We start from the raw sequence: 69,789 nt of genomic DNA on the forward strand, positions 1-69,789 counted from the left end.
ATTACTTTGCCGACTAAGGTCCGTCTAGTCAAGGCTATGGTTTTTCCTGTGGTCATGTATGGATGTGAGAGTTGGACTGTGAAGAAGGCTGAGCGCCGAAGAATTGATGCTTTTGAACTGTGGTGTTGGAGAAGACTCCTGAGAGTCCCTTGGACTGCCAGGAGATCCAACCAGTCCATTCTGAAGGAGATCAGCCCTGGGATTTCTTTGGAAGGAATGATGCTAAAGCTGAAACTCCAGTACTTTGGCTACCTCATGCGAAGATTTGACTCATTGGAAAAGACTCTGATGCTGGGAGGGATTGGGGGCAGGAGGAAAAGTAGACGACAGAGGATGAGATGGCTGGATGGCATCACTGACTCGATGGATGAGTGAACTCCGGGAGTTGGTGGTGGACAGGGAGGCCTGGTGTGCTGCTATTCATGGGGTCGCAAAGAGTCGGACACGACTGAGTGACTGAACTGAACTGAACTAACCTTCATCAAAACTTGTGAAGTGCATATTTCTTTGTTATACACTATATGCATATGTTAGTATATCTGCATTATATACTAAGCAAATAGTCAAAGAGTTTCATTACTTCTAGAATTTCTGAGTGTCAGCATGGGTACTTTTCACATATTTCAATTCAGGAAATGGAATTCAACATGTTTAGATGTGCATGGATTAACTGTATCCTGATACCTAACAAGTTCATTCAAAATTAGCAAAATAACAGCACCCATAATTTACATGCTGTAGTTTTTTAACTTTTGAGACACAGAAAAAAAAAAGTGATTTTAAATGGCTCTTAATTCTACTATTATTATTTTTTAAAAACATGTTTTTAAGGCCAAATCTGAAAGGCAGCGAGAGGGGCAAGTTACCCTAGTTTTATTTAACTTTTTAAATTTGAGGGACTTTTAAGAATTCCTTAGATTGTTCATATAGTATCACAAACACAGAAGCGTGGTGACATGTCTGCTACCGTAGAACATCTGTTTTTGGAAGGGTGGTACAATTGTACAAAACATAATGAAAGGTAAGACCTTTGCAAAACTCCTACAGTGAATTCCAAAGACTGTGTATCTTGGCATAAAACGTTGGGTGACTTTTTCTTTTTCATATTCTGTTGTTTGGCCAAGGTATGGGTTATTTTTAATTGTACTCAGAGTTCTTTTAAAATTATTTTGATAGGCTATTTAATTATAACACTACATTAAATACTTTCTGGGGCAAGATGTGTTAGGAATATAATGTCACACAATTAATGAAAAATTACACAGCTTTTCTTTCTTTGCAGATAACTGATTTTTGGCTTGCTGTTATCATTTTGTTTTTTACAAATATTGTCAGTAGCAGTACATTGTATAAGAAAGAGTGCTGTGCTTAGTCATTCAGTTGTGTCCAACTCTTTGCGAGCCCATGGACTGTAGCCAAGAAAGAGTGCTACCAAGTCATAATTGTTAACTATTTTATTCTTCTATAAGATGAGCACAGTTATCTTAGTCTGATCCTTGAAAATTGTCTAAAAATATAAATCAGGTATTAAATGTGATGTAGATGAGAATAAAATACATGAAGGGATAGTAAGGTGTTTGTTATTTTAGATAAATAATTTAAGAAAGACAGCTATCCACCCATGTCCACATTATGATCAATAACTTCCCACTTATAATGAAAAGGTTATTTGTTTTCTCTTTGGGGAAGGCTACAGAGCCCAAACTTAAGAGCAGGCAAGAAATGTAAGACTTTTCTCATCACCACCATCATCATCTCAGTGCTAATATAAAATAAGGATAATGACAGCACCTTGGTCTGAAGATTACATGGAAATAAGTGTTAGCTACGACTATTACTGGGTCTCAACCATTTTGGACCATGTAATCTGTTCACATTTAATCAAACTAAAATCTTTAAAATACAACTCACCATATATATTGTCTAGAGGTAAGGAATGAATCCGTATTAAAAATTTTTTGTCATGAATGTGAGTCAACATTACAGTCAATACTTCAAAAGACTCAATTAATAATAGGTATCTGTGGAATGTAATGAATATTTCAATTGACTTGCATCAGTTGAATAAAGGTTATAATGAACAAAGCCATCAGTCTGACTCTTGAGAGACACACATTTATCAAACCCCTGGACCAGCACATGAAAACACTTTCGTTCAGGGCCATCTGCACTCTATGACTCCTTTTTCGGATGGTGGATAGCTCTGCCAGGAACAGAACAAACTGTTTTTTAATGTGATCTCCCTCCTTCCTAGTCATGACAGAGTAACTGCCACAGATTTGGTCCAAAAAGTAAGACTAAGTGAACAGTTTAGTTGTATTTAAACTTGGCAAAAGAAAAAAAAAAGAACAAGTGAACAAGGGGAAATGAATGCACAAAGAATTCCTCTTGAGATGGAATCAAAATGGAATTTTACAAATATGCACCTTAACTCTGGGCAAAATATACCCTCAATTTCTTGTGGAAGAAATACATCATTTCTATTGTGAAGATAAGCAGCTCATGGTTCTGAAAGGGAGCAATATTGGTATTTTGGGTGGAAGAGTTCACTATGAGAGGCTGCCCTGTGCATTGTATATATAACATTTACTGTCTCTGACTCCTGGGGGTACTAAAGGGCAGTAGTTCCCCCAGACCATCTGCCCTCACTCTCTCAGATTTTCAAATCCTTCCAGGGAGAAGGGTAATACCACTCCTAGTAGATAACCACTGTAGTATACAAGGACACAGGAAGTATTCACACAATTAGATGTTAGAATTATACTTCACTGATTAAACTTAAGAGTTCACAGATTCAGTTTAGTAAACAGGATCTGAAATCTCTTCACAACATTTCACAAAATGACATTCTAGGGAAGACGTATACAAGAATCATGGTTTAGAAAATGAGTTCATCTGCCACTTCCTAGCTGGGATATCTTGGGAAACATTTTCTTTATAAGGGGTAATTATGCTATTCACTTCATAGGCTTACATATGAATATTAAATGTGCTAAATAATACATGCAGCCTGCTTAGCTCAGCTCCTGGTACTTAGCAAACACTCAAATGTCATGGCTGTAATGCATAAAGGGAGCAAAGAGGAAGTTTATGCATTTTAATAGCTGTCATTCATGAGGAGCACAAATCGGTCAGAATAACATACATTGGATGAACAAAGGTAAATTATGGCAGCTTTAAAAACAACTAAAAAATAAATCAAGTGGCCAATTTCTGCTACTAGAAATGTCTTTTATCTGTTGTCCTGCTAACTGGTAAAAAGAAAAATAAGAAAGTGTACACTTTCATAAACTCACAAAGCCTGAGATGAGCTTTCATGTTGTTTTTAATTAATTGGAGGCTAATTACTTTACAATATTGTGGTGTCCATACATTGTCACGCATCGGCCACAGGTGTACGTGTGTCCCCCATCCTGAATCCCCCCTCCCCCCTCCCTCCCCAGCCCATCTCTCTGGGTTGTCCCAGTGCACCAGCTTTGAGTGCTCTGTTTCATGCATCGAACTTGGACTGATGATCTATTTCACATATACACGTTTCAAGGCTATTCTCTCAAATCACCCCCCCCACCTTCTCCCAGAGTCCAAAAGTCTGTTTTTATATCTGCGTCTCTTCTGCTGTCTTGCATATAAGATTGTCACCATCTTTCTAAATTCCATATATATGCGTTAATACACTGTACTGGTGTTTTTCTTTCTGACTTACTTCACTCTGTATAATAGGCTCCAGTTTCATCCACCTCATTAGAACTGACTCAAATGCATTCTTTTTAATAGCTGAGTAATTTTCCATTGTGTATATGTACCACGACTTCCTTATCCATCTGTCTGTCGATAGACATCTAGGCTGCTTCCATGTCCTGGCTATTGTAAACAGTGCTGAGATGAACATTGGGGTACACGTGTCTCTTTCAATTCTGGTTTCCTCGGTGTGTATGCCCAGCAGTGGGATTACTGGGTCATATGGTAGTTCTTTTGTTTTTTAAGGCATCTCCACATTGTTCTCCATAGTGGCTGTACTAGTTTGGGTTCCCACCAACAGTATAACAGGGTTCCCTTTTCTCCACACCCTCTCCAGAATTTAGTTTGTAGACTTTTTGATAGACTTTTTGATTCTGACTGGCATGAGATGGTACCTCATTGTGGTTTTGATTTGCATTTCTCTGATGAGTGATGTTGAGCATCTTTTCATGTGTTTGTTAGCCATCTGTATGTCTTCTGTGGAGATATGTCTGTTTAGTTCTTTGGCCCATTTTTTGATTGGGTAGTTTTTATGGTATTGAGCTGCATGAGCTGTTTGTATATTTTGGAGAATAATTGACAGTTGCTTTGCTTTTATTTTCTCCCATTCTGAAGGCTGTCTTTTCATCTTGCTTATAGTTTCCTTCACTGTGCAAAAGCTTTTAAGTTTAATTAGGTCCCATTTATTTTTGCTTTTATTTCCATTACTCTGGGAGTTGGGTCATAGAAGATCTTGCTGTGATTTATGTCAGAGAGTGTTCTGCCTGTTTTCCTCTAGGAGTTTTATAGTTTCTGGTCTTACATTTAGATCTTTAATCCATTTTGAGTTTACTTCTGTGTGTGGTATTAGAAAGTGTTCTAGTTTCATTCTTTTACATGTGGTTGACCAGTTTTTCCAGCACCACTTGTTCAAGAGATTGTCTTTCCTCCATTGTATATTTTTGCCTCCTTTGTCAAAGATAAGGTGTCCAAAGGTGCATGGATTTATCTCTGGGCTTTCTTTTTTGTTCCTTTGAGCTATATTTCTGTCTTTGTGCCAGTACAATAAGTCTTGATGACTGTAGCTTTGTAGTATACTCTGAAGTCAGGCAGGTTGATTTCTCCAGTTCCATTCTTCTTTCTCAAGATTGATTTGGCTATTCGAGGATTGTTTTTATTTCCATACAAATTGTGAAATTATTTGTTCTAGTTCTGTGAAAAATACTGTTGGTAGCTTGATAGGGATTGCACTGAATGTATAGATTGTTTTGGGTAGTACACTCATTTTCACTATATTGACTCTTCCAATCCACGAACATGGTATATATCTCCATCTATTTGTGTCATCTTTGATTTCTTTCATCAGTGTTTTATAGTTTTCTATATATAGGTCTTTTGTTTCTTTAGGCAGATTTATTCATAAGTATTTTATTCTTTTCATTGCAATGGTGAATGGGATTGTTTCCTTAGAGAAATTTCTCTGTTTTCTCATTGTTAGTGTATAGGAATGCAAGGGATTTCTGTGTGTTAATTTTATATCCTGCATATGTTGATTGTTTTGAGCCACTGTTTAAATTCATCACTGGCTCCTGTTCTAACTAAATACATTTCAGGAGCTTCTACACTTGAGAGCTTGTAATTGCTTTGCCTATGTAAAAGGATTTTGTTTCATTAGTTAGTATCAACACAGAAATCTACAATGAAGAAATATGAAAAGGAAAGCAAGCTAACTCCTCAACTCTAAATCTAATGAATGTCTTAAGCATCTACTGCACTGATCTTCTCTAAAGTAGTCTATAATTCCTGTTTTTACTGATTGAGACTGAACACTAACCTAACTCATTTAATCAGAAATAATCAAAATATTTTACATAAGAATAAGGAAAGACAAAATGTTAAAATCTAACTCAGTAACTTACCAGTTACTGAGCACCTGCAACAATAAAATATCATCTAATTCAGAATTAGATCTGATCTCTCAATCAATATTATTTCCAGAGATTTAAATCCTTTACACCAGTTAATTCTGTGTAATAATTAACTGCAATATTTAGTATCTATACATACTGCAGTACAATTGGAATTGCAAACTTAAAAATACTTAGAAATAAATTCTACAAAAGGTGTATAGGCTATATACACCGAAAACTACAAAACACTACTTAGAAAAAAAATTTTTTTAATCTAAATAAAATGGAGATAGTCCATGTTCATTGTATACTTCAAAGGACAGACATAATTGATCAATACTGTTAATATGTCAGTTCCCTCAACTTAATACATTCTATGCAATCCCTATCAGAATTTCAGCTGTGTGTGTATGTGTGTGTGTGTATGTGTACATGAGCTCTAACAAACTGATTCTAAAATTTATGTGGAAATGCAAAGGGACTAGAAAAAAAAAATAAGTTTGAAAAAGCCTAAGTTGAAAGAATTCTACTGTCTGATTTTAAAACTTACATATAGCTATAGTAACAGGACACTATGGTACTAGTAGAAAATTAACATATAGGTCAATGGGACAGAAAAGAGAGTCCAGAAATCAACTCACAAATATAAGGATAACAGATTTCTGACAAAAGAACAAAGACAAATCAGTGGTGAGAGGATTTTTTTAAAACAAATGATTCTGGTGGTGGTGGTGTAGTTACTAAGTTGTGTCCGACTCTTAAAACCCCATGTACTGTAGCCTGTCAGGCTCTTCTGTCCATGGGATTCTCCAAGCAAGAATACTAGAGTGGGTTGCCATTTCCTTCTCCAGGGGATCTTCCCAAGCCAGTGGCTCAGAGGTAAAGAATCCACCTGCAGTGTGGGAGACCCGGGTTTGATCCCTGGATAGGGAAGATCCCCTTGGAGAAAGGAATGGCACCCCACTCCAGTATTCTTGCCTGGAAAATTCCACAGAGGAGCCTGGCGGGCTATAGTCTGCTGCTGCTGCTAAGTCGCTTCAGTCGTGTCCGACTCTGTGCGACCCCATAGACGGCAGCCCACCAGGCTCCCCCGTCCCTGGGATTCTCCAGGCAAGAACACTGGAGTGAGTTGCCATTTCCTTCTCCAATGCATGAAAGTGAAAAGTGAAAGTGAAGTTGCTCAGTCGTGTCCGACTCTTAGCGACCCCATGGACTGTAGCCCACCAGGCTCCTCCATCCATGGGATTTTCCAGGCAAGAGTACTGGAGTGGGGTGCCATTGCCTTCTCTGGGCTATAGTCTAGGGGGTCACAAAGAATCGGACATGACTGAGCAACTAACAAATGATGCTGGCACAACTATTATCCTTATGCAAAAGAGAGAAAGAGAGATTTGACCCTCATTCACACCATATAGGTTTCCCAGGTGGCTCAGTGGTAAAGAATCTGCCTGCCAATGCAGGAGACATGGGTTCCGTCCCTGGGTGAGGAAGATCCCCTGGACAAGGAAATGTCAATCCACTCTAGTATTCTTACCTGGAGAATTCCATGGACAGAGGAGTCTGGCAGGCTACAGTTTCCATAGGGTTGTAAAGAGTTGGACACGACTGAGTGACTGAACACACATGCCCATATATACAAAATTAACTCAAAAGAATAAATTGATAAGCTGACCATCAAAATTAAAAACTCATATACATACTTAAAACACACTACTGAAAATATGAAAAGGCAAGCCACTGACTGGGAGATACATATTATCTGGCAAGAGACTTGTATGCAGAATATAGAGAACTTTTGCACAACTCAATAACAATAAACCATTTAAAAATGGGCAAAAGAGTTGAATGGATATTTCATCAAAGAAGACATACAAATAACTAATAAGTACCTCAAAAGATACTCAACATCAATAGCTATTGGAAGTGTTAGTCGCTCAGTCATGTCCGAATCTTTGCAATCCCATGGACCATAATGAGAAAGAGCCAACTACTGTTATGCTATAGCCTGGATAAATGTCAGCAACATGCTAAGTGAAAAGAAAACAGATGCAAAAGATTATGTGTGATCCCATTTATAAGAAATATCCAGAAACAGTAACTCTACACAGACAGAAGGCATATCACTGCTTGTCTGGAGCAGGAGACAGCAGTAGGCAGTGGCTATAAACAAGCATGAGGCAAGATCTGTGGATGACGGCAGTGCTCTAAAACTGGACTATTTGATGGTTACACAACTCTATAAATCTTCTACAAAGTGCTGGACACTTGCAGTGGATGGCTTTTTTGGTATGGAAATTACACCTCAATCAAGCTATAAAAAATGAAGGAGAAAAAGATACTTCACGTGAAAGCAGGAATGATCCAATATGGGTGATGTAAACGGTGGAGTCAATCTTGAAACAAAGATGTCAGTTAATAAATATCTGCACAATCAATAATGAACTTTTGAACCTGGCTACTTGAGAGAAACAAAAAGTTCAAAATATTTATGATTTTTCTCTTTACCTTTTATTTTTTTTTCTGGCATGTGTGACTTTAGTTCTTAAAATCCTCTGTAGTAAACTGCTGGAAATACGGAGTTTTAACCACTGGACTGCCAGGGAAGTCCCTTTTTAACTTTCTTTTTTTAATTATTATTATGAATAATAGTAATAGTACCTCTTCTACAGGGATATAAATAACATAATGAGATAGTGGACATAAAGCTTTCAGCAGTGTTTGGCATGTAAGTGCTGGATGTTAGCTGCTGCTGCTGCCGCTGCTAAGTCGCTTCAGTCGTGTCCAACTCTATGCGACCCCACAGACAGCAGCCCACCAGGCTCCGCCATCCCTGGGATTCTCCAGGCAAGAACACTGGAGTGGGTTGCCATTTCCTTCTCCAGTGCATGAAAGTGAAAAGTGAAAGTGAAGTCGCTCAGTCATGTCCGACTCTTCACGACCCCATGGACTGTGGCCTATCAGGCTCCTCCGTCCATGGGATTTTCCAGGCAAGAGTACTGCTAGTAATAATCATAAAAATACTCACATTTCCTCTATAGATGTGAAAACACTTAAACACATTTGTTTCTCTACTTTCAGAGCTATGAAATTTCCCTTATGGTAAAAATGGAACTTTACTGGTTTAGCTGTAAACCTACCGACAGTAGATACATTTTGGTTTTTCAATCATTTTTCAAAATATAGCCACCTACAAGGCACATATTGCTGTATTTTTAAAAAATCAAAATAATTTAAAGAATGAGATATATTTATTAGCATGAATGAAAACTAGTTGATTTAAATGAATTTGTCAAGAAGCATAAACTGTGTGCCAAAGACATCAGTTAAATCTTACAAGAATAAGTGATATGAATGAATAAGTAGGAATATCCTAATTTCTTCTCTGACATTTAACTCATTTGATCAGTTTACTTTTATAAATTATCACAGAATTATTGCATTGGAAGGAACCTAATTAGGCCATTACCTATCTTTAAAACATTCTTCTCATAAACAACTGATCGTACTTCAAAAACAGTCCAATAAAAAACCCATAACCCACCTGGTAGTGTGTCTTCATATTTCAGGAGAGTATCCTTTTCTTCTGTTCTTTTCTGAAAAGAAATCCACTCTGCTTTTGGACAAAGGAAAGCACTGGCTTCATTGTAAAGTGAAGGTTATCTCAGGTGAATGACACAATTCTTCAGATAATCAGTTTCAAGTACAAATGGGGACAACTGAAAATGGGTGTGCCACCCAACTGGTGTACCTTTTGCTGGAGAGTGAGAAAAGCAAAAGTAACAAGGACAGAGACAGGGACATGGCAACATACTTAGATGCCATATGTGCGGTTCCAGAAAAAAGCTATGACTAAAGTACCTTGTGATGTTTAAGAGGGAAATAATCAGTCAAGCAAAAACAAGGGATGGAGAGTTAACTTTAGCTATAAAACAGATGAACTGCATCATGTTAGGACAAGAATGCAATTTACAAGTATGTAAATGGCACTAAGTAATACTTTTATTGTACTTGAACTTTGCAATGAAAATTCAGAATATTTTGATTTCCAATTATCTGCATTTTTCTTATATGTACAAGTTCTTCTAGATGTATATGAATATGCAATATTTGTGGTCTGAAAGGACTGTTTTACACTATCTTTAGAAATCAACGGTAGCTTCATAGTTACTTCAGTCGCTCAGTCGTGTCCGACTCTTTGCGACCCCATGAATTGCAGCACGCCAGGCCTCCCTGTCTATCACCAACTCTCAGAGTTTACCCAAACTCATGTCCATCGAGTCGGTGATGCCAACCAGCCATCTCATCCTCTGTTGTCCCCTTCTCCTCCTGTCCCCAATCCCTCCCAGCATCAGGGTCTTTTCCAAGGAGTCAACTCTTCGCATGAGGTGGCCAAAGTATTGGAGTTTCAGCTTTAGCATCAGTCCTTCCAATAAACACCCAGGACTGATCTCCTTTAGAATGGACTGGTTGGATCTCCTTGCAGGCCAAGGGACTCTCAAGAGTCTTCTCCAACACCACAGTTCAAAAGCATCAATTCTTCGGCGCTCAGCCTTCTTCACAGTCCAGCTCTCACATCCATACATGACCACAGGACAAACCATAGCCTTGACTAGACGGACCTCTGTTGGCAAAGTAATGTCTCTGCTTTTGAATATGCCATCTAGGTTGGTCATAACTTTCCTTCCAAGGGGTAAGCATCTTTTAATTTCATGGCTGCAATCACCACCTGCAGTGATTTTGGAGCCCTAAAAACTAATTTGGATGTTACAGGGCTATGTTTCTAGTCACATTAACTAGCATTGATACTTATGGAATATTTAAAACTGTAACTGGAATTTCTGGGTTGGCCAAAAAGTTTGTTCAGGTTTTTCTGTACGATGTTACAGAAAAGTCTGAATGAACTTTTGGGCCAACCCAGTATTTCTAGAGCATAGCGGGTCAGGTAAAATTTTGAGCCTGGAACTCTAGTGGTCCAAGTCCTTCAGTCATTAGCAGATTTATTCCAAGTGAAAGAAGGCAGTTGTCAGAAACTGCTGGGCAGGACGTGGGGTTGTGTCCCCTCAGACTGCATGCTCAGTATTCCTGACTTCCCTCCCTCTCAGAAGGTTCCTTTGTCACCTACTTTCTCCTGGATAAAGTGTGGCGTGGGAGAGGGAGAGGTGCAGAGTGTAATTATAACCCTGGCCAGGCTCTCTCCACCCCAGCCTATATGCCTCTAAGGACAACTCTACCCAAGGCACCATTTTTAATAATGGACATCAGCAGCAGCAAGTACAGAAGTGAAATATTACCAGCACAGCACTGATCACATAAATAAGAACAGAATTATCCAAAAAAGACTGAGCTACAACTTTTATTTTCTATATTTTTAAAATAATTGATGAGTTGGATAATTTATTACATTTTTTTTTCTGAAACAGAGAATTCTTTGCTTCTTTGAAAAGAGCAGATATTTTACCTCTGTAGGACCAAAAATTCATTTTCACATCTCTTCTAATCTTTTGCTTCTACATTTGTAGAGTTTTCTTACCAGTTGCCCTAAGAGTAAATAAAATTTTACAGCTAGCTCTTCCCACTTTCCCAGAATGAAATATCTGAAGCCCAGAGAGGTTATCCACCCTCCTCCAAGTCAAAACAGAAGGACTGTGCATCGGAGCCCAAATTAGCATCCAGACTCTCAGCTCCCCTGGCATCTGTGAACCATGCCTCACTGGCTCTACGCAGCACTGATGCAAAGACTCAGTAGTGGGTTTAGCTCCAGTTTATGTAGAGAAAGCAAAGGACACTCACCTCTTTTCATGTTTCTTGACAAATCTAAACATGGTAAAGGATTTACATGGCAGATAGATAACACAACAAAGATGAATCTGGTTAGCATAAACAATGATGCAAGTTGCTGTATATGTTATTAATCTCTGTGAAGTCTAGATGGTTAAAGGAGTTAAGATAAAACAAGCCTGACATTTTTTTGAAGCATACTGTTGACAGAGCTACAAAGAGATGACAGGCTATGTTATAAATAGTAATTAATTTAAAAATGACATCAGCCTTTTAACAGATTATTTCAACAGTTTATTTTTTGCTAATGATGGGGTATTTCCTCAGTAAATTCAAATAATTAATTTCATATGAGTGAATGATAAGCTAGAGCTAGAAAACTGACACACAGGACTATCTTGAAATTTTAGGGGGGAAAAGTGGTTGACCGGAACTTCACCTATCTTTCGGAACCAAACAACGTTGAAATAAACATATTTGGAATAGAAAACGGTATCTGGCTCTTCCATATTTCAAATGTAAAAGTCCTTTGATAGAGAGAATTCCATTTTTTTCCTGCATCTGTTTAGATCACATGACAATCGTGGGAGGCAATATTTGGATCACAGAATGTAGCTACCAAAAACCCAAGTAATGTTTAAAGTAATGAAGAAGAAATCAGTTTTTCCACATGAAAGAAAATCAATGATTAAATAAATTTAACATGATTATGGTGACTAAAGTAAAAATACCAAGTATAATGTGATAGTTTTCATTTCTTGTTTGGCACATATATTAATAAATTTTCAAACATCAAACAATACATCGATATGTACTAAAACCAACTAGTACAGTAAGATTCCTAAAGCACAGTTAATTATCATAAAAACCTAATTTCCATATGAATTCTGTAACCAAGTACACTCTCTCTGTACTGTGCAAGCTGGTCCAAACACTGTCTTTTCAGGACTCCCCAGAATTCAAGAGCATTTTAATGATAAATCATGCTGAACCCCATGATTCCTTATTGAATTCTGTGGATCTTCTCAACAGTCATTCAGTTAGGAGACTACACATACACACTCATCACAATTTTGAAAAGAATGGAAGGCCTTCATACATGTCAGTTTTTAGTTTTATCCAATCATTAATTTTCTGCAGAGTTGTTTTTTCTTGACTTAATATTTTTGCAAGTTTTTTCATTTTTTCTTCATTTCTTTCTATGTACTTCAACCCTTCCAACTGCAGCTGATTCAGCTTTTCATTTCGACTTTCATCTAGAGGTATGTTTTCACACATAACAGGATTAAATCTAAAATAGGTGTCAGGAGGTAATAGACCATCGAGCATTACATGGACTTCTGTTAAAACAAAGAGAGGACAGGGCAAATTAAAAAATCAAGTTATTCTGCAATGATCTAATTTTATGTTTATTTAAATTATCCTATTTTAGGCAAATCAGAAAGCCTTGCTTATTTTTCACATTCTAGCTAATTAACGGCAGGAGTAAAGAATCCATAATATTGAATATAACTATGAAATGAAATTCAATTCCTGATATATACCATATAATTCTGTTAAATTAGGATCCCAGCTCCAGGACTCTCTTCTGTTTTCGGTCATATTGTTAGCCACCGCTGAGATGCCTTTTCAACCTTCCTTTTGTTGTTTTTTAATTTCCTGAGATCATCTTTATTGAGGTATAATTTATATACAGTTAGGTTAATAAATTTTAAATGTCTAAACTGCCAGGTTTTGACAACTGTATACACTTGTTTGATCACAACCACCATGACACAGAATACTGTCCGTCACCCCAAAAGCTTCTTCATGCCTCTTTATGGTTGATTCTTCATCTGTTGCCTTTTCTAGAACTTCATATAAACAAACTTACAAATATATATACAGCTCTTCTGTTTCTGGTTATTGTTTTTACTCAGCAAAATGCTTTTGAAATGCATGTTGCAGTATGGATCAATAGTTTCTTCCTTTTTATTGCTAAGTAGTAATTCACTGTAGGGATATTACACAATTTGTTTTCTCTGGTCTGGGTCTGCTTCTCTTCAGTTTTCAGCTATTAGAAATAATCCTAAATCATTTTATGGATATATGGTTCTATTTTTCTTGCATAAATACTCAGGGATGAAACTGCTTGTTCATATGGTAAAAGTTTACTTATCAAGAACAACAACACTCTTTTCCAAATGGTTGCACCATTCTGCATGTCAACCATTAGGATTATCTGAGTCCCACTGTTCTTTATCTTTGCGAAGACTTGTTGTTGTTGGTCTTATTTTTAATCATTTTAGAGGGTGTATACTGGTATCTTGTGGTTTTAATATTCACTTCCCTAGTGACTAATAATGTTGAAAAATCTTTCATGGACTTATCAGTCCCCTGTATATCTTCTTCAGTGAAGTCTCTGTTCAAATATTCTGGCCATTTTTTTCCATTGATTTTTTTTGTTTTCATCTCTATATATTCCTTATATGATATATTGGAAACATTTTCTATATGTTTTGCATCTGATTGTACATTTGGTTCTGATGATGGACATATTTTACTAATATTTGACTTCAGTAGAGAGCTTGTCTCTTCATTTTATTAAAAGTGTCTTTTGAAGATCAAAATTTATAACTTAATGAAGTCTAATTTATCTATTTTTCCTCTTATGTACTATCAAAGACTCTTTACCTAACCCAAAGTCATTAAGATTGTCTCCAGGGTATTTTAGAAGATTTGCAGTTTTAACTCCTATATTTAGATCTATGATCCATTTCAAGTTAGTTTTTGTATATGGTGTGAAGGGTCAAGGTTCAGCAAGGTTCAGTTTTTTAAATACAGTTACTAATTGTCCTGGTACTATTTGTTGAAAAGATTATCCTTTCCTCTTTGAGTTACCTTTGTCAAAAATCTTTTGAGCACACATGTCTGAATCAATTTCTGTATTATTAGGTACCACTGATCTAATGCAAACACCACCCTTGCTTACTGTAGTTTTACAGCCTCGAAGTCAGAGGGTCTAAGTCCTCTAATTTTGTTCTTTTTCAAAACTTTGGTTACTCTGAATTTTACAGTCATCGTGTTAATCTCTACCCCATAGAAAGTCCGTTTTGATTTCTCTAGCAGTTGCATGAAGTCTATAAATCAATCTGTGGTTTGCCAGCATAACAAGACTGACATTTTGAATTCATGAGCACAGTTATCAATTATTTGATAACTGGCCTGCTTTAATTTCTCTCAGTAACGTTTTGTATCAGGTCTTGCATATAACTTTCAAAGGAAACTGCTGTTTTTATACATCAATAACCATCTAATATCAGCAATTACAAGTTTCACTCTAATTCTTTATTAACTAGAGTCTATGTGTACAAAGGCAGTATTTCATATTTCTTAAAAATTTCACGTGAGCCAATAATGTGGTTTGCACAAGGTATACATATAAGTATCATGAGACTGGGTGATCAAAGCTATCTTTTTCTAAGAAGACTGCTTACGGTAAGAATATTTTATTGATTTCACAACAAAATTGTAGATAGTGAAAAATCCACAATGTCACCTTTTCTTGGGTTGAAAGTGAAAGTGAAGTCGCTTAGTCATGTCCGACTGTTTGCAACCGCATGGGCTGTAGCCTACCAGGTTCCTCTGTCCATGGGATTTTCCAGGCAAGAATATTGGAGTGGGTTGCCATTTCCTTCTCCAGGATATCTTCCTGACCCAGGGATTGAACCCAGGTCTCCCGCATTGTTAGGCAGACACTTTACCATCGGAGCCACCAGGGAAGTTTCTTGGGTTATCATTTAATAAATAAACGTCCTTAGTGGGAAGTTTAAGATGCTCATTATAGGCTGATGACTCAGCCAGTAATAAGATAATAGAGAGAGAATGAGATTCAGAAGCAAGGGGCTGTTAAGTGGGAACAATTCTTTTTACAAATTTAATAACAGATTTCGAGCTCTAGATCTCAAAGGCCAAAATTAGAAAGTCAACAAATACTGACTGCCTACCATGTGCCAGGCATTGCAGTCAACATAGTTAGCTGGGTAAGTTTCTGCTTACATTCTGGTGGGATACAGAGATTAGAAAGTGAACAGAAAAGGGCTCTCAGGGAAAGTGACATCTGAGCAGAGACCAGAATGAAATTAAGGGAGAGGCTCAAGCACGTACTGATATCTGGGCAAGGCTTTACAAACAGAAGACAGATATCTGAGGCAGGGACTTCTTAGGAAGTTGAGGAACAGCAAGAATTCAAGTGTAGCTGGACACACTTAACAGAGCGGACACAGCCTGAGAGAAGGAGAAGAGATGAATTCGAAAGCTAGGTCTTCCAAGGCCTGGTGAATTTCAGTGAATGAGGCTTTGGGATTTTGTTCTAAGTGTGATGGGAAGCCTAGAGGGTTTGGAACCAGGTAAAGACATGATGTAATTTACATTTTAATAGTTGTGAAAATACACAAATGAGACCTAGAAGGACATGTCAAATGGTAAACTGCTTGTGACTATGAATGACTTCGTTTTTTACTTCTTGTGCTTTTTGTGGTTTCCTATTATGAACATGTTAACTTTTAAGAAATAAATGTTATTTTAAAAACCTTGAAAAAAAATAAATAAAGGATCACTTGGGCTTTATTGCAAAGGCTAGATTACAGGGGCAGCCAGAGTGGAAGTAAGGGCTTATTCTGGTTTGCCTCCACGTTACTAAATAATCCAGAAGTACTCTGATTCTCTCCCTGTTATCCTGTGTTTATCTGAACCAACCTCCTTTTCCTTTTTCTTAAGAGTCTCCAACCAAGCCTTTTTGCTACTCCCGCCTCAGCTACTTCTCCAACTGTAAGGAGGCAAAGGTACCACTGGCTCCCACACAGAGAAGCTGCCATTGTAGAAACGAGTGAGGAGAAAGAGAAATGACAAAGACCTGCTCCCATGTGCTTCCTGCGCCTGCAGTACAGACATAACGATGCTCCTTCTGCAGGGAGCATCAGCAGAGCCCACCAAAAACTGAATTCTAAAGGCAAAGTACACTAAGACAGCAAAGAAACAGACTAACCTTCTGTGTCTGTAGCACTGTTGATAACGTTAGACAGTTTGGTTTTTAGGCTCGTGTACGTCACGTTGTTTCTCACATCACTCTCGTAACGCCCAGTGCCCAGGGATACTATACACTCTAAGGGGACGTCTGGCCAAAGACATTTACACTCGTGCATTGCTAACGCGGAAGGGTTATTCAGGAGCAAACCTCCATCCTGCAAAATGTAAGTCAAACAAATACAGGAAGTAAATTTGAAGTGAAATTCTTTTTTACAAATGTGAAAACAAATTACATTTCCCACAGTTTGAAATTTACTCAATTAGGAAAACTGAACTATGTAAGAAACTTAACAAATTATTTAAAAACAAGAGATTCCTTTGAAGTGAATTTATTTTATAAACTACAGCTACAAAAGAAGTCATATGAAAATTCACTGGCTCCACTGGCTTTATTAAACTTTCCTTTACTATTACAGAGGTTCTTTTTGAACTTTGGAGTGCTCTGAATATTTTGTTCAAAATTACTCAAATGAACAGAATTACTTTTAAAGGTTTTTATCCTTGTTTAGTGGTTAAGAGAGTCTATATGAAGTCTAACAAAAGAATCGTGGTTTTACCAAATAAATAAAGACCAGTTCTTTCACAAATCCAATAAAACCAAATTGATTAGAGCAATTTAAGTTGAAATTTTATTAACAATACAATTTAAAAGTATCAATTTCATTTACTGCAGCTTTATATTTCTAAGCACTATCAATAATCTACATTATTTTGAAAAATCCACAAGGAAAGAAAATAATTTTCTAAAAGTTTATAGCTGTTCAAAATTGAGTAGATATATCACATGAGGTTTATGCCAGGAATGGGATAAAATGAACGATACCCATACCATATTCCACTTCTAATTCAGCAGAAAGCTATTTCTTTCATTAAATTATTTTTATCTTCAATTCTATATTTATACTCTACAACTTCTAATCATTTGGCTATTTTAGATGAAACATTTCATTATCATAAAAACTATAAAGAAGGATACTTCCACTGGACATGAAACAACAGACTGCTTTTAAATTGGGAAAGGAGTATGTCAAGGTTGTATATTGTTACCCTGCTTATTTAACGTATATGCAGAGAACATCATGTGAAATGCTGGGCTGGATGAAGCGCAAGCTAGAATCAAGATTGCCAAGAGAAAAAACAACAACCTCAGATACACAGATGACACCACCCTTACGGAAGAAAACAAAGAAGAACTAAAGAGCCTCCTGATGAAAATGAAAGAGAGTGAAAAAGTTGCCTTAAAACTCAACATTCAGAAAACTAAGATCATGACATCATGATCCCATCATTTCATGGCAAATAGATGGGGAAACAGTGGAAACAGGGAGTTTATTTTTCGGAGGTCCAAAATCACCACACATGGTGACTGCAGCCATGAAATTAAAAGATGCTTGCTCCTTGGAAGAAAAGCTGTGACCAAGCTAGACAGCATATTAAGAAGCAGAGACATTACTTCGCCAACAAAGGTCCGTCTAGTCAAAAGTATGGTTTTTCCAGTAGTCATATATGGATGTGAGGGAGGGACTATAAAGAAAGCTGAGTGCCAAAAAACTGATTCTTTAGAAATGTGGTGTTGGAGAAGACTCGAGAGAGTCCCTTGGACTGCAGAGAGATCAAACCAGTCAATCCTAAAGGAAATCAGTTCTGAATATTCAATGGAGGCACTGATGCTGAAACTGAAACTCCAATACTCTGGCCACCTGATGAGACGAACTCACCCACTGGAAAAGACCCTGATGTTGGGAAAGACTGAAGGTAGGAGGAGAAGGGGATGACAGAGGATGAGATGGTTAGATGGCACCACTGACTTGATGGACATGAATTTGAGCAAGCTGTGGGAGTTGGTGGTGGACAGGGAAGCCTGGCGTGCTGCAGTCCAAGGAGTTGCAAAGAGTGGGACATGACTGAGTGACTGAACTGAACTGATAAAGAAGGATTAAGAAAAGAGAAAAAGAGGAGAAAAGAAGGGCAAACAAGGTTTAGCAAGAAGAGATAATAAAATTAACCCCCCATCAAAAGTTGCCAAGTTTTTAATGGTTTTAATAGCTTGCTTCAAAATTAAAATTCCTGTTCCTTAAACTTTACTTGGTTTCCATCCAAAACAGTGCAGAAGTTGACATTTTTGGTATTCACTTCAGCCCAATGGTAAGGCATACCACTCCTTAAGCCATTTACAGAGTTATCAGCCCACTCTGGTTAGATGAGAGCCTACTCGTGTTAGATGCCTTTTCTATCGGCAAGTCCTTAGGCTAATGTCATGTCTATGGCATCTCCTGAAGCCTTTCCACCCACACAGTATTCATCCTCACATTTACTTATTTATTGTGCACTTCATGTTTAGCAGCCACTGCTTATTCGAAGCACTGAGGTAAAACAGACTTGAAAAATAAACTTATTGACACTTATTGTGTAAGTTCCATCATGCAGTACATCGTGCAGTATCATCCTGTAGTACATCAGGCATGCGCTTTTTTGAAAGCCTAGTATCTGGATACTTTTCACTGCTTTTAATGTATATTTAATCATTTCACATCATAAATCAGAATTTATACTGGAAAAAAACCAATGGATCATACAAATGAATGTCACTTAATCAACTCATGTTTAGTTTTTTTTTTTTTTTTTTTAATTTTGGCCATGCAGCAAAGCTTAGGGGATCTCAGTTCCCTGACAAGGGACTGAACCTGGGTGATGGCAGTAAAGTGCCAATCTTAACTACCAGGGAACTCCATAACGGGGTGTTTAAAAATTTGTCTTTTATTATGAAAAAATATATATAACATAAATTTGGTCCTTTTAAGCATTTTTAAGGTTACAATTCAGTGGCATCAGTAACACTCAGAATGTTTTCCAAAACGTTTTTATGTACCAAATAGGATCTGCAACCATTAAGCAATGATTCCCCGTCCTCTCCATCCTATTTCTATCCTAATCAACTATTCATTCTTTATATATAAACTCAGAAGAAGACTTCTTTGTAAAGCCAATCCTGACAAAATAAATCACATCTTTTATACTACTTCTTAACTCTGTACATATTTTTATTATTGAATTTATCATCTCATTCTATAACTGTTTATCTTCTTCTAGTTTTGAGTTATTTGATGATAAGATCCAGGAAACACAAACAATATGTCAGCAATTATTAAAAACTTTCATAGTCTTTATAGTTAACATGATGTCTGGCACCGAGTAAGCACTCTCAACATTTTATCCAGTTAAAATGAATACTGTTAGTTGTGGCCTGGCACAGGCAAAATTTAGCACAGAAAATGCTAGGCAGGCTCTTTCTTCTTTACTTGGAAGGTTTATATGAAATATCATGATTTGTTTTAGGTTAATGTATTCTGAGTTCTGAACCCAATGTTTTAAAATGTAAATAAGGACTAAAAGAAATAATATAGTAGAATCTGCCAGCAAAACCTTTAGTGCAAACTAATTTATCACGATCTTTCTCCAAAGACAGTGAAAAAATGATTTAATTTTGGAGGAGGAGGTGGAAAGAGAGAAGGGATATGCATATGATCAACTTCATTAAACTGTACACATAAAATATGTGTAGTTTTTTGTCTATCTATTTTACTTCAATAAAGCTGTTAAAAAGAGAGAAGGGATAATTTTGTAAAAAGTAATTATTTCAAGATAAATATGATGCTACTTGGGTTGGGGGAGACAAATAATACATTAGAAGCTATTCAAGAAGAATTCTTCCTACTTTATAGTTTCCCAGGACATCTAATAAACCTTGCAGTACTGTAATAACATTCATTTCTTTACAAAGACAAATGAAATCTACCCATCCACCAACTTGTACTTCAGTGTTAGTCACTCAGTTGTGCCTGACTCTTTGCAACCCCATGGACTATGGGTAAAACCTGCCAGACTTCTCTGTCCATAGAATTTTCCAGGCAGGAACACTGGAGTGGGTTGCCATGCCTTTTTCCTGGGGATCTTCCCAACTCAGGGATCGAACCCGGGTCTTCTGCATTGCAGGCAGATTCCTTATAGTCTGAGCCACTAGGGAAGTCCCATAATTTATAATTTATATTTTACCTGATTATAAAAAGAATATGAACTTACATTAAAACATATGTCAGACATGACAGTTAAAGACATGACAGTCTCATTTTAAAAATGAGACTAGAAATACTGAAGATAATTATTCTAAGAGCTAAGGAGAAGAGGACTGTAATAAATAGTGAGTTATAGTTTTAAAACTTCTTGGCAACTTTTAAAGAGTAGGAAGGGAACTTTGCTTGAATGTTTTCTTTAAGCAATTAAGATCATTCATATCTTAGAAGGAGAAGGCAATGGCAACCCACTCCAGTACTCTTGCCTGGAAAATCCCATGGGCGGAGGAGCCTGGTAGGCTGCAGTCTATGGGGTAGTTAAGAGTCGGACACGACTGAGCGACTTGACTTTCGCTTTTCACTTTCATGCACTGGAGAAGGAAATGGCAACCCACTCCAGTGTTCTTGCCTGGAGAATCCCAGGGACGGGGGAGCCTGGTGGGCTGCCATCTATGGGGCTGCACAAAGTCGGACATGACTGAAGCAACTTAGCAGCAGCAGCAGCAGCATATCTTAGAATAGTCTAATCAGCCTTACATGGTGTCTTTGGAAGAGAAAAACATCCCATTTCTTCAAGTATCCAGAATGGAATATGGAATAAGGAAAATATTTGCTCAAATATGGTTTGCTTAGATTCTAGATTCTATCAGAATATTCTTAAGTTAGATGTGCTAATCTTTCTGGAATCAAGTCATTGATTTACATGAAAGTATATTCTCTGCATATATGATTTTATGCATTATTTTTAAATTTGTTACAATTGAAGAATAGTTGATTTACAATATCATGTTAGTTTCAGGTGTGATGGAGGTGGTGGTGGTGTAATTGTTGTGTCTGCACAGCAATTCATTTATATATATATATATTTATGAAACTAAATATTTTCTTCTTCAGATTCTTTTCCCTCAGAGGTCATTACAAAATATTGAGCACATTTCCCTGCATAGTTACATGCTTTAAATAAAATTTATATAAATTATTTTAATCTGTAGACCAGCCTAAGTTCAAAGATTATGGTCATCAAAATAAAAACTGCTTTGCATGGAAAGAAATGAAATGAAAACCTGAAATGAAAAAAGAATCGCTGAATTTCTCTGCTTTATGATTTGCACTCTATAGCACTAAATTAAATCTTAGAACTACTTCCTCTTAGATAAAGCATAAAGAGCAAATGAGATAACTTCTTTTGAAGTCTGGGAATGTATGGTCCTGAAACTTTCACTAATATTTGGCATAACTGCAATTTTGTAGCATGACAAGTCTTCAAGTTGTAAGCTATAAACGTTAACTATTACATTTCCAAATAAATTGTTATTTCTCCATTTATGACATGGTGAAGACACTATGGAATATGAAGAAGTCATCGTTACAAATGGCAACATATATATTAAAATACAATTTTTATTTTGACCAGTAAATCCTGAAATAAAATGTCAGAACAAAGCTCTACAGCTAGCACTTTCTGCCCTGAGGGGGAGGGATAAAGCAAAGGAAAGTGAGAATGGGAAGTGCCTTACATAACTCTGCAATGACTGAGCTGACCAAGTAGGAAACAGTCTGCATCGACTCCAGAGGCCAAAGGAACCAATTTTAATCTCTTAATTGCCAAGATTATAATATTACTTCTGGTAAGACAGAAAGAAAATGAGATAGCTGAATGTAACACTTAAAAATACAATATATCTAAGCTGGTACATAAAATTATAGAAGATGAAATTGATAACGTTTTAGATATTATAACATTAACACATATAGATGCTATGCATTTATATAAAAAACTATGAGTTTTTGAACAATATCTAAAATTTATTATCAAAATAAGTTTTTTTCTTGACTATATCTGAATACTGAGCCAGACAGGAGAGTTAAGGTTATCGACTCCATCAAAGAATTTTAAGTGTAGTAGCATATAATAAACTAAGCATACACTGAAGTGAAGCGAAGTCGCTCAGTCATGTCCGACTCTTTAATGTAAGCATACATTAAAACATATATTTTGGAAGTTATCAGCTCAAAAGCTTTGTTGACCTTTTTTATCACTGAGTATAAACTATGAGTTAAGATTTTCATAAATAGTGGGAAAACTTGATAGAGAAAATAATTAATGATAAATAAAAGTCTCTGTCAAAGAAAAAGAATATATCATTCAACGTTATAGAAACAATGTTAATGTTAATAGATCATTTAGCCATAAATTTTAAAATAGTATAATTATAGTCAGCATCCTAACTCCATCAATTAACAGCTGCAACCCTAGTCTGGTCACATGATTTTTCTTAAGACTTCAATTTCTCTTTTGCAAAATGGACATCACTGTATCTGCCTCATAAGCAGTCATAATTAAATGAGGAAATGTGTACAAAGGACTATATAGGTGTCTGTCTGGCACCTAGTTAACCTACTGAGTGTTTAGTATTACTATTTTATTACATCTCCTTCCAAATACGTCCACTAAAACTGTCAACAGACTGCATTCTGCATTTTTAGGGACTGTTTCACTTTTAATTTTTATCACATCTGGAAAGCCAAGCACACATACTACTTCATTTTTCCATCAAATTAAAATTATCGTAAATGGTCATGAATCTCATTTCAGAAGATACAATCTTTCCTAAAATACGCTCTCAAACCAGAAGGTTGTTAATTTAAGAAAAACAAACAGCTAAAAATATCCTATACTGCACACACATCTTTTGCCACATGGAGACATGAGGAAAGTTTCCTTGGTGCATCCCTCTGAGTTCAGTTGTAAGTGCCGACTCTTTTCAGTCATGTAAATTTTAGAAGACAAGCCACAGTCAACTTACTTGATGAAGATCATTTCCTAAAGCATATTCGGCAAAGTAGCCCGGAGCAGCGGATGAGGCTCTGATGGCCTGCCACATTTTATACTGACAGCCTCCCAAATAGTGAGAGTTGATTCCAGGAAAATGTCCATAGTTTCTGAACACAAAGGCTTTTGGCGTTATCCCTCTGTTCACTATGGTACTTACTGCAGCGACCTAGTCAATTAAAAAGTGGACAATATGCATTGTAAGCAGCAATATTTAGGACTGTAAAAATTAAATATTTAGTGGTATGAATGAACACTGTACAACTCTACCCATCAAGGTAAAGTGTATAACATAACCCTAATGTTAAGCAAACAGAAGCAGATCCTTTTAAACAGGTATTTTTTTTTTTTAATGGGAAAACAGTAACAAGGGCTGGGACAATTTTGAGAAATGCATTATGAGAGAACAGAAATAAAAGATATTCTTTGACTACATGATTTGATTAGCTACTTAAAAAGAGATTCAAGAAGGCCTAAATTTGCAGACCTTTACATGATACTGCAGTAGTAGCAACAAACAAAAACTACTTAAAGATGAATAATACACTATTTTCATATCACTTATAAATCAATCTGTTTCTGTGCTCTTTGAAAGCATTATGACTTTAGTAACTGAAACTCTAACACAATAAACTAATTCTCAAGGTTTTTTGATCATAGTTAATAACTGGCAGCTGGGTTTTTTTAATTAAAAAAACTAATCTTTATCACCTAGGGTCTCAGACTTTATCAGTATCAGTTGAATTTATATAAAATGTGATGTATCTGTTAATGACCTGCTATATGAACTTTAAGAAGCTGAATGGTACTGGTGAGGCCTAAGTTATTAGGGCTCTATGCCAAGTCCCGCAAGAGGCCTGTGTGCTTTGCTATTTTATAAACCAAAAGTCACATTCCAAGTTCCTGTGAGTGACCCAAGTGTGTCTGTAGGCCACTATGGATAAGAGTTGGCCATATACTAAAATCTGGAGTCTTTCCATTAACTGGTATACAGGCAGGCTCAATTAAGAAATATGTGGGTGGTTGCCTCATTTATCAGGAGTGAATTACTTTTTGAGGTGGCTGCAGTTCCCTCACACCCACTCTTTTTTTTTTTTTTTAAAGTCTGGCGAGGCTCACATTTTAAGAACAAACAAATAAGAAGCCCTGAAGATACCAGAGAACAAACAAGAGGTGTAGCACTCATCCTTGGGTCCTTTCCAACAAGGTACTGCATCTCATCATCACGGCCTCACGTGGTCTGATGGCACTATCCCTCTAACCTCGTTGCACACGCTGCCCTTGGATCTCTAAGCTCCAGTCTCTAGGGCCTGCATTTCTCGAAGGCTCCTCTTGTATAGACTGTTCCCTTTGCCAGGACTGCTCATCAGCCTTTACACTGAGACCTCAAAATACATTTCCTTACGGCAGCCTTCCCTCATGTCCTTGTAAATACATGATTTCAGAGAACTGTTTTTGTGTTCCAAAGCACTTATTTCAGGAAAACTGCATCTCATTTGTGTGATCATTTGATTAATGCTTACTTTGCCCTACTGGACTGTAAACTCCATGCCTGCATTTACTCACTAATGTATCCAAAGTCCCCAGCACAGTGCTGGCACATGGGGTACATAATTAATATCTAAAGAATGAATGAAAATATGTGTAAGCAGGAGTGAAAGAGCAATAGAGAGAGTTGTATTTGATTTTTCATGGTTACAGCTTGTTATTCAAGAATAAATACAAGCTGCATGGGATTCCTAGGTACATAAACCCTTATTCCTTAATCAAATAACGAGTCTTAATACAGGACACAGAACTCAAGCAATACTCAGATCACAAAATAAATAAAAAGAGGAGCCATACCAAGACATATTCTAGTAACACTGACATTTTAAAAGTTGGGATTCCATTTGTATATTAATCTAATATATATTCACGAGGGACATGAAGTTTCTTTAAAAAAAAAAATCTATGGGGGGAAATGCCACAGTTTCCCTTAAATCCCTAGATTAGATTAACCCTATAATAATTCTTTATCTTTAGTCCCAGTCTTTCATGTTCTTAAATTTTTATTTTATTTTTCTTGATATAGAAAAGCTCCATCATTCACATTCTGTATCTTCATAAAATGACCCAATATATAAGGAATCAATATAATCTATTAACAGCAGTTCCTAAGAAAACTTTTCCCCTAATAAAGGGCCTTCATAATATTCCATTCACCTGACCTTCAAATTTCATATAGGTGTTATATTTAAGAGACTCTAAACTTACCTTAGGACATGTGGGGTTTCTTGCTGTTTCAATCATTAGTGAAGATCCCATCCTGTCCCTTTATTAAAGGAGAAGAATTAAATTATATCAAAATAATTTTATTTCCCAATATCAGGGAACATATACTATGCAGTTCCTGTTATGTGGGACAAAAAAGAAAAATCTCCTCTGGGAAGCTTACAATCCAACTAATGCACATAAAACAATATATAGCTACCTATTAACCTCCAATTCAAACTCTAAGTATCTACGGTTCTGCAGGAGGTTGTGTGTGTGTGGGGAGGGGTCAATACAGGCTTTCTTATCTAGGAAAGATGGATGGAGGTATAGCTTGACAAGAACACCACTGATGGCAAGAAAACACATTAAAAGCCAGAACATATACAGAGTAAAGGCATAGAGGCAGAACAAATTAGTTGTTTTCAGGGTCCTCCTGATAGGATAAAGGAACTGTGCTGAAATAAGAGTGCTGAACTATGGCAGGCTATATACAGAGCAGTCTAAAAACCAGATCAAGACATTCAGACTTCAAACCTGTTTTAGCAATACAGGGCCTATGCCACCCCCCAAAAATGCTTTATAAACCATCTGAATTGGCATTTGAATTACTGCAACATTATAGAAATTACCCTTGGGCAGCAATTTTCACAACTCCATTACAAGGAAATTTTATTCAGTGCTGATTTTTTTTTCCAGACTTAAAAATTATGTATTTTTCCCCTGTACTAAACATAAAGAATGTTTTTTTTTTTTTTACCAACTTGCCTCAATAAGGAAAAATGCCTAACAAGATTTTTTTTCAAACAGTACTTACATTTCTCAACTAGAATATTAGTGAATTTCACATATTTACAAATTAGGTAGCAATATACCCTTTATTTGGAGAAGGCAATGGCACCCCACTCCAGTACTTTTGCCTAGAAAATCCCATGGAGGGAGGAGCCTGGTGGGCTGCAGTCCATGGGGTCGCTAAGAGTCGGACACGACTAAGCAACTTGACTTTCACTTTTTACTTTCATGCATTGGAGCAGGAAATGGCAACCCACTCCAGTGTTCTTGCCTGGAGAATCCCAGGGACAGGGGAGCCTGGTGGGCTGCCGTCTATGGGGTCACACAGAGTCGGACACGACTGAAGTCACTTAGCAGCAGCAGCAGCATACACTTTATTTATGTAAAATGCTTTCTATAAAGGACAAGATCTTTGTCTTCCCCAACCAGATCTGCATGTTTCTTCTGCATGAAGATCAAGGCAATTTTGTTCTCCTAAGGGTCTTTCACTTTATCTTTTCATAGAAACCTTCTGTAAAATTGGGACAGAGATCCTGGGAGTATGCTACTTTCACACTTTAAGCAAAGGTCACATTTATTTTTTTAAGCCTTAATTTTATAAAGAGCTAAAATGTTTTAGTGAATGGTTATGAATATAAATTTGAAGAGAAAATTGAAACATTAATTGCTTATTTTAGAGAGATGTTAAAATAAAATAAAACATTCCCAGATTCTACTCATGTTGTAATTAAAAATAGTGTTCGTTAAGTAACACAAAATCATTATCCCAGGGAAAAAAGAACATAAATATGTTCTCAACGAACAATGAGACCAAAAAAATGACTCCAAAGGCCAGGGAATGGGCATGGTAGAGCATTAACAGCAAGGCCTTCACTGAATTTTCCAATCTTCCCTTTCTGATTTCTATACCCTGTATACAGTCCCTTTCCACACAGATCTTGGGTTTGAGTGCTTTTGGTCAACAGGACATCAGCAAACATGCCATTAAACTAAGGTTTGGTGAGTCCTCATGCTCTGGGCTTGCCCTGATGGAATTCTGAGACTGCCACAGTGGGATAAACCCCAGGATGAGAAAGACCAGCTGTCCCGGCCATCTCAGCTGAGCTGCCCACTGGCTGCCAGCAGCCCTGGGTGAGTTCAAACCACGAATCATGAAACTTAATCATGACCTAAAAAAAATGAATTTAAACTTTAGGACTAGAAAATAATATAAAGATTTGCCTGATCTCAAGGTAGAAAACATTTTCTAAATATCAAAGTTCAAAATTAAAGGAAAAGATCTGACTACAGGAAGATTTGAAGCTCACATTAAAAAATATTGTTAAAAAGCACATTTTCAACATATCAACAAATGATTAATACATTTATAATATAGTGCACAAAGCCCCAGTAGGAAAATGAGCAAGTACTCTGCTCTTGAAATCTGCACACTAAAAAGAAATTTTAAAAAAATGTTCAAACTTATCAATAACCAATGTGATGCCAACTGGAAATACCAGTTTAAAAATCTCTAAAACTGACAAATTTTAAAAAATTAAAATGCTTGGTGTTAAGTATTTCATGAAATGGAAACACAAATTGATGCTGGTGGCTAAGCTGGGACAACTGACTTAAAGAACAATTCAGGTATACACATATATCCATCTTTAATAGATTCTTAAAACATGTAAAACTCTGACCAAAAAATTTCACTGAATTAGTTTATCTTAAAATCATAACCAGAGATTTAAGTAGAGATGCAAGGTATCCACCAAAACTTTATTTTAGGTGCAAAAATATCTGAAATATCCTCTTTTTTCACTAGGAAATTTGTTTAAAATGCTAAGTGAAAATGCACATGCATTATCATCCCAATTTTATGAACGGTATGAATACAAATGCATACTCACAACCTCACACACACATACACTTATTATCTCTAAGAAATTCTAGGAAAATGTACATCACCATGTTAACAGTGATTTTGGTCTCTGCAGAACTATACATTTTCACTATTTTCTTTATATATTTTCTATTTCATATTTAATAATTACTTTAGAAAAACATCAACATTGACCCAATAATTATGCTTCTTATAAACTGACCTACTGATATATTTTGAAGTGTGGCCAGAAATGTAAACTTTCCTACAACAGCACTGTTCATAATCACAAAAAAATCAGAAACATAAAATCATAAATCTTAACATTAGGTTAAGAAAATATGGCATCACCCTGCAGAATGTACCAGAGTCTTTTTTAAAATATGTCAAGGGATTTTAATAAAGTTGAAAAAAGGGAAAAAGATAGAAAATTATAATTACAATATAACTTCTACTATATAAAATATATATGAAAATATGTATCACCAAGAGAAAAAAATTAGAAAATATAAGGCCTTTCGCTCTGAATAAGACTGTGGGTGATTTTAAGTTTCTACTTTATGCTTATATTTTTAGAAAGTGAGTATAATGGCTTTACAGTATTTTGGGGAAAATGCTTAAAAATTATTAAATCTTTTAGAACAATATCTGTTAATGACTTGAGAAAGGCTAATACTACTATGCCTTTTTAAATAAGGCCGGTGAGCCCCTGTGGATTCTGGTACCCTGATGGTTCCTGGAACTAGCAGCCTGCAGATGCCTAGGGGAAACTGTATGTGAAGGAAAAACAACAGGAGGCAAACATGTCCTACACACAATGTGTTTGCAACTTTTAAAAAGGTGACTGCAAGTTTTACATACCAATCTCACACATGTGAGCCCAACAAAGCAGTGAATAGAATACACTTCACCAAAATATTAGCAGTGGTTATTTCTAATGAATGAGATCAACAATTGAGTATTTAACATTTTTCTCCTTTGTTTAAATACAAGACATTTTTTAAAAGAATAAATACAACTTACTTCAGAATGTTTTCCCATGTTTGACTGTCATAAAATGCATGGCTCCAACTCATTTTGACTGTTCCAACAATGACATTTTGTGAAAACACATCTGATCCTAATTTTCGATAAAGTTCCTCACATTCATCCAGGGGCATATGAAACAATCCCAACATGAAGGCTAATATAGCACCTGAAAGAAAGAATCCTCAGATTTTATCAGCACGACCATTATAGTGCTTATAAGACCTTCTCAGTCACAGACCTGGTTAAAATTATAGCTTTCATAGTTTTTGACTCTATCACTTGAGACAAACCTCTTACCCTCTCAGAGTTCTAATCTTGTTCATCTATAAAATAAGGATAATTACAATAACTAAAATTTATACATTATTGTAACACTGGGATAACACATGTAAAGGGCATTACCAGGCCTCAATGAAGATTCAACAAATACTAACCACAGATGATAATTTTAAAATATATAAAAAGATGTTATTTTACATTAAATAACATATAATTAAGATACTGTGGTAGGTAATGCCCTTTCTAATCTTAATTCCTTAGTTTTAGTCACAGGATACAGTATATTTGACAACTTATCAACTCCTTAACCCACTCCAGTGTTCTTGCCTGGAGAATCTCAGGGACGGGGGAGCCTGGTGGGCTTCCGTCGATGGGGTCGCACAGAGTCAGACACCACTGAAGCGACTTAGCAGCAGCAGCAGCAGCAGCAGCAGCAGCAACTCCTTAAAATAATTACACCTTCATGTTGGTCCCAGGAACTCACATAACAAAGAAATTAGGTCTCTGGGATGTCTTTTTAAACAGCTGATTTAATACCCTAGCTCCAACTGATATCACACACTGCCATCTAGTGTACCTAACTGGCATAACCGTGAACTAAGGAGGAAAAGGGGCGAAGAATGCTTTGGGGGATGCATAGAGAGCAGGAGGGGCAAAGATCTGTATGGCATCACTGCTTACAAAAAGAAACAAAAATAGTAAATCATTATCATAATGCATTTTAAATATTTTATGTATTTTTTAAGTCTTATTCTAGTAAAAGTCTGCAGCTTGTTTTAAAATTCACTGTATAACTATGTAACAAATTGTTATTTATCAAGTTTCAGAAAATGTTTACACTAAAAATAACTTGCCAAAAAAATTAAGTTGCTTCTAAGGAAAGCTACTATGAAGATAAACAGATATTTTAAAAAAACTGAATTTTAGTGTATAGGGAGAAAAGAGAACAACAGGGACGTTAATCTTAAACTAAATATGTATTTTTAACTTTATAAAAACTGTATGTGCAAACAAAAGTTTCACATTAGAATATACAAAATGGAAAAGAAAGGAAAATTATGAGCACTATAAGTTAGAGTGAAAGTGAAGTCGCTCAGTCGTATCCAACTCTTTGCGACCCCATGGACTGTAGCCTACCATGCTCCTCCATTTATGGGATTTTCCAGGCAAGAATACTTGGAGTGGGTTGCCATTTCCTTCTCCAGAAGTAAGTTAAGGTTAACATAATCAAGAAGACACAGTGGAAAAGATACACTGTGGTAAGTACAGAAATGCGCCTATCACACAAGATACTCTACTCCATGGATGAATCTCTGATTTAAATCCCCCTTATTGAGCATCCACCTACTAACCATGGTGCCTGTAGATACATTTAAAGGTATGAATCTAGGACCATTCCAAATATTAACAGAAATGGCCAGGATAACAGCTTCAGGAAAAAAATTCCAAGAACATTTGCCCTGCGAAAGGTCTCTTTAAGAAAAGTTTCCATAGTTAAATCACTTGGGTATATAAATATTAGTTTCCTATCCTGAGAGTGAGTCACGATGCATTTTTAACATACTAGAACATCTAAGAAGTGCGTCTGTAAAGAAATCTGTTTGACTTTCTTTGTATGTGTTAGTTGTTCAGTCATGTCTGACTCTTGAGACCCCATGGACTGCAGCTCGCTGTGGGATTTTCCAGGCAAGAATACTGGAGTGAGTTGTCATGCCCTCCCCCAGGGAACCTCCCCAACCCAGGCATCGAACCTGGGTCTCCTGCATTACAGGCAGATTCTTTACCATTTGAGCCACCAGGGAAGCCCCTTAACTTTCTTTAACCCAGGCTTTTCAAAATTTGCTATCATCTGAGGAATCACTGTTCAGTGGAAAATCAAAGGAATCACCAACTTCTTATGCTTCTGAAATTATCCCCACAACCGTTACCGAGTTTTCAAAATGGAGCATAAATTAACATGCCCTTTGGGAATATGTCATACTTGATCCAGATAATACAGAAATCATCTGGCTTGATGCTGGTAGCCTTTAGGACTACTATGTAATTCTAAAGAATGAGAAAAAAATAGAAAAAAAAATTATGATGATAAACTAATGTAAAGGAATTATCAGGTAATGCAGTAAAATATACAGCAGGGATCTGTAATGCTAATAGTCAGCATTACCTGGACAGTAAGCAATAGCCAGGGTACCCTGAGAAGCTTCCTGTACACACAGGAGAGTAGGGGGTGGGGATGGGTGGCCATGATACAAGGGTTAGAGAGCTGACACAGGAAACACAAAAACAAAACAAACGGAAAGCAAAACAAACATTCATCTGATAGTGAGTCAGTGAAAAACTAGAAAATTATTCAGAAACAATCATACTCTAACTTGCCAATTTCTTCTATATAAATATGAAACTAGAATTTTAAATGTACATCAGTTAGGAATATTAGAGTAGCAAAAGTATCCCTCTGTGAGGAAACTGCTTCTTATATCCTTTATTATCTAGTTGTCTGAAATCAAAACTTAAACAGATAAATGTGAGAATCCGTTTAAAAGATTTCCTCACAGAGGGACACTTTCCAAAAGAAAGCAAAATCTTATCCATCCTTGATGTTCTACTGGTTCAAGTACAATTTTGAATACACACCATCTTGTGGGCTTCCCTGGCAACTCAGACATAAATAATTCACCTACAATCCAGGAGACCCAGGTTTGATTCCTGGGTCGGGAAGATCCCATGGAGAATGGAATGGCAGCCCACTCTAGTATTCTTGCCTGGAGAATCCCATGGACAGAGGGGCCTGGCGGGCTACAGTCCACAGGGTTGCAAAGAATTGGACATGACTGAGCAACTAACACTCACTTTTTCACCATTTTGTTACTTTCCGTAAGGCAATTAATTTACAAATTGTTCTTGTCACTGTGGCTTATTTAAAACATATTAGAAAAGCACACTAAAATATATTTCTGAATGTTAACTTATTTCCAATAAGCATTTTTAAAAGCTCATTAAGCAAATTAAAGGACTATTCAGTATCAAAATATGAAATTAACATCCATCATTTCAGGAAATGACCATGATCATGAGAGTTTAATGTTCTTTTTCTTAATGCACTGCTGGGATGCACCACTTCCACATAGTAACAACAATTACCTGTGCTTACACCACAAATGTAATCAAAGAGTTGATGAATTGGCTTCTGAGTAAGTTCAACTAATTTTCGTAGTGTCTGAAGAGCAACCACACCCCTGTAGGAAAAATAAAAGGCAAAAATGAGAATTCCTGTTTGAAGGAAAGCTAATCTATTTACTAAAACAATCCCTGGTTTTCTAGTTTATATGCTAATATGAAAACTAGTAATACAAATTAGCATTAGTTAAAATTGCCAAAGGTTTCTGGATTGCTTTTGAAAATACAGTATCTAAATAATGGAATTAAAACCTGAGTTATGGCAGCACATTTTGAATTTACACTAGTATCTCTTTAAATAGGACAATGAAGATACGGCAATATAAGGTATTTTAGCAGACACTGTTACTCTGGAAATTGCTTAAACTCTATTCACCGGTTTTGGGATGTCACGCATTGGTTTCTCCATTTACCAACATGGTTGGTAAACCTATGCTTCTACACATTTCATTTTCTGTAATTCATCAGCCATTTTTTTTTCATCAGTCATATTTTTAAGCTTTCTGTTTTCATTTTTTTTTAAACTCTCAACTATCTCAAGACAAGGTGCTTCACTAAGGAGGTATTAATTTACACTGCTGACTTTGTTCATTTCTGAATCCTCACCAAAGGTAGCAAGTAGCTTCAAATGTGAAAGATTAAACAGCCTAGGAGATGCAGGCCAATTCAGGATGTGTGTAACAGGTGGACAATCCTTAATATTGGAGGATATACATACACAATGAAAAGTTTTAATCTCAATACAAGGTGTGGAGCAGAGAACACTGTATTAATCAGGTACCATAAAATAAAACTGCACAAAGTCACTATAAAATATTGTATTATTAAAGTAGAAAATGAAAGATTGGTTATTATTAATTGTAGAAATAATGTAAATTTGAAGACAGCTGATAAGATACGATGGTTTATGACAGACACTGCAGATTTAATGTTCCTTTAATGTGAGACATGAAAAATTAAAGATCATGCCGGATGAAATATTTTTAACAGTGTGCCCTCCATTATCATATGAAAAGGAAAATAAAACATGCACACGCATACACGTGCATATATATTCATACAGAAAAAATATTTGAAGAAATAAATCAAAATAGTAAAAATAATCTTGGATACGTGAGATATGACTGTTATGTCTGGCTTGTTTCTCTTTATATTTTTTTTCCTCCCAAGTTTTACTTGTATAAGCCAGAAGAAAACTGTTTTTAAAATGCAGTATTAATTCTGGACTAATTTTAAAATCAGTATTATTTCTAGGTCGATTCTATGTTTAATGTTGTACCAGGCTCTCTTTTATAAAAGAAATACAGGGCATGGGTTCCTTTTCTCATGAGCCTTCTTATCTTACTCGTTCTATACAAATTTCCCATCTTAGGTGCTTTCTCACAGTCCCCTAAACCAGGGTTTCCCAATAGCAACATCACTGACATTTTGGGCACGATATTTCTTTGCGGTAGGAACTATTCCAGGCACTGCAGGATATTCAGCACCAACTGTTCTCTTCTCACTAAATTAAAGCAGGGACCCCCCAGTCGTAACAAGGAAAAAACGTCTCCAGGCACTGACAAATATTCTCCAGGGGGCAAACTCATCTCCAGTGGAGATAATCACTGGTCTCAACCCACCTTCATCCTAACCAATCTCTGGATTTTCCCAAATGTCTTCACTTCAATTTTCTCCCAGTATTGACTAAAAAACGAGTACTCTTTGGTCACAAACCTCTTTTCACTCTATAGATTCCTCACTCTAAACAGACATTTGAATGCTCTTTAAGGTTCTTATGTCAGATCTCAACTCAAATGTTATTTCTTCAAAAACTCAGTCATGACCACTCTATAAAACAGCACTGGTATGCTCTATCCCTTCCCTGTGCCTTATTTTTCTTCATAGCACACATTATACATTTCTGTTTTTCTAGTTGCTATCTCTTAAGGGAAGAGTAGAGATGGCAGGGAAGTAGAACACAAGCTAGAAATTTTAGGGGGAAAAGATTTATAAAACCAAGCCAAAGTGTCTAGCCAACAAATAATAAGGAACTACACAATTAGCAAGCATGGATGGATTGCCAGTAGTAAGAAAGGAGTCTGATGGTGAAACTGGTGAATTTCACCAATTGGTGAAAGGAGATGGTGAAATCTCCTTCTGAGCTAAGAATGCATTAAATATTTCTTGTGTACACCAGAACTGGCATCTACAAGATGTAGGGAGTCAGGAAGTTACTGATATAGGCTCCTTCTAACAATCACATTATTACTAGTTGAGTAATATATATAGGTAAGATACACACAATAAAAGAAAGGTAACATTACATAACATTGCCAAAATTTTATGAGAATCATGGTTGATAAACTGTCCTAAACTACCAAAAATGTTTGAGAAGATCAAACTAAAACATAAAGACTTGGTCACATTAAAATAAAAGGAAATTCAGGTATATGTTAAAAGAAGTTCTTAGAATTAAAAGTTCTTAGATTGATAAATCAGTAAATCAAGAAAAACAATTTCATGTTTTACTTTAGAACTTGATTTTATGACATAATTATACTGAATCAGTTTAAAGAATTCTTACAATTGAACTGATCTATAGGTATATTTTTTTCAACTGATGTATAATTGCATATGACATTGTACTAGTTTCACATATACAATGCAATGGTTCAACATATGTATGCACTGCAAAGTGACCGCCCCATCTGTCACCAATAAAGAATAAAATTTTTTCCTAGTGATGAGAACATTTAAGATTTACTTTTTAAAGCAACTTTCAAATTTGCAAATACAATATTATTAACTACAGTTCCTATGCTGTACACTACATCCCTATGACTTACCTATTTCATAATTGGAAATTTGTACCTTTCACTTCTCTTCACTCATTTCACCCACCCTCCAACCTGCCTTCCATATGGCAACCACCAAGCTCTTCTCTGAGTCTTTGAGTTTTCTCTTGCTTTGTTTTTGTTTCTTATATTTCATATATAAGTAAGATTATACAGTATTTGTCTTTCCCTGACTTATTTCACTTAGCAAAATAACCTCAAGTTCTACCTATGCTGTCACAAATGACATTTCATTCATTTTTATGGCTAAGTAGTATTCCTGTGGGTGTGTATACACATATCCCTCACATATTCTTTACCCATTCACCATCAGTGGACACAGATTGTTTCTACATCTTGGCTATTGTAAATAATGTTGTAACAAAGGTACATATATCTTTTCAAATTAGTGTTTTCATTTTTTTCTGATAAATACTCAGAAAGTGAAATTGTTGGATAATATGGTAGTTCTATTTGTATTATTTATTATCGATAATTTTAAAAAGATCATTTTACTAATACACTAATGGACAGAGAGAGCAGTCTTAGAGTCACCCAGGGGGTGAGGGTTGGGGAGGGATGGAGTGGGAGTTTGGGGTTAGCAGATATAAGCTATTATACACAGAATGGAAACACAACAAAGTCCCACTGAACAGCACAGAAAACTCCTTTCAGTATTCTACAATAAACCATAATGGAAAAGAATATATTGAAAAAAAGAATGTATGTACGTGTAACTGCATCACTTTTGTTATACAGCAAAAATTAAAACAACACTGCAAATCAACTAACTTGGTTAAAAAGAATTTTTTAAAATCATTTTTCTAGCTTTACCTGGTTCCTCCACCATCAATTGCGAGAATCCGGATTCCTCGTCCTTTCACTGGATCCACATAGCCAATTAAGGCCAAAATTTCTCTAACTGCAGCCTGTAGAGTTTCATCCTTAATTTGTCGCAGTCGTAGTAAATAAGGAATAATTTTTTCCTATATTGAAAGTAAAGACATTTTGCTGCTTTTGTCACAAGAATGAAAATACATGATTGTTTTTAATCAACACATGTAATCAGAATGCCAGTGTTTATTACTTTCTCAGGAATCTTAAATGATAGACTAGCTTTTCACATATTACTGTCAACTAATATCTAGAATGTATTTGTCCTAATATCCAGGCCAAAGATTAACTTCCATCCAAATATCTTTTAAAAGGTTCAGTGCTTAAAAATTAGAGAAAATGCCATTTGCTTAACACAAATTTACAAAGTACCGTCACAACAAAAGGTTAATGTAATATAGTTCGTACAATATTTTGTCCGAATCCTAAAGAAGATGAAATTGCTTTATAGTAATTATTGGAAATTAAACTTGTTATTAACAGAAAAAAATAAACCAACTCGTATATACTGCATATGGAATACAAGGGTAGCTCACTATGAAATATGAACAAGTGTTAATAAATAAAACTAAGGTAGAAGGCAAAGGGTCACCATTACAAACAAGTAATTAGTTTAAACAAAACTGGGACCTCAAGATTCTAAGCATTCAACTTCATATTGTTGATCAAAGGCAAGAGATTAAATAAATCCTAGGGGTTCTATGTTGAGTTTACCTGAGCTACTAGCTATATATACAGAAGCATCTCATCTTGTCAGCACCCCAAGTTTAACAGAACAATTGAGTCACAGCTATACTTGTGCTTTGCCGTTGTTCAGTCGCTCAGCCATGTCCAGTTCTTTACGACCCCCTGGACTGTGGCATACAAGACTTCCCTGTCGTTCAGTAAATCAAGTGACTTCACAATGCTGCAGTCATTTTGTCTACTATGATAAATCAGATTTGGAAGGGGGATGACTGCTGGGAAGTATAACTTTTCTTCCCTTGAGGCACTTGCTGACTTGGGGGAGAAAAAAAGCACTGAAAAGTTGGGCTTGGTTCAGACAGCGGGCCATGAATAGAGGCCAGAGAAATCAGGTGAGCATTTAGAATCTCAAGGGTTTGGAGCCACACAATACTGAAGCCTTGAGGGGCCTCAATCACATGACTGGTTTCACCTCAAGACATTCGCTAGAGTCTTTATGTGGAATGACAAGTTCAAAAGCTAGAGTGAAAAACTCTGAATACGAGAATGGAATTTTCTGTAGTTTTGAGATTTAGTGGTCGAGAGGGTGGCGGTGGTAGAGAACACGTCAGGTTCTCAACTAAAAGTCCTAGAAAGATATACCCTAAAAAGAGGGCAAACTAGAGGTGTCAGCCAATTGTAAGCCAGCCATGACCCAGCTCTGACCCTAACTTAACTGAAGCTATCAGTGCCTCACTCTGTACGTAAAGTAAAGGAACAAACAGACTATCTCTGGAACAAGAAATCATCTGATATAGTCTAGATCCTATGCAATTTTTTAAAATTTACAACATCCAGCATCCAGGAAAATTATAAGGTATGTGAATCTGGTACCAAACGACCAAACACCAAAAGGTGATCTTGATATTATTTAAATATAATAAAAATAACAAAAATAAAATGACTATCCTCAAACATATGTGTGTGTGTGTGCGCGCTTAGTCCCGTCCGACTTTTTGCAACCCTATGGACTGGAGTCCACCAGGCTCCTCTGTCTGTGGAATTCTCCAGACAAGAATACTGGAGTGGGTTGCATTTCCTACTCCAGGGCATCTTCTCTACCCAGGGATCAAACCCAAATCTCTCACATACCTAGGAATTAAATTTTCAAAAAAATTTAACAAAAGATATACAAGACACCTACACTGAAAAGTTTTTAAATACTGAGTGCCCTGGTCTGAATATTTGTGTCTTCTCAAAATTTCATATGCTGAAATTTTAACTCTCCCAAAATGACAGGAAGTGAAGCCTTTGGGATGTGCTTGGTCATGAAGGTGGAGCCTTCATGAATGGGATTAGTGCCCTTATGACAGAGGCTCCAGAGAGATCCCTTGGAGACTCCACCAGGTGAAGACACAGTGAGAAAGCACCCGCTGTGAACCAGGAAGAGGGCCATCATCAGAGACCAATCATGCTGGCACCTTGACTTTGAACTTCCAGCTTTCAGAACTCTGAGAAATAATTGTCTGCTGTTTCTAAGCTACCCAGTTGGTGGCATTTTGTTACAACACAGCATCCCTAATAGACTAAGACGTTGAGGGAAAATAAAAACAGCCCAAATAAATGGAAAAAGACACAATTTTCAAGGATTGGAAGACAATACCGTAAAGACTTAATTCACCACAATTACTCCATAAATTTAATGTAATCTCAGGATGATTTTTTTATTTAAAAATTTTTTTTGATAAAATCAAATTCCCCAAGAAAAAGAAATGCAAAAAAAAAAAAAAAAAGGTTGTCTGAGGAGGACTTACATATACCTGAGGAAAGAAAGGAGGTGAAAGAGAAAAGAGAAAAGGGAAGATATACACATCTGAATGCAGAATTCCAAAGAATAGCAAGGAGAGATAAGAAAGTCTTCCTAAGTGAACAATGCAAAGAAACAGAGGAAAACAATAAAATGGGAAAGACTACAGATCTCTTCAAGAAAATTAGAGATATCAAGGGAACATTTTCATGCAACGATGGGCACAAAAAAGGACAGAAATGCTACGGACCAAACAGAAGCAGAAGACATTAAGAAGAGGTGGTAAGAATACACAGAAGAACTATACAAAAGAGATCTTAATGACCTGGATAACAATGATGGCATAATCACTCACCTAGAGTCAGACATCCTGGACTGTGAAGTCAAATGGGCCTTAGGAAACATTACTATAAAGTTAGTGGAGGTGATGCAATTCCAGTTGAGCTATTTCAAATCCTAAAAGATGATGTTGTGAAAGTGCTCCACTCAATATGCCAGCGACTTTGGAAAACTCAGCAGTGGTCACAGACCTGGAAAAGGTCAGTTTTCATTCCAATACCAAAGGACAATGCCAACGATGTTCACACTACTGCACAATTGCACTCATTTCACATGCTAGTAAGGTTATGCTCAAAATCCTCCAAGCCAGGCTTCAACAGTATGTGAACCAAGAACTTCCAGATGTTCAAGTTGGATTTAGAAAAGGCAGAGGAACCAGAGATGACAGTGCCAACATATGCTGGATCACAGAAAAAGCAGGAGAATTCCAGAATAACATCTACTTCTATTTCATTGACAACACTAAAGCCTTTGACTGGGTGAATTACAATGAAGTGTGGAAAATTCTTCAAGAGATGGGAATACCAGACCACCTTACCTGCCTCCTAAGAAACCTGTATGCAGGTCAAGAAGCAACAATGAGAACCAAACATGGGACAACAGACTGGTTCCAAATTGGGAAAGGAGTGTGTCAAGGCTGTATACTGTCATCCTGTTTATTTAACTTATATGCAGAGTATATCATGTGAAATGCTGGGCTGAATGAGGCACAAGCTGGAATCAAGATTTTGGGGAGGAATATCAATAACCTCAGACACGTAGACAACAACACCCTTACAGCAAAAAGCAAAGAGGAACTAAAGAGCCTCTTGATAAAGGTTAAAGAGGAGAGTAAAAAAGCTGACTTAAAACTCAACACTCAAAAAACAAAGATCATGCATCCAGTCCCATCACTTCATGGCAAACAGACAGGCAAACAATGGAAATAGTGAAAGACTTTATTTACTTGGGCTCCAAAATCAATGTGGACAGTGACTGCAGGCATGAAATTAAAAGATGCTTGCTCCTTGAAAGAAAAGCTATGACAAATCTAGACAGTGTATTAAAAAGCAGAGACATTACTTTGTCAACAAAGGTCCATATAGTCAAAGCTATGATTTTTCCAACAGTCATGTATGGATGTGAGAGTTGGACCATGAAGAAGGCTGAGTACCGAAGAATTGATGCTTTTGAACTATGGTGTTGGAGAAGATTCTTTAGAGTCTCTTGGACTGCAAGGAGATCAAACCAGTCAATCCTAAAGGAAATCAATCCTGAATACTCATTGGAAAGGCTGATGCTGAAGCTGAAGCTCTGATGCTCTGGCCACCTGATAAGAATAGCCAACTTATTGGAAAAGACCCTGATGCTGGTAAACATAGAAGGCAGGAGGAGAAAGGGACGGCAGAGGACGAGATGATTGGATGGCATCACCAACTCAATGGACGTAAGTCTGAGCAAGGTCCATGAGATGGTGAGGGATAAGGAATTCTGGCGTGCTGCAATCCATGGGGTCACAAAGCATTGGACACAACTGAGCAACTGAACAACAACAAAGCTGATTCTAAAATTTATACAGAAGCACAAGTGCCAAGAATAACTAAGCCAGTTATTAAGAGGAAGAACAATGTTGGAAGATTTACACTACAGACATCAAATTTATTACAAAGCTATAATAAACTGGGCTTCCTTTGTAGTTCAGATGGTAAAGCATCCACCTGCAATGCAGGAGAGCCAGGTTTGATCCCTGGGTTGGGAAGTTCCCCTGGAGAAGGAAATAACAACCCAATCCAGTATTCCTGCCTGGAGAATTCCATGGACAGAGGAGCCTGGTGGGCTACAATCCATGGGGTTGCAAAAAGTCGGACACGACTGAGTGACTAACACACACAATAAATTAGACAGTACAATATTAAAACAAGGATAAACAATGTTTTAACAGAAAAGAATGCAGTGTTCAAAAATATATCCATAAATAATCACCTGATTTACGATGAAACGCTTCAGTAAATGGTGCCAGGTCAACTCGATATAGGCATTTCACAAAATCAAGGCTCCTACCTCACACTATACAATCAGCGCTATTCTAGATGAAGAGCGTATAAGTGAAAGCAATAAAGTTTCAGACGAAAACACAGGATAAATCTTTGCCTGATTTTAAAACAGCACACAAAGTGCTAATCATAAGGAAAATATTTATAAACTGTAATATATTAAAATTAAGAACATCTACTCATCAAAAACCATTAGAAAGAATGAAAGGTAACCCACAGATTAGGCGAATATATTTATAAGGCACATACATGTATAACATATACATATGTTATAATATATAAAGACATATCCATAATTGATAAAGAAAATTTCCAGATCACATAGAAAAAGCTGATTAATCCAATGGAAAAACGAGCAAGACCTGGACGAGGCACTTCATGAGGGCAGTAAACAGTTCAGCTCCGTCTACTCAGTCATGTCCAGCTCTTTTCAACCCCATGGACTGCAGCACGCCAGGCTTCCCTGTCCATCAGCAACTCCTGGAGCTTGCTCAAACTCATGTCCAGTGAAGTCGGCGATGCCATCCAACCATCTCATCCTCTCGTCCCCTTCTCCTCCTGCCTTCCATCTTTCCCAGCATCAGGGTCTTTTCCAGTGAGTCAGTTCTTTGCATCAGATGGCCAAAGTACTGGAGCTTCAGCTTCAGCAGTAAACAAATGGCCAGTAAACACTGGAAAGCTGCTGAACTTCACGGGTAGCAGAGAAGGACAAATTAAAGCCCCAATTTAAATCACTAAACATAGAACAAAAGGGCTAAACTAAGAAGATAATATAAGGCATTGGAGAGGAGGAAGCATAACCAGAAGGCTCACACAATCCTGGTGAAAGTATCAACTGATGAAAGCACTCTGCAAAACCATCTGGCAGTACCCACTAATATGAGAACAGGCATACTCTATAAGCAGGACTGCTGCTGCTTAGCTGCTTCAGTCGTGTCCAACTGCGCTACCCTATCGACTGCAGCCTGCCAGGTACATGGGATTCTCTATGCAAGAAAACTGGAGTGGGCTGCCGTGTCCCCCTCCAGGGTATCTTCACAACCTAGGGATGAAACCTTGGTCTGCTGCATTGCAGGCAGATTCGCTACTGCTGAGCCACCAGAGAAGCCCAAGCAGGACTACTACTCTTATGTTTTCCAAAAGGTGCATCTCAGAAGTACTATTCCTAAATATTTCCAAACAGGAAGCTATCCAAATGTCCACTACATTGCACTATATCCATACAAGAGAATACATAACAATGAGAATAAATGTTCCTTAGCTACACTCATCAGTATAGAAGGTTCTCACAAACAATGCTGATGGGTGGGGGGACTTAAAAGAGCACATTCTGTATCATTCCATTTATATAACAAGCAGAAAGAGGTACTACTAATCTATACTGCTAGAAAACTGGTCCATCTTTTTAAAGAATGATTGGAAGGGAGCATAAAGAGGCTTTCGGAAACATTCTGTTTCTTAACTGGGTGGTCGTTATATAGATGTGTTCAATTTTTGAAAATTTATGGAGCTGTATATTTACAGTATGTATATTTTCTCTGTATAATATTTTTACAAAAATTTCAAAAAAGACACAAGAAACAGCTTGAAGGGCACCCTACTAGTCAAAGTTAAAATAAATTACACATTAAAGAAAAGGATTGGGGAAAGATTATGGAAACACAACTTATGAAAAATTATGAGTTCATAATGATAATAAAAAGAAAAAAACACCAAGAATTCATCTCACCACCGAAGCAGCTTTTAGAGCAAACTCTTTACTTTGAAAACTGGTGACTAAGTAGAAAGAAATTACGCATTCTTTTACTTTTCCTGCAACACTGATTTCTGAGAGTAACCAAATAGCTTTAGTTGGGTGAAGAAACCTCCACTTTTACAGGAAAATGTCAATTATAAGGCAGAAGGAATGACAGAATTAGAAATTTATCGTTCTGCAACCCTAATAAAATGACAAGTTTTGGAAACAATTAGGTTAACAGCTGGTGGACTAATACTTCTAGCCTAACTGTACGGTGAAAAGATAAGATTGTAATCTTCCAAATTCAGTGATCAACCTTAGCATTACTAATTGTTGTTCAACTGATTATGTTTTGACATGATGCAATATGCAATATGCATAATATCATCTACAGTGTACTCCAACAAGCAAACGCTCAACGCAATCAAGTCTTAAATTCCAATGTGCAAGAAACAAAAAGGAAGAAGGAATACATCAACAATACCAACAGAAAGGAAGCCAGGTAAATTCGGAAGGTTAGCCACTCTACAAGAAAATATACATCACATTTCTCCAAGGTATTGAAGAGTTCCTAGATTTAAGGTCAGTTATGAGTTCTCAAAGTTTCTATTAACCAAACAGGTCACAACAGACTATAACTGAAAACTATCCAGAAATCTATCAACACTACCATGAGTAAATAAGCTGCAATACATTCACACAATGGAATAAGAAAGAAACAAGAATGAATGACCTACAACTACCCACGACAATGTAAAAGATTCCTACCAGTGTGCTGAGTGACAGAAACAACAGTTTACATAATGTACAAAAACAGACAAAACTAATTTGTGATCCTTTTTTTGGGAGACTGTGACTGAAACGGGGTCCAGGGGAGACTTCTGCAGTGCTGACAAATTCTGCTCTTCATCTGGGTGCTGGCTACGTAAAGGCGTATGGAAACTCATTGAGCTTTATACTTATAACTGCATGTGTATCATACTTCAATAAAATGTTTTTCTTAAGTTCATTAAAGTATGCATCTTTATCTTAGAGGTTTGCTTTCAGTGTATCACCCAAATGTTAAAATGACTTAAAAGCATTTCCATATTTGGAAAATTTTATCTTTTAGGTAAGAGATTACATATATATGAAAGATAATTCCAAATTCTATGAACATGATATTCTAAAGTTTAGCTATTATAATATATGTATTGTATGAAATTTCAGAGGGAAAATTAATGTAAAATGTCTTTTTAGCAAGATTGTTATCAAACTTGAATAAATATGAACTAAGTTAACTGACAATCTTCTGGATGGCAAGTAAAAAATAAGCACTGATGGATCTCTAACGAAATATTAACACTGTCTATTCTTTATATGACACGTCCAAATTGTTAATTATATGTCACAAATAATCCTAGTACCGAGGTAGAGAGACATCACTCACATTTTATGGTATTTCAGGGCTTCCCAGGTGGCAGCAGTGGTAAAGAACCCGCCTGCCAATGCAGGAGGCATGAGACAGGTCCGATCCCTGGGTCGGGAAGATCCCCTGGAGAAGGGAATGGCAACCCACCCCAGTACTCTTGTCTGGAGAATTCCGCAGACAGAGAAGCCCAGCAGGCTACAGTCCATGGGGTCGCGAAGAGTCAGACACAGCTGAAGCGACGGAGCACGCATGCTAGCACGAAAATGGTCTACTTAAATAGATCTAAATTATTTTCACTGTTTTATATTTGAAAAAACAGAGGCAAAGAAAATCTATTTGTTTTATTAATAGAATCACAAGTTCAACTGCCAATAAGATCATAAAATTTATTTTAGACTTTCAAATACAAAAAGATCATGAAATAAAAACAAGTAATGGTTTTACTTATAAAATACAAACTCCTGTCCGAAGAGTAGCTGCATAGCATAAACACTTAATGTTGCATTTAAGAAAACCTTGGTAGCTATTGGGCAAGTCAACTAATACACTGAGATATATCTTCTATTTTAAAATGGTGGAAGTATTTTAGAAGTACAGATATGAGTACCAAGAGGATAACATATTACAGAAGAAAAATGAGCATTTAGTGCAATGTATATCACAGAATAAATGGGTAATTACTGAGTATGTAAAACACACGTATGATAAAACCACAAAAATGTTTAAACAGAAAAATGAAAGGTGTCACCTTCCCCATTTCAGAAGGTTTACTAGTACTTTTGTTCCAAGAACAAATCAAAATTACCTTGACAGCCACTCCTTTTCCCTCAGGAAATTCTAAAAGATGGAAAGTCAGTTCTTCAACCCTATTAATGCAGAGCCTTGGGTCAGTTGTTCTTCTTAATGCTTGAACTAATGCCCGCGTTCTATTATCAATACTCACTCTGGCAATGATCTGCAAAGACATATTAAAATATGTATGATTCGAGTATGAAAACTGCTCCAGTGATACCAACAGATGATCAAAATTCTTAAATCATTAGGAAATGAAACTTAGAAATCTAACAAAATTAAAACTTAAAATCACAATGAATAACGACTTGCCTTTTCTCGCTGAAGAGATAACCGCCTTTTCTCCTCTGCGTTTTTGTCTTTGCTGACAGCCTGCTCAGATTTTGTCGTCTCTTCCTGTTCTTCTAACTGACTCTTTGTATCATACTTTAGTTTGGGGACAAGTCCACCAATATAACCACCTACTAAGGCTTGTACACCTTCCGTGGGACGAGAAAGAAAGTTAGCAATACTCTGTTTAGTAGAAATGGGAAGAACCTCAGGTGTCCCACTGGGACTTCCAGGCTTGTCCTCAGAATATAAAGAAGCTTCTGAATCTAGCTTCTTATCAGACAGGATGCCAGGATCTGGAGAACTGGGTTTCTCATCTTCAACCTTTTTAAGTTCAAGTTCTGATTTTTCCTGGAAATGTTGATCTTCCTTCTGTTGAGACATTTTTTCCTCACGCTTGAAGTATGAATTAATATGACTTGACAAAAAGTAGAATGACTCTCCAAATTTTGTGGTTATATTATTTGTGTAATGAAAAAGGCTTGGTTTACCTATATCGTCTTTCTCTATAACTTGACTTTCCTTTGCTGGAACAGAACTCTTTTCTGCTGACTTGTCACTATACTTTTTCAGAAACTTGATGGTTTGTTTAACGCTTTTCTGTTTTAACCAACCGCTATCTGTCACTTTTCTTAATATTCGAGAACTTGGCTTAAGTTGAGCTAAACGAGAGATCATTTCATTTTGTTTGCCAAAAACAGCCTTTGAAATAGAGTTCAAAGTATTTTTAATACGGGACATACGAGGGCTCACTTTTGTAAGTCCCTTGGGAGCAGAAGTGCTAAGTCTCAAGATTCCAAGATGTAAACCATGGTGGCTTAGGGGGGAACAGTGCTTACTGCAAGAATGAGCTTCACTTTTGGTCCATTTACATCTTATTCTGCTCGTATGAACACCTCTCTGTAGACTGATGTGGCTTATCCTCCAGTAATGTTCAGGTGAGCACAAGAAAGGCAGCTGCTTGCTCCTCTGCTTCCCACAAAGACTTCTCGCATTACTAAGGAGGTAAATATAATATAGATCTATAGTCAAATTAATAGACATAATTTAAAAATTACTTATTTTCTATACGTTATGACTTTCACTTCATTCCTGAATGCTTCATTTAAGAAATGCCATAATTCATGGTCTTACCTAAAATGGCAAGAAAAAAAAAAAAAAGATTAGGATTCAAGGTAAAACTGAAGTTGGGGAAGAGATAAAATACATTACTTGAACTAAACTCAGGAACTTGTCTCAAAAGAATATAGGACAATATATTTTCATGATGGCAATAGAGATTTCATTTTTAAGCAAATAGAAGGTAATTAATCTTTTAGTATAGAAATAAATGAGAAAAAGTGAGTAGTAGGATGTTTCATGGGAACTAATTTAGAGAAGCTACCGGATAGATAAGGTCTCCTACAACACAAAACTGAACATGCAACTGTGAAACAAAATCTATATTCACGGTAAGACAAGGAAAACTTAAACATAAAAGTTCTTCTCTGCCCCTTGGCCTCCTTTCTACCTGCACTCTCTACCTACCATACCTCCCCCACCAGCAGGAATACCTGTTCCACATTCACAGCAACATTCTCCCAACATCAGCAAGATAGAACATCTTTTCTTGACCTTGTAAAGGGCCACATGACCCACTGTGCTGGTACTTCAGTCTGGATTACGCAAACTGTCAATATACATTATTTTATGTACAGCCCTCTGTTTCAAAACATCTTATATAAACTGTGTCTCGACTTCTAACAGGTGGAACGTATCTCAGAGTTTTCTGAGATATTCTTCCTGGGTTATAATCCTCAAATTTGGCTCAGATAAAATCTCCCAATTATTTCTTAGACCTACTGATTAATTTTTCATTGACACAATATTCTGCTGTTTTTCTTCTTTATTATTAAGTCTTAACTGGTTTATGTGACACTAGACTTTAAGTTCTTTGAGGACTATAGTTAAGTCTTATACTCCTATTCACTGTAAACCATTTATAGAATATTTAATCTGAAACTTAGTCCCCCTGAAACCGAGTTCTTCTGTCAAATTTACTAACCTCTATCCAAAATGTTATTCTCCTGTCCAACACTTGTTCCCCTCAGGATTGAGGCATATCAAAGAAAAGGGGGACTGAAACCAAGCAGGACCCTATGGGACCCTCCCATGCATGAAAGCCTGTGTTCCCAATTTCTTGTTTGTAAGAAAAAGGCCTTCAGCCTCTGAGACCCTCCCTGAGTTCCAAAGGACAGATTCAAACAGTTAATTAAGAGAGTGAGGGAATGCAGAGAGAGACATCAGTGCAGAGATGGGACAGGGTCCTGGTTCATCCTGGGGGGATGTATATAACAGTCTTACAGAAATCTCTGAGTTTTTCTACGGGAACTAAGGCCCCTCCCCGGGAAGACGATGGTAATGGCAAGCTGAGCACAAGCCCTAAGATCCCAGACTGGCTGGAACCAGAAAGCTGATGACTGAGATTCCTGGGACACCATTCTGTCACCTCAACCTATCAGAAGAGGCCTCCCCACAAATTTTGCTTATAAAATCTCTTCCCCCAAACCCGTCAGAGTTCAAGTCTTTCAAGCAGGAGCTGCCAGCTTTATGGCTCTTGCAATAAACCCTTCTCGCACTCCAAACGTGGCCACTTCAGTTTGTCTGGCCTCACTGTGTGTCGGGCACACATTCAACAACTTGATGCCAGATACAGTCCTAAATGCTGAGACCACAAAGAGGATACGAAGAAACTTTCAGTCTAGAGCTTGAGATAGCCTTGTATAGAAGATTTCATGGTCTACTAGTAACTGCTCATTTAATCAAAGAGGTGAGACCAGAATAAACTGTGCATACATGCTAAGTCGCTTCAGTAGAGTCTAACTCCTTGAGACCCTATGGACTGTCCACGGGAGTTTTTAGGCAAGAGTACTAGAGTGGGTTGCCACACCTTATTCAAAACTATGTCCAACACCTAATAGACAAGGGGCGCATAACCACAGCATAAATGCCATTTAAAGCAGACATTCTGTTCTTTCAATTGGTAAAATGCAAATAATTGATAATATCCAGTACTGATAATAACCTGAGGAAAAGGGACACAGAGGGCTACCTGTCAGAATCTAATGAAATTTTAATAGCTGTCTACCAAAATTTTAAAGGCACATGTTCTTTGATTAGTAATTCCACCATAAAGAATCTATCCTACAGAAATAACTGCATAGGAGTACAGGTACATACACACATTCTTTGCCACACTGCTTGAAATATCAAAACACTGATAAACAACTCTTAAGTGTCTTCTAGAAAGGGATGGTTAAATAAATTACGGTACATAACATAATACAATGAGTTACAATGTAATGTTATATAGCAGTTAGGAACTAGATGATCCAATGTATCCAATGTATATATCCTTTATATACAGTATAGCGAGGAAGGCAAACTGCAATAACATATGTATGAATACATATACACAAGGATACACAGATGTAGATACACAGGTATTATGTAACACAAGAAAACAAAAACCTATATATGCAGCTGAAATCTGTGGCTACACACACATACACACATTCTGAAAGGGTAAGCACCTGTTTTGTTTATTCCTGTGAACTGAGAAGTAGAATTGAAAAAGAAGGGCTTTCGAGAGAAGGGCTTTTGAGAAGGGCTTTTACTTTTGGATGGATTCTATTATTTACAAAGAGAAAGCATCATATTTGTAATTTAAGAAAACAATGCAATGCACTTTAACAGATGGTACTATATGATGCTTCCTCCTTGGAAGGAAAGTTATGACCAACCTAGATAGCATATTCAAAAGCAGAGACATTACTTTGCCGACAAAGGTCCGTCTAGTCAAGGCTATGGTTTTTTTAGTAGTCATGTATGGATGTGAGAGTTGGACTGTGAAGAAAGCTGAGCACTGAAGAATTGATGCTTTTGAACTGTGGTGTTGGAGAAGACTCTTGAGAGTCCCTTGGACTGCAAGGAGATCCAACCAGTCCATTCTAAAGGAGATCAGTCCTGGGTGTTCTTTGGAAGGAATGATGCTAAAGCTGAAACTCCAGTACTTTGGCCACCTCATGCAAAGAGTTGACTCATTGGAAAAGGCTCTGATGCTGGGAGGGATTGGGGGCAGGAGGAGAAGGGGATGACAGAGGATGAGATGGCTGGATGGCATCACCGACTCGATGGACGTGGGTTTGAGTGAACTCTAGGAGTTGGTGATGGACAGGGAGGCCTGACGTGCTGCGATTCATGGGGTGGCAGAGAGTCGGACACGACTGAGCGACTGGACTGAACTGAACTATATGAATGGAAGACACAAAGTCAGAGTAGACATCCAGTTAAGTCTGAAAAAAAAAGATGCTGAAAACTGGGCAAAAAAGTAATTCATCACATGGTAAAAGATGACAGGGGAAGGAAAGAATTCTAAACAATGGGGAAAGCAAACACAAATAAACAAACAAAGCATTTAAGAAAGTACACACAATATAAGCAAAAATTGCAAGCAGTCAATTCTTTCTAAGACCTGGAGCCATTAATGAGGGACAGGCCGAAGGTGATATTGCAAAGACAGGAGGAGCCAGATTATGAAGGGTCTGACAATCTTAGCAAAGAGATTAAAGATCAAACTGTCAATGAACTATGTTAAGCAAAAGAATGACATTAGGAAGATGCTTCCAGCAGATCTGACAGATGGAGTAACAGGACAAGACTGAGAATGACAGGAATCAAGAACCCACTGTGATTCTTCAGAAGATAGTCTGAACTAACATCTTTACAAATTGCACGTGAGCATACTATTTTAAAATCTGTAAAGGGGAGGAGAGAAAAGAAGCAAACCTATCTGTCTTGCTGGCTCTTCTGAACCCCTCAGGATCTGCAGTCAATGTAATAAGCTGAATTAACACAAAAGTTCCACAATCCCCAACACAGAAATACATGATAAAATACATCTAAAGGACTCGTGGATAAAAAAGCTATACTCAAAACTAATAATGGACTCCTGTAACTTAACAGCAAAAATCAAATAACTCAATTAAAAAACGGGCAAAGGACTTGAATAGATGAAAGACGTCATCTTCCTCCAAAGATGACATTCAGTAAATAAAGCACAAGAAAAGATGAAAAACAAGACTGATATCAGAGAAATACAAATCAAAACCAAATGAGGTATTATCCCACACTTATCAGGATGGCTATTACCAAAAAAAACAAAAGAAAGAAAAAAATACCTGAGAAATAAATTCTGTTGTTTAAACCAAAAAACAGAACAAAACAAAAATGCCAGAAAATATCAAGTGTTGATAAAGATATGGAGAAGCAGAGCACTGAACCAGAGCACTGTTGTTGGAACTGGAAAATGGTGTATTCACTACGGAAAATAGTAAAACACAACATTATAAATCAACTACACTTCAATAAAAGTTAAACAACAAAAAAACAGTATACCAATTCCTCACAATACAGACCTACCATAAGATCCAGCAATCCTAGGTATATATTCAAAGAAACTGAAAACAGGGACTTAAAAAGTTTGCATACCGACGTTCATAAGAGCACTCAGAATAGCAGAGGTGGGAACAATCCAAATGTGCATGGACAATTAAATAAACAAAATGTATATACACACAATGGAATATTATGCAGACTGAAAAAGGCAGGAAATCCCCTCAAAGGCTGACATGGATGACCCTCGAGGACATCAGGTAAAATAAGCCAGTTACAGAAGGAACAAGTACTATATGACTCCACTTACCTGAGAGCTCTAGAACAGTCACATTCACAGGGACAGACAGTAGAATGATGGTTACAGGGGCTGCAGAAATGGGGCAGAGGGGAACTGTTTACTGGGCAGGGTTTCAGTTGTGCAAGATGAAAACGTGCTGGAGATTTGTTTCACGACAATGTGAATCTAGAGGATCCCACTGAACTACACACTTAAAAATGATTAACATATTAAATTTTATGATTTTTTTTTACCACAATAAAGTTTTTTTTAAAAAAAGAAACCCCTAATAAAGCAAAACCAACAGTGGAAAACCCATGGTTGAAGAGGTATCACATACCTGGATCTGCAGTCACATTTCCTTTAAGGTGCAGAGACTAAGCAATGGAAACTAGGGAATGAGACTAAACAATGGAAACTGAGCTAGGGAACTCCACGTGGCTGCTGCAGAGTCCACTGAAGCCACCATGGAAGGACACTTCCAAAGCTCAGGCAAGAGACTCTCTCGTTCAGCAACCCCCACTGAAGATGAACTCACAGTTAAAGAACCATCACTGCAAGAGACTACTGGCAAGTACAGCCAACAAGAAAAAGTGTAACTGAGATTAGAAATAATAGAAAAAAAAGTAAATAGGTTTAAGACGTGCAATGATAGAACAAAATTAAGGAAGAAAAAAAAAAACACAAACCTGTACAAAATTTACAGGAAGAGTAAAATTTTAGAAATGAAAATTTCAGCTACAAGCTAGTTACTAGATGTTACTGTAACATGATGACAAAGAAAGAATGAAAATAAAGGAAGAGGGGAAAATATATACCAAGGCCTATATAATCAAAAGAAAGCAAAAAGCACTTTAAAGCAAAAGCATTAAATAAGATTAAAAAGGCATACTGCTGCTGCTGCTAAGTCACTTTAGTCGTGTTCGACTGTGCGACCCCATAGACGGAAGCCCACCAGGCTCCCCCGTCCCTGGGATTCTCCAGGCAAGAACACTGGAGTGGGTTGCCATTTCCTTCTCCAAGGCATGAAAGTGAGAAGTGAAAGGGAAGTCGCTCAGTCGTGTCTGACTCTTAGTGACTCCATGGACTACAGCCTACCAGGCTCCTCCGTCCATGGGATTTTCCAGTCAAGAGTACTGGAGTGGGGTGCCATTGCCTTCTCCAAAAAAGGCATACTATTTCATAGTAAAAGGAATATCCATTTATTGAGAGTTATTAAACCTCAGTTTCCTAGGTCTTGGAGAACAAGACAATTTATTAATAAATAAGTAACTAATACAATGTATAGCAACAGATCAAGAAGTACCATGAAGAAAAACTAAGCTGGAGGCTGGGGAGAAAAGGGCCCAGGGAGGGCTATTTCAGGGGATGTAGTCAGGAGAAGAATTGAGTTGACATGTTACTGGAGATCTGAATGAAGTGAGGAAGCAAATTATTTAAAAGTATCCAGGAAAAAGGCACTCAAGGCAGAGGGAAAAGCAATCAAAGCTTTGGAGACAGGAATGAACTTTGTCTATTCAGGAATAGTAAGAGTAAGGTAGTTAAAGGAAAGTAAGAAATAGGAAAAATGGTAGACATGGATCCAAGCAAAGAACAGAGCTATAAAAGCCAGGATTACAGTAAGGGATCTGCATAGTTTCTTTCCAGTAAGAGAGAATCCTCAAGACCAACTAGAATACACCTAGCAACCTGGCAAAGAAATACAGCATACAAAGCAAATCTGAAAAGGGGAACAATTAAGGAAGTCTAGACAATCTCATGATCATACAATTTTAAAACACCCCTCTAGAAAAGACAGTTATCAGGCCAAAACTGCCAAAAAGAGCTGTCAACAAAATCAACAAGCAGAATTTAACTGATTCCAAATCACAACACTAGTAAATGCAGATAAGGGTTTGGAAAGCAAATTGAGCTGAGGCAAAAGTTAGATTGCAAACAGATAAAGAAGGTAAACTGTAAAGTGCCATCATCAACAGAAAAGAGCAGGAGGACCAGACTCTCTATTTATAGGATAGTACACAAATACAGATGTAGGCATAAACAGAAGAGTGAGGCTTAGACCAACCACTGGGGAATGGAATGAAGTTGTAACTAGAAGAAATTCAGGAACTGCCAGGTGGAGGCTCCGCTAAGGATGGAAAGAATTAATTTATGGGGGACTTCATTTGGTTATACTGCAATTATGCAGACATGAAGTGACAGAAGTTTGGACTGGATTAAGATAAAAGTACTATAATGGCTTCATTGACTATGCCAAAGCCTTTCACTGTGTGGATCACAAGAAACTGCGGAAAATTCTGAAAGAGATGGGAATACCAGACCACCTAACCTGCCTCTTGAGAAATCTGTATGCAGGTCAGGAAGCAACAGTTAGAACTGGACATGGAACAACAGACTGGTTCCAAATAGGAAAAGGATACCTTAAGGCTGTATATTGTCACCCTGCTTATTTAACTTATATGCAGACTACATCATGAGAAACGTTGGACTGGAAGAAACACAAGCTGGAATCAAGATTGGTGAGAGAAATATCAATAACCTCAGACATGCAGATGACACCAGCCTTATGGCAGAAAGTGAAGAGGAGCTGAAAAAGCCTCTTAATGAAAGAGGAGAGCGAAAAAGATGGCTTAAAGCTCAACATTCAGAAAATGAAGATCATGGTATCTGGTCCCATCACTTCATGGGAAATAGATGGGGAAACAGTGGAAACAGTGTCAGACTTTATTTTTTGGGGCTCCAAAATCACTGCAGATGGTGACTGCAGCCATGAAATTAAAAGACACTTACTCCTTGGAAGAAAAGTTATGACCAACCTAGATAGCATATTCAAAAGCAGAGACATTACTTTGCCGACTAAGGTCCATCTAGTCAAGGCTATGGTTTTTCCTGTGGTCATGTATGGATGTGAGAGCTGGACTGTGAAGAAGGCTGAGCGCCGAAGAATTGATGCTTTTGAACTGTGGTGTTGGAGAAGACTCTTGAGAGTCCCTTGGACTGCCAGGAGATCCAACCAGTCCATTCTGACCGAGATCAACCCTGGGATTTCTTTGGAAGGAATGATGCTAAAGCTGAAACTCCAGTACTTTGGCCACCTCATGCGAAGAGTTGACTCATTGGAAAAGACTCTAATGCTGGGAGCGGTTGAGGGCAGGAGGAGAAGGGGACGACCGAGGATGAGATGGCTGGATGGCATCACCGACTCGATGGACGTGAGTCTGAGTGAACTCCGGGAGTTGGTGATGGACAGGGAGGCCTGGCATGCAGCAATTCATGGGGTTGCAAAGAGTCGGACACGACTGAGCGACTGAACTGAACTGAACTATAATGGAGATGACTACTGCTCTGAGCCACACTTTGAAAACACAGCAATCAGCGAAACACAGGACTTGGTGACAGGAAAGAATAGGGTAAGTAGAGGGAAGTGTCAAGACAACTTAAGGGTTTTCAGTCAGAGAAACAGGGAGAATGCCATTTGTGGATATGAGACAGCTTGGAAGGGGACCAATTTAATAAAAATCTCTTGGTTTTACAGAATGCAGAAACAGTGGGGCATTCACATGGAGACATACTACAGGAACATAGGCTGTTGGATTTATGTTTGGAGTTACTAGCACAGTGACAGCTGAAATCCTAAGACTGGATATACCAAAGAAGGATATACAGTTAATTCTTCTCCAGCATTTGGGGATTGCAAAATTTGATAAAAGTTTCTCTTCCTTGAAAAAATGCTTATCTGCATATATACACTATATTTCCCAAGACATTTCAGGATATTTACATAAGTACTAAAGTATATCTTGGGTTTCAAATTTTAAAATTCTGGTGTAGAGAGAACAAGGGTAGAGCCTTGACAGCCATTCAGAGTGAGGAAGAGGTAGCTTGCCAAGCAGGAAAAAAAAAAAAAAAAAAGCACAAGAGAAAAGACATCCAGAAAAGCTCAGGGTAATGGCAGGACGTCCGAAAAAGTACTGGACAGTGAATGAAATAAAATATAAGACATGGGAAATACACGTCAGACATGACAGGAAAATGTCCCGCTAAGAGTTCTATGACCTTTTCACAAATATATGTTCCACACACCAAGCAGTAAGAACCCTTCGGCACAAATCCTCCGTCATTATTACTAAGCAAAAAAACAACTCAAAAGATGTACCTTGATTAACTTTGCACTTGAAGCAAGTAAACATATAAACTAGTGAACGTTTATGTTTTCATCCAACATGTTTATATCTTTTCATCCAACATGACTTGTTAAAAGGACATTGCTCTCAAGGTTTTAATTGAGATCTGACCCAGGAACAGAGAAAAACAAGATCAACACTGAGAAAAAAGTTTAAGAAAAATGATGAAGTAAGAATATGTTCTTATACTCAAAGTACAACTAATGTGCACAAGAGATTTGACATCAACAGCTACAATGGGCATGAAATATTTGCCTCATAAGAGGCATTAAACTCTCAGTTCACAGTGCAATAAACGTTTCTAAAACTCCCGGATTTAAAAATGCTTAGTATTTCACTGTCTTAACAGCATTTCCTCGATACACTAAAACCTACTTTTGTCATTTTTGAAAGTTCAATAATCGGGACTGTAGATTGGGATGGAGTTCAACTGGGATGTTAGCAGAAGTAAAAAGCACCACTTTAAATAGGATTACGTGATAGCTCCTCACCTAAGTTTTTCCTAGGTGTCACCACTTTTTATTTAAAGTTATCATAGTATCAGGTATAGAAACCAGTTTCCTCCCCGCATGATGATTTACATGACAGCGACTGGAAGCAGCGCAACAAACCTTCACCTATTAAACAGCACACATCTGAAACCGATTAAGCAACGGGAGCGGGGGACAGAGTTCAGTGTGGGTGGGGTTACGAAGAACCTGCTGATAATTAAAAACCTGGAGCAGCCGAGTCATCAGGTGCACTGACAGTGGTGAATCATGTAGGTAGAACAGGGACGGGATTTTGACAAGCAACCGGGAACTGTCGGAGCACCTACTGCCCAGGGGAAGTCAGACAGACTCCGGGAACCTCGGCTGCGAGGCGCGGGGGGTGGAACAGACAGCTCGGGGCTGAACCAGAAAAACCTAAACAGTCTGAGCCATGCGGACCAGCAAAGCCCACCAGGCCAGAAGACGAGGAGAGCATCGCGCACCCCTCAGGGCTGGGACCTGCGGGCCCTTCCGGTGCCCGGTCGCCTTCTGGAGCCCGGGTCCGGGCGTCTCCCCGCCCTCTCGCCCTGGAAGCGCCCTCCGAAGAGAGATCAGAAGTCCCGGAGGGCCAAAGGAGTCCCCGGGGCGACCCGCGGCCTTCTCCCCCTGCCTACCGTCCCGCCGGCCCCCCACGGGCCACCTACCCGGATGCAGGCCGCAGCTACTTGGGCGGCAGGGGCGACGCGCCTGTTCCCCGTACTCGCGTCCCCTCTGCCCGCCAGCATCAGCTGAGCTTCCAGCACAAACACCCGGGCGGCTGCTGGGGTGCCACCCTCCCCCAGCTCCGTCCCGCCCCAGCGGAAGTGACGCAGGGCGGCCCAGGTCTACTAGCCGACCGGGGAGGAGCTCCTCCGCCTGGCTGAGGCCTCTGCCTGTCCGTCAGCCGCCGCTCCGCCCCCTTCCCAGACATGCGCAATAGAGCACGGCTGAGCGCGGGCGGGAGACGTGCGTGCGTGCACGCGCCTGCGGGCACCAGGAGAGGCGCCGCCTGGCGACCAGCCATGGGAGTTTCTTTGGCTCGCCGGGCTTGTGTGCAGGACTCAGTACGCGATCAGCTGAGCTAAGCATCTATCTCCGCGTCCACTGAGGTTTTGTCCCCTCTCCTTCAGGTTCTCGGAACCCGGGCTGCGTACCAGCCACCTGGAGGATGGTGAGCGGCATGGACCGGGGTCCTAACAACTCTGCTGTCATCATTCCTGAGCTTCGCCACTTGGACTAAAAATCGCTGGAAAGCTGTTTCACATACGTTATCCTGTTGGAAGTCAGCCAGTAAAGCCCCGCTACGCTCTTCTTTCCAAAAGGTCCCACACTTAACACATTGGTTTTTCAATCCTAACATTTTATGCCCACCATGTCTGCAAATAGCCTATACAACCCAAAAGACAAATACAGCCCATGGCCTGTTTCTGTTCTTCTGCAAAGTAAGAATGGGGTTTTCATTTTCAATAGTTTTTTTTTTTTTTTTTTAAAGAAAACTTGTTGGGACATGTGACATTGACACGAAATTCAAATTCAATGTCTTTAAAAAAAAAAAAAAGATTTTTTCGAGCATAGCCATTATATGTCAAGAAGCTTTACTGCTAAAACAGGGAATTTGGATAGTTACTGTAGCTTCCTTTAAATAAGTTGAGGTTAGAAAACAGAAAAGTAGTCATTACTAACCTCAAAATGTTACCATGACAGATTCTCTTTTCTCTAGTCTTGTCATGTCTCACACGGGTGAGTGTTACTGCTTTAGTTCATATAAGATGATTGTGAAGTGTTTAAGGAAGGAATTGTATGAGCTGTCACATAGTGGGTGTTAGACTTACACCTTGTTTTTTCTTTTTAATTAAGAGGAGGAAGCCAGCTTGCCAGGCTCTTGGGGCACAAATGGCTGGATTACGTACATCATAATGCCTGATAAACCCCTGCAGTGTGTGATCTAGACAGGTTATTTAGCCATACTATAGTTAAAATGTACATGCACAAGCTAAACTTTAGAGGCATATGGAAGTAACCTTAGTTTCAGAGAGATGTTCCTCCCTGTTGTTAAAAAAAAATGACACTTGTTAAAACAATAAAGACTTTATTTAGGACTTTTGCCATAGATGTCAAAACTTTTGCAATTAGGGAAAGAGATTGGGCTGAATTACAAATACAACAAAGACAGTTGGAGATGTGTAGCCAAGGAGCAGAGGGGCCAGTGGATGGAAAATTACTAAGAGGGGACGCCAAGGGTAGGGGTGATTCTTGGCTAAAGCATTTTAACAAAGTTCTTGCTAAAGAGTGACCAGTGTGACTAGATATCAAGGGTGGGAGATTTTCTCTAAACTGACTCAGCAGAATTCTTGATAAAATTGGACTTGGAAGACGAAAGACAGGACCTGGGGCGGAAGCCTTGATGAAAGAGGGCTCAGAGAAATCAAAGTTTGACAAATGAGAAACTTTGTCACCATCCAATCATCCATCACCCACCCACCCCCTGCCTCCACTTGTTTTCCTTCACTTCCTAATTTAGTCAGACTTTATCAAATATCTACATTTTCCTCCCTTGCCAGAATTTTTTAAAAACTCTTGAATCCTTCTCCTTTACTCTTTCTTCCCCATAACTTTAACCATCCTGAAGTCTGAGGATTTTAATGGAGGATCTCTCAAGTCTTTCCATTGCTCTACATCTTGGCCTCCATTGCTTTAGTTTAAGCTTTCATCCTCAATCTTGTTAAACTGGTTTTCCAGCCTGTGAAGTGAAGTGAAGTGAAGTGAAGTGAAGTGAAGTGGAAGTCGCTCAGTTGTCTCCGACTCTTTGCGACCCCAGGGACTGTAGTAAACCAGGCTCCTCCATCCATGGGATTTTCCAGGCAAGAGGACTGGAGTAGATTGCCATTTCCTTCTCCAGAGGTTCTTCCTGACCCAGCAATCAAACCCGAGTCTTCCGCATTGTAGACAGATGCTTTACCATCTGAGCCACCAGGGAAATCCTGTAACTGACCTCCAACCCAGTTATTCTCTTCTGGGAAGCCAAGGTAATCTTGCTAAAGTGCAAGTCCAATCACACGATTTCTCCAGCCTTAATTTCACTACTTTCCCCTTGCTCTTTACCCTCTGGCCATGCTTTGTTGTTCAGTCGCCCAATCGTGTCCAACTCTTTGTGACCCCAAAGACTGGCCATAATTATGGTTCCTCAAATACCCTGTGCTTTTTCATGCTTCAGTACCTTTGCTCATACCTCCTTCAAAACTAGAAAAGCTTACAAAACTAAACATACTCTTACTATACAATGCAGCAATTGTTATTCTTTGTATTTACCTTAAGGAGTTGGCAACCTGCATGTAGATGTTTATAGCAGCTTTATTCATAATTGCCAAAACTTGGAAGTAACAAAGATATCCTGCAGTAAGTGAATAGATAAGTGAACTGTGGTACATCAGATAATGGGTTATTCAGTTCAGTTCACTCAGTCGTGTCCGACTCTTTGCGACCCCATGAATCGCAGCACGCCAGGCCTCCTTGTCCATCACCAACTCCCGGAGTTCACTCAGACTCACGTCCATCGAGTCAGTGATGCCATCCAGCCATCTCATCCTCGGTCGTCCCCTTCTCTTCCTGCCCCCAATCCCTCCCAGCATTAGAGTCTTTTCCAATGAGTCAACTCTTCACTTGAGGTGGCCAAAGTACTGGAGTTTCAGCTTTAGCATCATTCCTTCCAAAGAAATCCCAGGGTTGATCTCCTTCAGAATGGACTGGTTGGATCTCCTATTCAGAGCTAAAAACAAACTTTCAGCCATGAAAAGATGTGGAGAAATCTTTAATGTTTATACCAATCTACACGGGCCATATATCATATGATTCCAACCATATGAAATTCTGAAAAGGCAAATATAGAGATAGTAAAAACAAACAAAAAGTCAGCAGTTACTAAGGATTGGGATGGGGGCAGTGTGTGAATTAGGCAGAGGATGTTCAAGGCAGTGAAAACACTCTGTGATATTTGATGATGGATACCTGTCATTACACATTTGCTCAAACTCATAGAATATACATTACCAAAAGCAAACACTAAGATAAACTATAGACTTTGGGTTATTATGATGTGCCATTGTACATTCATTGATTGAAACATATATGTACCACTCTAGTGGGGATGACTTTCAGGATGGTTCAGATAGTAAAGAATCTGCCTGCAATGTGGGAGAGCCGGCTTTGGTCCCTGGATCAGGAAGACCCCTTGGAAAAGGCGATGGCTACACACTGCAGTATTCTTGCCTGGAGAACCCCATGGACAGAGGAGCCTGGTGGGCTACAGTCCATGGGGTCACAAAGAGTTGGATTTGACTGAGCGATATCACAATCTGTAATGTATGTGTGAAGACAGAGGCATATGAGAAATAGCTATACCTTCCTCTCAGTTTTGCTGTGGGCCTAAAACTGCTCTAAAAAAAGTGCAATTGAAAACAAAAAAACAGCAACAATGAGTAAAACATGCCTTCCATGTGTACTAGCTTCTCCAGGTTCCCTGCCTGCACAATATTTTTATTTATTTGTTTATATGCCTATGAGTTTCCTGTAGGCATGGAGTATAACATAACTGTATGTGTATCCTTTGGGCCTAGCATACTACCCAGCAAAATGTAGATTCTCTAAAATTCTGTATTATTGACTTTTAATTTCATTCAGATGACCAGTTAATAAGTTAACAATGGAAATTAAAACCCATCATGATTCTTTTGATGTTAGAAAAAAATTTAAGAGAAAAGAGAAGTTCAGTTCATTTTAAATGCTATAAATTCAGTGGTGTGCAAAATAGGAAATTGTCTTCTATTTTTAAGAGCAGGCTAATAATATTTAATATCCTTCAGAAAAAGATCACACTTGCAATAATGTTAAATACAGTAATTTTTCTACCCTATATCCTTTGGCTCCTAGATAAAATAGATATCCACATCACTCCTGTATCATTTATTTGTTCTCCTTTGATTTACAAGGTTTACCAGTGATCTATTATAGACCTTTCTTTCTCTAAATCAATAGTCAACTTCTCCTTCTATTGATTATTAAAGTTTGGCTTATAAGAACTCTTCAAAGAACTTCTAGCCTCTTTTTGTTCAAACAAAACTCAATGCTGTAGCCAAAATAAATTAAGCAATATTGCTGTAAGATATTTCTCCAAATCATCCAAGTGAAGGATATGCCAGAAAATAATCCTAGAAGAATTTATACTGTGGTAGGCAGAATAATGGCCTAATCCTTTGAACTTCTGAATATGTTACTTTATGAAGTGAAGTCACTCAGTTGGATCTGACTCTTTGTGAACCTGTGGACTGTAGGCTACCAGGCTGCTCTGTCCATGGGATTGTCCAGGCAAGAATCTTGGAGTGGGTTGCCATTTCCTTCTCCAGGGGATCTTCCCGACCCAGGGATGGAACCCAGGTCTCCCACATTGCAGGCAGATGCTTTTACCCTCTGGGCCACTAGGGAAGCCATGTTACATTGTAATACATGGCAACAGGGACTTTGCAGATGTAATTAAGGATATAGATTTTTTAAAAGGGAAATTATCCCAAATTATCCAGGAGGTCTCAATCTAATTACATGAGCTTTTTCTCATGCTGGAAGCAGTAGCGATGTGGTAGAAGAAAAGACAGAGAGAATCCCAGGTAGTAGGGGTTATTCAAACTGCTGCACAATTGCACTCATCTCACACGCTGCAAAGTAATACTCGAAGTTCTCCAAGCTATGCTTCAATAGTACATGAACCAAGAACTTCCAGATGTTCAGCCTGGATTTAGGAAAGGCAGAGAAACCAGAGATCAAATTGCCAACATCCGCTGGATCATAGAAAAAGCAAGAGAGTTCCAGAAAAACATCTACTTCTTCTTTATTGACTACACCAAGGCTTTTGACTGTGGATCACAACAAAGTGTGGGAAATTCTTCAAGAGATGGGAATACCAGACCACCTTACCTGCCTCTTGAGAAATCTGTTTGCAAGTAAAGAAGCAACAGTTAGAACTGGACATGGAACAACAGACTAGTTCCAAATTGGGAAAGGAGTACATCAAGGCTGTATATTGTCACCCTGTTTATTTAACTTACATGCAGAGTACATCATGAAAAATGCCTGGCTGGATGAAGCACAAGCTGGAATTAAGATTGCTGGGAGAAATATCAATATCCTTAGATATGCAGATGACACCACCCTTGTGGCAGAAAGCAAAGAACTGAAGAGCCTCTTGATGAAAGTGAAAGAGGAGAGTGAAGGAGTTGGCTTATAACTCAACATTCAGAAAACCAGGATCATGGCATCTGGTCCCATCACTTCATGGCAAATAGATGGAGAAACAATGGAAACAGTGAGAGACTATTTTTTTTGGCTCCAAAATCACTGCACATGGTGACTGCAGCCATGAAATTAAAATATGCTTGCTCCTTGGAAGAAAAGCTATGACGAACCTAGACAGCATATTAAGAAGCAGAGACATTACTTTGCCAACCAAGGTCCATCTAGACAAATCTATGGTTTTTCTAGTGGTCATGTATGGATGTGAGAGTTGGACTATAAAGAAAACTGAGCACTGAAGAATTGATGCTTTTGAACTGTGGTGTTCGAGAAGACTCTTGAGAGTCCCTTGAACATCAAGGAGATCCATCCAGTCCATCCTAAAGGAAATCAGGCCTGAATATTCATTGGAAGGACTGATGCTGAAGCTGAAACTCCAGTACTTTGGCCACCTGATGGGAACAACTGACTCACTAGCAAAGACTGTGATGCTGGGAAAGATTGAAGGCAGGGGGAGAAGGGGACGACAGAAGTTGGATGGCATCACCAACTCAGTGGACATGAGTTTCAGTAAGCTCCGGGAGTTGGTGATGGACAAGGAAGCCTGGCATGCTGCAGCCCATGGGGTTGCAGAGTTGGCCACAACTGAGCGACTGAACTGAACTGAACTTTTTAGTATAAGTATGTCCCACAAAATGTCTATAAACTGTGTAAAGGTAATTGTATTAATTTTCTTTTGCTGCTGAGATAAAATATCACAGTCAATGACTTAAATCAAATTTATCATGTCACAATTCTGTAGGTCAGAAGTCCAGGCAGGGTCAACTGGGTCCTCTGCTCCAGGTCTCCGGAGATCAAAATCAAGGTGTCAGCTGGCCTAGGCTGACCTCTGATGTCTCTGTCAGAGAACATTCTTTTAAAAGTTATTTAGGTTGTAGGCATAAATTCATTTTTACAGCTATAGGGCTGAGGTTTTGTTTCCTTTGCTGGCTGTCAGCCAGGAGCTGCTCTTCACTCCTAATGCCAGCTGTGTTCCTTGTCAAATTGTTACTCCTTCTCCCCACCAACCATCAGTTCAGTTCAGTTCAGTTCAGTCGCTCAATCGTGTCTGATTCTTTTTTGACTCCATGGACTTCCCTGTCCATCACCAATTCCCAGAACTTGCTCAAACTCTGGGAGTGATGCCATCCAACCATCTCATCTTCTGTCGTCCCCTTCTCTTCCTGCCTTCGATCTCTCATGTACTGTTGAAACCTGACTAGGAGAATTTTGAGCATTACTTTGCTAGCATGTGAGATGAGGGCAATTGTGCAGAAGTTTGAGCATTCTTTGGCATTTCCTTTCCTTGGGATTGGAATGAAAACTGACCTTTCTCAGTCCTGTGGCCGCTGCTGAGTTTTGAAATTTGCTGGCATATTGAGTGCAGCACTTTCACAGCATCATCTTCTAGGATTTGAAATAGCTCAACTGAAATTCCATCACCTCCACTAGCTTTGTTCGTAGTGATCCTTCCTAAGGCCCACTTGACTTCACATTCCAGGATGTCTGGCTCTAGGTGAGTGATCACACCATTGTGATTAACTTGGTTACGAAGATCTTTTTTGTACAGATCTTCTGTGTATTCTTGCCACCTCTTCTTAATATCTTCTGCTTCTGTTAGGTTCATACCATTTCTGTCCTTTATCGAACCCATCTTTGCATGAAATGTTCCCTTGGTATCTTTAATTTTCTTGAAGAGATCTCTAGTCTTTCCCATTCTATTGTTTTCCTCTGTTCTTTGCATTGATCACTGAGGAAGGCTTTATCTCTCCTTGCTATTCTTTGGAACTCTCCATTCAAATAGGTATATCTTTCCTTTTCTCCTTTCCCTTTTGCTTCTTCTCTTTTCACAGCTATATGTAAGGCCTCCTTAGACAGCCATTTTGCCTTTTTGTATTTCTTTTTCTTGGGGATGGTGTTGATAACTGCCTCCTATACAATGTCACAAACCTCTGTCCATAGTTCTTCAGGCACTCTGTCTATCAGATTGAATCTCTTGAATCTAATTATCACTTCCATGGTATAATCATAAGGGATCTGAGTTACGTCATACCTGAATGGTCTAGTGGTTTTCTCTACTTTCTTCAATTTAAGTCTGAATTTGGCAATAAGGAGTTCATGATCTGAGCCATAGTCAGCTCCCGGTCTTGTTTTTGCTGACTGTATAGAGCTTCTCCATCTTTGGCTGCAAAGAATATAATCAGTCTGATTTCAGTTTTGACCATCTGGTGATGTCCATGTGTAGAGTCTTCTCTTGCATTGTTGGAAGAGGGTGTTTGCTATGACCAGTGCATACTCTTGGCAAAACTCTATTAGCCTTTGCCCTGCTCCATTCTGTGCTCCAAGGCCAAATTTGCCTGTTACTCCAGGTGTTTCTTGACTTCCTACTTTTGCATTCCAGTCCCCTACAATGAAAAAGACATCTTTTTTGGGTGTTAGTTCTAGAAGGTCTTGTATGTCTTCATATAACTTTAGCTTCTTCAGCATTACTGGTCAGGGCATAGACTCGGAGTATTAGAATGGTTTGCCTTGGAAATGAGCAGAGATCTATCATTTTTGAGATTGCATCCAAGTACTGCATTTCAGACTCTTTTGTTGACTGTGATGGCTACTCCACTTCTTCTAAGGGATTCTTGCCCACAGTTGTAGATATAATGGTCATCTGAGTTAAATTCACCCATTCCAGTCCATTTCAGTTCCCTGATTCCTAAAATGCCAATATTCCCTCTTACCATCTCCTGTTTGACAACTTCTAATTTGCCTTGATTCCTGGATCTAACATTTCAGGTTCTTATGCAATATTGCTCTTTATAGCATCGGACTTTACTTTTATCACCAGACATATGCACAACTGGGCGTTGTTTCCACTTTGGCTCAGCCTCTTCACTCCTTCTGGAGCTATTTCTTCTTTCTTCTCCAGTAGAGTATCGGGCATCCAACAACCTGAGGAGTTCATCTTTCAGTGTCGTGTCTTTTTGCTTTGTCATACTTCCACGGGGTTCTCAAGGCAAGAATACTGAAGTGGTTTGCCATTCCCTTCTCCAGTGGACCACGTTTTGTCAGAACTCTCCACCGTGACCCACCTGTCTAGGGTGGTCCTACACGGCGTGGCTCACAGTTTCATTGAGTTAGACAAGGCTGTGGTCCCTGTGCTCAGATTGGTTAGTGTTCTGTGATTGTGGTTTTCATTCTGTCTTTCCTCTGATGGAGAAGGATAAGAGGCTTATGGAAGTTAGTTGTTTCTTATCTGAAACTTACATTTAACAGGGCATCTTGTGTTTTATTTGGCTAACCTAATTAGGAAGAATTGATGAGAAGCCATTGATAATTATTTCCAAATGGAAGGATGTGTAAAATGTAGAATAGGTAAAGAAAAACATTTAGTATAAGAAGAATAACAGAACAAATAAATGAAAATAAGGGCTGTACATAGCTTTTCCTGAGAATGGGGTAAAAGTCAAAATTTAGATGTTGGGTTGGGAGACAAAGCTGAAAATTTTACAAGAGCTAAATCACAAATAGCTAAATCACAAATTTCTAAATCACTTAGAAATTCACTCTTTTTGATGATGATTTACAGTGGGGTGTAATTTTGGTGAAATAGATATTATAACTTTTTATTCCATTTTAAAATTCATTACAAATGTAATGTGGCTATAATAGTGGCAGAAGCTATTAATGAGCTAATTTAAATTAAATAAATGAATAAACAACCAAAAATACTTGAACACCTTGAGAAGAGGAAAAGATCTGTTTAAAAGAAATGGGAACTTAGTTCTCTCTAGGAAAATTAGTTAATACTTAGATATGTGAGTCACAGACAAAGGCAAAGCAAGCCTGTATGCAGTTGAAATATTCAGAAACTATGATGTACTTACAAATCCCCAAAGATCAGGAAGTGAAACTATTCAAGGGAATCACACTGTGTGAGTCAAGAGAGAATCTTAGCACATCAAGAAAGCACAAATGGAAAAGTTTTCCATTTCCCCCAGCCAAACACATACAAATGTCAGAAATTTGGCAGCATGGTGGAAGGAGAGGTGCCCTGCTAGCTAATGTGCCAGGTACTATAACTCACATGAATGGCTTGGGTTAATTAGACTGTGCGGGGGAGAATTTCCTAAACTGAAGTAAAATAGTCCACCAAACGTGGTGTGGGCAATGGGAAGAGATGGGGAGCATGCTACCCCAATAACATCCTGCTGGAAACCATCTGAGGATATTGGCGTTCCTCCTCTTCCTTTGACATTACCAAAGTAATTTTAACTTTAAAATGTATTTGCAATTCAAATAGAAAGAGGAGGTAAAACCTGACTCCAACCTCCTTGGAAAATATTATTTCAAATATTTTCAAACTTTTTAAGCAATTTTGAAAACTGCAAAAGGCACATTTTACACTATTTTCTGTGTTTAAAAAAAATAGCTTGTCAACATATAGATGGCCAATAGGCACTGTGAAAGAATGCTCAACATCGCTAATTTATTAGAGAAAGGCAAATCAAAGCTACAGTGACCTCACACTGGTCAGAAAGTCATCATTAAAAAATCTACAAGTAACAAATGCTGGAGAGGGTGTGGGAAAAAGAAAACTCTCCTACACTGTTGGTGGGAATGAAAGTTGGTGCATCCATTGCAAAGAACAGTACGGAAGTTCCTCAAAAAAACTAAAAGTAGAGTTGCCATGTGATCTAGCAATACCAATCCTGGGCGTATATCTAGACAAAACTATAATTCAAAAATATACATGCAACCCTATGTTCATAGTGGCACTATTTACAATACTCAAAATATGGAAACAACTTAAATGTCCATCAACAGATGAATAAAGAAAATGCAGTATATATACAATGGAATACTACTCAGCCATGAAAAAGAACAAAAGAATATCATTTGCAGCAACATGGTTAGACCTAGAGATTATTATACTAAGTGAAGTTAGTCAGAAAGAGAAAGACAAATATCATTTTTAATCATATGTGAAATCTAAAATATGGCACAAATGAGCCTATTTATGAAACAGAAACAAATTCACAGACATGGAGAACAGACTTGTGGCTGCCAGTGTAGGGGAGGGATGGATTCGGAGTTTGGGATTATCAGATGCAAGCTAGTATATATAGAATGGTAAAGAAGATCCAAATGTATAGCACAAATATCCTATGATAAAGCATATTAGAAAAGACTATGAAAAAGAATGTATATATATGTGTGTGTGTGTATATATATATATCTGAATCACTTTGCTGTACAGCAGAAATTAACACAGTATTGTTAATCAACTATACCTCAAAGGAAAAAAATACCAGCTTCTCTAAACAATAAAAGAAATGACTAGTAGCACTATATAGGTGTGATTATATACTCTATATTATAAAGTAATTATATTCATAGTTTTTTTAAACTTACACCCAAATTCCTTGCCTTTGCTTTATGCCCAGAATAAAATCGATATATATATATATATATATATATATATGTATATTCCATATAATGGATCTTAAATCTAAAGAACTCAAGATATTTTGACTAGTGTGATTTAGCTAGCTTTATAATACTTATATAGATGTCTTAAAATTTCTTTTAAGCATAATAATTAAAAATAATATTTATTACTGATAAATAAATGATGATGGAATCATTTCTCAGAGGTCCAATAAATTAGAACTCCTTGGTATAGTTCTAATGTTTGATTAAAAAACAAAGTTTAGGGGAGGCTTGGATTCTTCATAAACTCAACCAGTTCCTACTAATTCCCAAATGATTTGTACAACTGGATGTAAAGCCTCATTGCCTCTACACATCTCTTCCAACTGACAGTATTGTGCTGCACAAGATTGGCACATTGGTTCAGAGTGGGCTTTCTGTGCATGCAATATTCTGTCTTCAAGCATGTGTATTTAAGAAAGCAGTTTTATAGCTTCAGGTATGATCAGACTTTTAGAAAATGAATTAACTCTAATCAGATTCATAAGAGTTCCCCACCCCACCCCACCCCCGCAAGTAGTACATTTTAATTACATTTGTTCTTTAATAGCTCTATCTGTGTCTATAGACTGGGCAGCATACCCACTCACTGATAAAACACTTCACAGTGTAGAAAGTCAGAATTCTTTATTACATGTGTTCTCTCTCCCTGTCCCAGATTTGAGATATAATTGAATACTACCTTATGTAAGTTTAAGTTGTGAAACATGTTGATTGGAGACACTTACATATAGCAAAATGATTACGAAAACCACAGTGTTAGCTAACACCTCTGTCACCTCACTGAATTATCATTTATTTTTAATGGTGAGGACATTTAAGATACAACCTCTTAGCAATGCTCCAGTATAGGATGCAGTGTTATTAACTATAATCCCCACATGGAATACTATACCCCCAGAACTTCATCTGGAGGTTTGTACCCTTTGACAAATCTCTGCATCCTACCCCACCTGCTTCCCAGCAACCACCATTTTACTCTTTGATTCAAAAGAATGCCAATATATATTTTTACATTAGAGGATATGTGGCTTTTTTGGATACATGCTATCTAAAACATCCTCTATCAGATTAAAAATCAAAGTACCAGAGGCAAAAAAAAAATCAAAGTACCTGGCAAATATCAGTTGGCATAGCAAAATGATGGAAAGAAATGATTACAGAAAACTTGGAAATAATAATAGTATGCTTTTCTATAACACAAGAGGTCCCTCTGAGTTTTTTTTTTTTAATGTAATTTTATATTTTTTAAGACTTGTTGGGTGAATTTAGTTATAGTTTCTGTGTGTGTTATAATGTCCTCCAGGAGGCGACTTAGTTGGTGGCCAAGTGTACCAGGGGAAAACAAAACATACTCATCTGGCCATGAGGAGACAAGGTTGGCAGCTTGAGGAATTTGGCCTGGTTGTATTTACCAGACATGTTAACCGAGGAGGCAGCACTGTCAGGGGCGGGATGTGCCACAGCAGTACCCTCACTCTCTTCCCTCTTTTAATGGTGTGTGTTCTGCTTACAGCCGGACAATGAGATCTCAGTGGAGACCGGCTAGCCCCTCCCCGCCCAACCCTGGAGTGCGAAGTAGCTTACCCCTCCCAGCAGAACTTCCTGCCTTAAATTCCAGTAGATAAAGCCACACCCAGGCATGATGGCGCTTGGTGTTCTCAGCAGCATAGCTTCTTCGTGCAGAGTGAGACTCAGGGCAAAGGCTGTTTCTGGTGACTTCTGTACCTTTATGGTGTTGGGACTCAGCAGAAGTCCCCGCTCGGGCATACAGGATAGTAGGCCCTAGTGTTTGATCACTCAAATGTAAAATAAGCCTGGGACAGTACTTCAGGTCACCTGGCCAAAGTGGTTTTACCTGTTAGTAACTTAATCTGTTGCTTTAATACATTCTTTCTTTTTACCAACCAGATCACAGGGGAGACAGAACCTCCATTTAATGTCATGGTCTTTTGATCAATCATGACCTTTGAAATATGACCACTAATCACT

At 37.9% G+C, this 69,789-nt stretch overlaps 1 protein-coding gene across 2 annotated transcripts; it reads right to left on the reverse strand.

The window, feature by feature from the left end:
• Window positions 1-9,753: 9,753 nt before the first annotated feature.
• PNPLA8 (patatin like phospholipase domain containing 8) lies at window positions 9,754-56,817 on the reverse strand. 2 transcript variants are annotated; one of them, XM_040260860.1, is made up of 10 exons: window positions 56,661-56,817; window positions 45,572-46,723; window positions 45,273-45,422; window positions 36,417-36,568; window positions 32,731-32,825; window positions 29,305-29,476; window positions 25,632-25,689; window positions 23,350-23,544; window positions 16,432-16,627; window positions 9,754-12,745 (listed from the first exon to the last, which is right to left on the reverse strand). In XM_040260860.1, the coding sequence occupies exons 2-10, from the start codon at window positions 46,631-46,633 to the stop codon at window positions 12,471-12,473; spliced, it is 2,355 nt and encodes a 784-aa protein (XP_040116794.1). In that variant the 5' UTR covers window positions 46,634-46,723; window positions 56,661-56,817; the 3' UTR covers window positions 9,754-12,470. The 2 variants fall into 2 exon arrangements, with proteins under 2 accessions (XP_040116794.1, XP_040116795.1); XM_040260861.1 differs by having other exon boundaries at window positions 45,572-46,586; window positions 56,661-56,807.
• Window positions 56,818-69,789: the final 12,972 nt, after the last annotated feature.

This window comes from Oryx dammah, unplaced genomic scaffold (assembly GCF_014754425.2).
Source record: "Oryx dammah isolate SB20612 unplaced genomic scaffold, SCBI_Odam_1.1 HiC_scaffold_18, whole genome shotgun sequence".
Taxonomy (NCBI): Eukaryota; Metazoa; Chordata; class Mammalia; order Artiodactyla; family Bovidae; genus Oryx; species Oryx dammah.

Coding starts and splice junctions, on each gene's coding strand:
- PNPLA8 (XM_040260860.1), bottom strand. CDS start 46,633: ATGTCTATTAATTTGACTATAGATCTATATTATATTTACCTCCTTAGT. Junction 16,628..23,349: donor TAGGAAATGATCTTCATCAA/GTAAGTTGACTG, acceptor TACATTTTGCAG/GATGGAGGTTTGCTCCTGAA. Junction 12,746..16,431: donor CAGTGCTACAGACACAGAAG/GTTAGTCTGTTT, acceptor TTGTTTTAACAG/AAGTCCATGTAATGCTCGAT.